General features: G+C 34.1%; 1 protein-coding gene, 2 long non-coding RNA genes and 2 pseudogenes across 3 annotated transcripts; 4 read left to right on the top strand and 1 right to left on the bottom strand.

The window, feature by feature from the left end:
* The first annotated feature begins 18,947 nt into the window (after positions 1–18,947).
* On the top strand, positions 18,948–21,245 carry LOC143052485 (uncharacterized). Its single transcript, XR_012971137.1, has 2 exons — positions 18,948–20,113; positions 20,554–21,245. It is a non-coding gene; the product is annotated as an uncharacterized LOC143052485 (long non-coding RNA).
* A 9,022-nt stretch (positions 21,246–30,267) lies between these two features.
* LOC143052483 (uncharacterized) lies at positions 30,268–32,381 on the bottom strand. The gene is made up of 4 exons (XM_076225527.1): positions 32,151–32,381; positions 31,712–31,789; positions 31,269–31,331; positions 30,268–30,744 (listed from the first exon to the last, which is right to left on the bottom strand). Exons 1-4 carry the CDS (start codon positions 32,297–32,299, stop codon positions 30,546–30,548), a joined length of 489 nt encoding a protein of 162 aa, XP_076081642.1. The 5' UTR covers positions 32,300–32,381; the 3' UTR covers positions 30,268–30,545.
* Positions 32,382–32,397: 16 nt separating this feature from the next.
* LOC143052484 (uncharacterized) lies at positions 32,398–36,378 on the top strand. Its single transcript, XR_012971136.1, has 3 exons — positions 32,398–33,632; positions 34,322–34,483; positions 35,110–36,378. It is a non-coding gene; the product is annotated as an uncharacterized LOC143052484 (long non-coding RNA).
* A 19,749-nt stretch (positions 36,379–56,127) lies between these two features.
* Positions 56,128–58,650, top strand: LOC143050841 (uncharacterized; annotated as a pseudogene).
* Positions 58,651–59,942: 1,292 nt separating this feature from the next.
* On the top strand, positions 59,943–67,453 carry LOC143050840 (uncharacterized; annotated as a pseudogene).
* Positions 67,454–72,089: the final 4,636 nt, after the last annotated feature.

Genomic DNA, 72,089 nt, shown 5'->3' with positions numbered 1-72,089 from the left:
GGTGTCATCAATTTCAGGTATGTAATCGGCGATTTCCCGGAGGTGATCGTGGTGTCGTGCTACAGCTGGAGATGGGATCTCCTCTGTGATGTTCGGTATGTCGCATTCAATCAAAGTTGGAAGCTGAAGGCTTGTACTACCATCTAATGATTCTATAATTAGGCCAGTTGCCCGCCTACCAAACGTGTTCACATTTCCTGCACAAGATGTAAGTTTATATTCTGACGAATTTCCTTTCAAGTGTAACAATGAGAAAAGTGCAGGTCCTGCTAATGACCTATTACTTTGATAATCAAGAATAATGTAGGCCATAATCGCCTTGTCGGGTTGATTCTGTTTATGCACCTAAGCAAGAATGGTTTTTGAACATGATTTGCCGTTGAAGTCCCCTCCACATATTTTAGTACAAATACTTGAAACTCCAGTTGTATGGTTCTCCTCATTGTTATTTGTCGGGTTACCCTGTTTTACTAAATGCAACGCAGACGGATGAGAATTACTTCCACATTCAACACACACAATTTTCTCCTTACAGTCTCTAATCTTGTGATCGGTTGCAGAGCAACAACGGAAGCATAGTGCATTATCTCGGATAAATTTCCTACGTTCGTCTAGTGGTTTTAATCTAAAAAGCTCTACAGTTGTTAAGGGTCTGATCAGTTTTGTGTAGAGGACATCGATTCTCTTGCGATGCTTTCGAGTCCTTGTTCGGTTTAAACTCGGTTTTCTTAGCTGAAATTCCGGGTTTATTCCAGTAATCACGGCTACTAAAATTCTTTGAGAACGGCTTTGATGATGTATTCACTGACGGTGTCTCGTACAAGAAGCTCGGGTCATTCTTGATACGACTAACTTCACGGATAAACTCAACGAAACAGCTGAAAGGAGGAAATGCAACACCGTGTTGTTTCTTGTACTTCACGGCATGATTTGTCCATTTCTCCCGAATAACATGTGGTAGTTTCTAAACAATTAATATGCAAGATGATGAATCGTAGAATGATAGTTGTCGAAATTGCTGATCTTCTTTTACTGCCACGATTTCATAAAGAATGTCACATAACTCATAGAGTTTCTTATTGTCTTTAACTGTCAGTTTAGGAAAGTTTTCAATTTTATTCCGAAGTGCTGCGTCTATCATTTTTGGACAACCGTACCTCTTAAACAATCTTTCCCACAGTCTAGAGAGTCTCTTAGTAGGAGTATGTGCGTTTGTCGATCTTATACGGTGTGCATACGAAGATGATTCCGGACCTAAGTATTTCACGAAGAGATCAAGTTCCTTGGACGAATTAACTTCGAGCTCTGACATTATGCTTTGAAACAAGCCTTCCAGCTGCAGAAAGAGTCGGTTTATCGTTAAATACGGTAAGTCTTGAAAGAAGCAAATCTTTCTTCAACAAAAAGCGCGTTAAGTCAGAATCAAAAGTTTGTAACGGTTGATTTTCGGGTATGTAATCTGGTTTGTTTGTTTTAGTAGGATAGAACGGCTCTGATGTAGGATATAACGTACGCACATTCATGTTAATCTGAGGTTTTACAGGGCGCTGCTGTTTTACCTCCTCTATATTACTTGTATCCTTCAATTGCGATTGTTGACTTACAAATTTGCAGTTCTTTCAGCAGAATCTATTTTTCCCATTTAGTTTTTATTTCTCTGGGTTAAGATCTGACTCCTCAGATTCAGTGTCTATTTCACTTTTTAAAACTCTATATTCTGCCTCAGCCACTTCCGCCTCTTTCTGGTGTTGTAAGTTTCATGTTTGCTTCTGTTTCAACCTTTTTACGTTTTAACGAAGCGTTTGCTTTACAATTAACGAGCTTTTGTTCTTCTTCCAATAGAGCATTTTGTTTGCGCAATTCTGACTCTTTTTGTGCAAATTCCATGCAAACTCTAGCTGCTGCAGCTTTTGCTTTTAATTTCAAAACTTCAGATGATATAGAATCATAACTAGAACGAGTTCTTACTGTTCTTTTAGAAGACGAAGATCCGCTAGTACTGCGAGATTTAGACTTTTTCTTAATTTTAGCACTTTGATGAAAAATTGACAAAACAAGGACTACATCATTTAGGCCACAGAGCAATGGTCTTGTGGAGCGTTATAATAGAACTCTTGAAAATACAATAAGTAAATACACCAGCAAAAATCAAAGGGATTGGGATGAGCAACTTTTAAAGCTTTAATGGCTAACAACTCATCAGAACATGAAACAAATAAGTTTAGTCCTAGTATGCGTATGCTAGGCAGAGAAATACAATTGCCAGTTGACTTGATATATGGTCCCCACCCCAGGAGATTGAATATCCCGACGAAACAGTATCACACAATGATTATGTTAAAAATATGCAGGAAGGCATATGGAAAGTGTCTGCTAAAGCACGACAAAATATTTCTAAAAATAGTGACAAACAAAAACGTCAGTATGATGTTAAGGCATAGAACACATACAAGACAGGCGATGTAGTATGGCTTTATACTTTTAATCGAAAGCCAAAACTGAGTTCAAAGTTACAAAGGGATTGGAACGGGCCCTACTTTGTTGTAGAAGTTATATCGGATTCAATATATAAGATTAAAAAGACAGCAACGTCTAAAATGCAAATTGTGCATCATGATAGGCTAAAACCATTCTTTGGTGATTTTCAGAACTGGGTCAACAAACAGGAAAATCAAAGAACTGACAATATTGTTAACACTGTGGTTGCCGCTGGTATCTGAAAAATAAATAAAATGTGTTTCAGATTCGTATTTGTAAATGTGTTTGAATAAATAAAGAACGCATTTTGTGTGTTCATATATATATTAATCATAGCGAGGTTTATTGCTGTGTGTTAATAAAAAGTAATGTGTTTCATTTTTAAATAGAATGAAAAACAGAAATTTAAGTATAAATTCTTACCAAAGTATGCAAGCAAAATTATGGGTACTGGTCAACTGTGCTGTGTGTTAAAATTGAATATATTCTCAAAACAGTATTTTTATACTTCAGATGACTTTCTTCTGCTTTCACTGTGGTGCTCAAAATAATCTTAGGAGTCAATTAGCCAGACATGTTAGGAACAAACATCATAAGAAGATGCCGCAGCGCAGATTTTGCTCGTACTTGGTACCTACAAGTAAGAGGTTCCGCTTGATGGAACATGAGAAGAATGTTCAGTCAGATCATGAACCCCAAAACTAAAGACACAACTCATAATACCAGAAACCCCGACCTGAAAACCAGGGCCAACATCTTATTTCCATCGAAGACAAAGCTGCACTATCACTAGGCCAAGAACACCGCCAACAACACCAATACTGACAATCTGTAAAACCTATTTCGCCACTGTCCGAAATATCCCCTTGCAGTATTTCTTTGGGAATTGAGGATTATAGCTCAATGTCACCAGTTAAGAAAAACCTAGTGCATCTATTTGACTCGCCTACTAGACAGGCTGTGGAAGAGCTCATAGAAGAACCCATTATGGTATCCGAGCAACCAACTCCAAAACCATCCACAGCTACTAGTATTATGAGGGATAGTAGGCATTTGAAATTGTCTGCTATTGGGGATGAAGTCTGTCCTGAAGACAGATTTCAGGCCCCACCCTCCCGCTTCCAGTGTTCCTATGAAGCTTCCAAGTGCCTGTTAGTAGCTGAGAAGGCAAAGAAGACGGTAAGGTATACAGGCAGTGTATTGCCAACAGGATATGGTTGTGTAAGGAAAGACGAATCGTGTATTCTGCCCGATGGAACAGTATACAAACTGTCTGCTACCTGGATACCAGATCCATCTTTTCACAGTTTGAAGTCAAAGGACACACAGACAGAAGAGCTTCAACTTCAACAAACGTCTACGCAAACGGAGGATAAGCGGATTGTGCTTGCAACAACAGCCACCCAGACGAGGAGAGTTGTCAAGATAGAGACAGAGGTTCAAACAGAAGATTGCAGAATAGTAGTGGAAAAAGAAACAGAAGAATTAGATCTGGACATAGAAGAGTACATGGACTTTGACTTTTATCATTAAACAGTTTTTATATGCGGACAATTATAGGCTTTTAGAAATTAGTTATTATGTAAAAATGTATGTTTAAGGTAGAGTAATTAGGAACATTTTTGGGTTGGGAAAAAGTTTTTGATAGTTTGAGAAGGGATTGGTTATTTAAAGCAAATATTAATGAAACTTAGATGATTCATTCCGGTTTAGAGTGTTGTGTGTTGAGAGTATGCATATTTGTATTTAAAATGCATTTATTTATTGTATTTATTTGAATCAATTTTGAAGAAATGTGTATTATAAAGGTATTATATTCATTAATGCTAAAACTAATTTTAGTACTAGTAAATCAATTTGTACGTGGTCGGACAATTTTTTGAAGAAGGGGGCAATGTAACGGATTTCGGCCTCGTTGTTCAACAGTTTGTGTCCCCTCCCCCTTTTCACTTTTTATCAAGTTAAATCTCTGTTTAAACCGTATTGGGTACTTATAAATTTTTCAATATGTTTCTTTTTATTAGAATAAGTTATCTTAAGATATTTATTATGAACAGTAACTTGAGCAAAGATAAAAATAACGTCAAGTCCCACCTGAAACTGAGTCGCCTTTCTATTTATTTTTGTACAGTGTAATTACAGAATTTCCTTATAATGGACCTACCTTTATATATTTATTGATGGTTGTATTATGTTGTTTTAATCTTTATATATAATTATATTGAGTGAATTAGTTAACCTGGTCAAGTTTCTAGAGACTCAGAGTCTCTCTTTTCCTTGTAATGTCCGCCATGTTTACTGGAGTCGCTTTACCGTAAACCGTCAATGTGCACTGTCGTGAACGGCAATATTACGTTGAAATAGAGTCTTTCGAGTCGCTTTTGACGTCAATGTGAAGTCTTTTAAGTCTTTTTGTTGTATATATATTGCACTACCATATTGAGCGCATTAGTCGTGATCGGACTACTGTGGCAAAAGGTTGCTTACAATCACAAGCCTAATAATAAATCCTTTCTTCACTTTATGTAAAACATAGCTTTTTTATTTTATATTATAAGAGACTCTAAAGATTAGAGATCATTAGATGTACAAAAAGTTATATACTGAAAAGTACAGAAAAGTCAGAAATATAAAATTTTCCATATTTTATAGAATATTTTATACAGAGACTCACCGACGCAGTCTCGAGTCTTCAAGTCGCTATTCAAATAAGACGTCAATATAGTTTTTCTTCAGAGAAAGTAACAGTTAGAGTTATTCTTGTATTATTTACTTGATATACCAATAATATAGAAACTGTTATTATTAAGGTAGCACAAAACAAAGATGTTTTTACTTCCAATCACTAACCTTTGAAATGCTGTAACTTTCTTATGAATGCATAGACAATAATAAAAGAGGTATATATAAATAGATTGATTGGTTGATTGTTGGTTGCTTAACGTCCAGTGGCAAATATTTCATGCATATTCAGGACGAGAACAAGTTCACAATAAATACTATAAGTAGGTTGATACAATAGATAAAAGATTAATCTTTTAAATGAATGCAATATTTTTATTATGCAATCATTATGTAATCAATTATTATGTAATTAGTGGTAAAATCTGGGTAAGTTCACTTGAATGAATTTAGCTCTATCATCTCTTTAACTATACAGAAAATTTTAACGCAATCTTAATCAACACATCATGGGCTTCAAAATGGTGTCTCAGATTGTCTCTATGGTATTCCATTCTCTCACAAATCTCTAATTAGTGTAAACATCCTAACCACATAAAAGAAGATAATGTTTAATTAGGTGTAAAATTTGTTCTATACATTCTATGGAACCGCACTTAAATGGATCGATTCCTATTTGAGACCTCGAAGCTGTCGTGTAAATGTCAGCTCTACAACATCATCAGAGCGACAACTTGAGTGTAGCGTACCACATGGAAGTTGCTTAGGTCCCTGGCTTTATTTAGTCTACGCCGGAACTCTATTCGACATTATTCCACCATCTATTACTGTGTACGGATTTGCCGACGACCATACTGCTAATAAACGTTTCGTGCCAACATTAACGAATGAGATGGATGCAATTCGTGACTTACAGGACTGCGCTGTTCATATAAACACCTGGATGAACAGTAACAAACTAAAAATGAACAATGCGAAAACATAGTTTATTCTCTTTGGCAGTCGACACCAACTCTCTAAATGTCAGACAAAAGAAATAATCATTTGTGGAGATGTTATAAAATCAAAAACATGTATACGGTACTTAGGAGCTTTTCTGGATGAGACTCTAAACTTCAAAGACCATATTACTAAACAAGAGGCTGTCACAACGACAGCAAACCGGATTTATTAATATTTATTTGTGTCCTGGCAATATCACAAGAACCATTACTGATGAATGGTGAAAGTGAAAATCGTCAATATCAAATTTGACCTCCATTTTGTCATCAGTATCAACATATTAAAATTTGAAACGCTTAGATTGAATGGTTCACGAGTAAATGCAAGAACGTGAATGGAAACGCCATTTTACAATCTTTCAAGAACCATAACGCCTGAACGGTAAAAGTCAAAATCGTCATTATTGAACTTGACCTCTATTTTGTCATCAGTAACAACATATAAAAATTTCAAAAGCTTTGGTTGAATGGTTCATGAGAAAATGCACGGACACGACTGGAAACACCATTTTTCAATCTTTCAAGAACCATAACTCCTGAACGGTAGAAGTCAAAATCGTCATTATTTAACTTGACCTCTATTTTGTCATCAGTTACAACATATTAAAATTTGGGAAGCTTTGATAGAACAGTTCATGCGTAAATGCACGGACACAACTGGAAAATCCATTTTTCAATCTTTCAAGAACCATAACTCCTGAACGGTAAAAGTCAAAATCGTCATTATTGAACTTGACCTCCATTTTGTCATCAGTAACATCATATTAAAATTTGGTAAGCTTTGGTAAAACAGTTCATGCGTAAATGCACGGACACGACTGAAAACTCCATTTTTCAATCTTTCAAGAACCATAACTCCTGAACGGTAAAAGTCAAAATCGCCATTATTGAACTTGACCTTCATTTAGTTGTCAGTAACAACATATTAAAATTTTAAAAGCTTTGGCTGAACGGTTCATGAGTTAATGCACGGACAACATTTGATTGCCGCCCGCCCGTCCGCCCGACCGCCCGACTGCCCGGCCGCCCGACTGCCCGACCGCCCGACCGCCGTACATCCCCAAATCAATAACCGACATTTTTGTCACAAAAATCCGGTTAAAAATGTAAAACAGCAATGATGAACTACTACAAAATAAAGTGCATAAGATCCTATCTATCGAAAGAAGCAACTGAAACTTTGGTCTTATCTTTGGTTATATCACATTTAGATTATTGCAATGTTATACTTTTTGGAATTTCACAAACTGATTTATATAAATTGCAACGTATACAGAATATGTGTGCCAAACTTGTGTTAAACCGTTCTAAGTATGATAGTGCCAAGCAGGCATTGTTTGACTTACACTGGGGCTTCCGATCAAAGCCAGAATTACATTCAAAATCTTAACATATATGTACAACTGTCATGTAGGTAATGCACCGTCATTTTGATCAATTTGTTAAATCCTCAAGTGTCGAAACGTTCATTAAAGTCGTCAGAGTCATGTATTGGTTGTTATGCAATCCCATATAAGAAAAAAAAAACTTTTTCAGATAGAAGCTTTAGTACTATTGGGCCAAAATTGTGGAATGAACTAGGTACAAATGTAAAAAAACTCTGAATCTTTGGATACTTTTAAATGTCGGTTGAAAACATTGTATTTCGAAAATTATTTTGAACTTTTCTGACTTTTTTCTTGTGTATCACAGTGTATATTTTCAATTTTTGGTATAGTACATACATATTGTATTTTTGTATAGTATTTTTGTATTTTATATGTCATTTATGTACAACGCCATTGAATACATATTGTATATGTAGAAATAGGCGTTTAATTAAGTTTTCATGTTTCATTCATGTTTCTATCTGAAATCTAAGACACCCTTTTGTAGATAATGGCCATAGAAACAACATATAATAAAATCAACCCTCTAGGGATACCTATGCAGAAGCTAATTTCATTTGAAAGTGGAAATTTGGTGAAAAATATTTTAGACACAGTTAAAATTATAATTGGTTACATAATTGTTGCATAATACAAACATTGCATTAATGCGAAAGAGTAATCTGTTAGCTATCCAAAACTACCACTATTATAAATTTTCAAGCATTATTAAGAAAGTTACAGGATTTTAAAACTTGGGAGTTGGAGTCATAAAATCTTTGTATTGTGCTATCTTAACGATTCTTTACATATATATTACGAAGTCGAATATTCACACAAAGTACAGTAAAACCCGAGGTCGCAACTTATACATTTGAGAAGTCGACATAACTTATATAATTATATAGATTTCTATAATTACTTGTTAATAAGATTTATTTATTTTATGCATGTGTATATAGAACTTGACCAGAGTACTCACTAGCTTGCATACTATTTAAGTGTTATTTATTGTGTTGATCTGATGTAAAAAGAGATACAATATTGAAATGGTCTGAATTACATATCTATAACTGATCATAGTAACACTTCATTAAATCATTAACTTTAAACGAACTATTTATATCTGTCTTCTGAAACAACGCATCTTTTAAAATACCTATCGGATTACAGGGTTTAGTTAACCCAAGGGAGCAGTCATTTGAAACAGTATTTATTGCCGAGTATTAGTTTGTCTGGCGGATTGTCTAGTTTTGTCAGTGGGTCAGAGTTTCACTTCGGGGTAACGAAAACGTTATAGCAACACTGAGAGAAAACGTTACAGTATTACAAGATGGTATTATTCAAGCAACATCTTAGAAGGATAAGTGCAAATGTTTGGAGGAAGCCTTGGGTACAAATAGCATTTACAGGAATTACATGCAGGAGAGAACTCTTAAACATTATGAACAGACATGAAGTCATGATAAAAATTGAATATATGTGTTAAACCTCAAGTACTTTAAGATTATAATACAATTCAAATTCAAATTATTGTGTCAACATGTAGTCTAAAAAACGAAAAGGCATTTTTAAAATGAATTTTATATAAATATTGAAATAACAAGAATTTTTAGCTTATTGTGCAGTCAAACTTTCGAGATTTTCTAATGGTATATGCCGGATGTTTGTCAATTTTTTTCTTTTGCCTTAACCTTTAGATTGGTGTTCAAATGGAAAATTTAAATACATATATGACTAAGAAGGAAAAGGTGGTAAATAACAACAAGACTTTCAATATGGTAAACCAAATATATTTCAACGAACTTTCTATTTCAGTTTATTAATACAATGGGATATAGGGTATAAATTAATCAGACCGCTACAAAACAACAAAAACATCTAAAGGCATTGCATTGAGGATATGCTCAACAATTAACAAACTCAAATGACAACAACAACAAAACGCTCCCAAGATCTGCCATTAAACATTATACATAATTTATCTACACTTGCAAAGTATTTTCTAATTTAAAATAATATTGAATATTAGATCATTTATGAATATTTAAGTTTAAACAGGACCTTTGTTTTCTTTAAATTAAATCTTTAAATTACAACATATATTATTTGAAGTGTTTATCTTTTCAGTTATATAAATAAACTCATCATAGATACCAGGACTAAATTTTGTATTTTGATTTTTGATGGTTGATAGAGAGTTGTTAGTATACAAAACATCCAAGATCTTTTAAAATAAAGTAGAAATGAAAGTTTTTAAGACATTTCACCATTTCTGTTAGTAGTTCAAGATATGGACAATATAATTTGAAAAGTAATGTGAAACTATATTATAGTAAAACAAACAAATTACATTTTATATAATATGTTTTGCTACGTAGAAGTATTTGGTTTTACAACAATAAACAAAACTCCGATTTTCTATTGATATGAACAGACATGATTAAAAAAGTAGACCAATAATGTTTCTCATGCTTGGTGACATAAATATATATCATTGTTCCTCAGTATTAACATTTTTTTGTGTAATTATCAAGCCCTCTGAACTCTCTGCTTGAAAAAATGTTCCATAACACGAACGAGTGAATAATATTGGAATAAAAGACTATAGAAGTGCTAACAAAATAAATATTGCACAGGAATGTTTTGTCAATCACAATAAACACACAACTTATTATTTGTTTACAGGTATAACCTCCATTATGTTAATTTACCCAATTATTAATCTGAGGTACAAAAATAACCTGCATGAAACTTAAGAAAATATGGCTTCCAGGTTGTACCAATGACTAAATATGCAACTAAATATGCAAAAGAAAACCACATACATTGGTTGATAATTGGGAATTATAAAATTTATAAAAGAACCTGACATATTTACATGGTGATGTATTCATTCGATTATGTTTCTACTGTCATTATTCATAGATTACACTGCTGGACATTGCTTCTTTCGTAGATTACACAATGTTGTTGAATGCAACAAACGCGGTTGTTGATCATTTTTTTTTTTCTGTTCATAAAAGAGATAATTTGTATATTTTGGTGGTGGTTTTGTGCATTGAAAACATCTACAGATGTTAGGACTCTGGCGGAGAGTTATCTCATTTGCAATCATACCACATATTTAAATGTTTCATGGGGCTGAGGTGAGATTACAAAATATTAGTTAACTAGTTATCGATTTTTTTTCCAAATTGTTCTTTGATGATAATTAATCATTAGGCAGGATCATCATTGAAGTTAACGATGTGAACTATTTCTGTAAGCTTCTTTGTCGTTTTGCAAGTAATCGGCCACATAATTCCACTGAATTTGTTGACGAAGTCAACATTTGAAATGATTAAACAGAATATTTACCAATTACCGTGTTAGCATCATGGTGGAATGAGGCAAACACATTAATTATATGGAGGAGAATGAGAAGACGATGATCGCCCTTGAATGAGAACAAAGGAGTTCTGACTAAATGCGGATCACTTAGTTGCCCACCGTACAGAAAAGATTATCCACTTTGCACTTTGTACTTTGTTCAAAATAATTATAGCAAATTCATGATTTAAATGCTGCTACAGACAATTAGTATTGATTGATTGTCGGTTGCCTAACACCCAGTAGCAAGTACCAAGTTACCCTTGAGGTAATTATAATTAAGAAAACATGTTAAAATCATAAATTAAACTATTTTGATAGCTTTTAAATGCATTATCTGGAGACAAAACAATAACATGCAGAAAAACCCTTGCTTATGTGTGACAAAGGTAAGGGCAGAGTCCACCTAAGGATTGGTAAGGATCATAGAATACTCAACATAAAGGATATAGGAAAAACAGAAAAAGTCAAATGAAACGATCGCTTTCAGTACTGTAAAGTGACATTAACATTCTGGACAGGCTTGTTGTCTATACTGCAACACTTGCAATAAACAAATCTTTTTACCAAGAAGGCAGATAGTTTTTCATTGTGATATTTGAATCGATTGTAGATTAAAATACAATGTATTTGAATTCATAACATATTGTGTGAAACATGGAAAATTGCATGTTTGGTGTGAACAAGGTGAAAGATATGCGGAAAAGTTTCCTCAGGTATCACCAGTATTAACGTCTTACCTGTTAAGATAAAACTACCAGATGTGGCTGCGCATAGCCAAGCGGGCGTTGGGCTTTATGATATCTTTTATTGTCGATCGGAAAAAAATATGTACTGATCCTATTTCTATATCCTCAGTCATCCATATTTGAATTTTATTCCAATTAACATTTACTATGGCATCAAATATGTAACCATTACTAAAGATTTAGCATTTCAATTTATAGTATATATATAAGTAAATTACAAAGTCTTATGTTATTGCTGTATGTCATTGATTCCAGCAGCATCTGACTACGGAGTACATATATCTCAATTCATACGATATTCCCATGCTTGTATTTCCTTGATATAGGGTTGCTGTTCGCAAGGAAGCAATTAAACCAAGAGTTCCAAATGGTGAAGTTGAAACCAACCCTTTGAAAATTTTACGGACGCCTTCACGCGTTGGTTGACCGCTACGTTATATCCGTTTCACAGATAATATCTGATATGTCATAACTACAATCCTGTTCTCTTTTCACGAATATGACCTACCGAATTAAGACTATTTAAAGGGTTTGTAAATATTTGAGCATTACGGCGGGTGCCACATGTGGAGCAGGATCTGCTTACCCTTCCGGAGCATCTAGTTGAAATCACCCCAAGTTTTTAGTGGAGTTCGTGCTGATAAGTATTTGGTGTTCTATGTTGTGTCTTACTTGTGCACTATAATTAGCCTGTTTGTCTTTTCTTTTTTGAATCGATTGAAGATTAAAATAAAAACCGACAATCAGTCAGATTGTTTTCGATCTAGGAGTTTGAGCTTTTAACTTGTTCACTTTAAATGGGATAACTGCGTGTTTTAGTTTAAATGTTGTTAACTATAAATTGATAATGTTATAATATAGAATTCGGAAAGACAATAATGCACGTAATAATTTCTGAATTTACAGTTCATAGAAATAATATTAAAATGAAAGCTTGTCAAAGAGAGGGACGAAAGATACTAGAGGGACAGTCAAACTCATAAATCAAAAATAAACTGACAACGCCTGGCTAAAAATGAAAGAAGACAAACAGACAAACAATAGAACACATGACACAACATAGAAAACTAGACACAACATAGAAAACTAAAGAATAAGCAACACGAACCTCAAAGTGTTCGTACACATGATAAAATAACCTTTTTTACTGCTGTATTTCTCTCGATTTAGTATTTACTAGTTATGAGTATTTGTAGGTCAGACATCTTGGTTTTTGTGATCATCATACTGAAGAGAAAACTCGTAGTTGATATTTTTCTACATTATGAGCTTTTTTTATCAATGTGAAATGAAATGTGTTTTTTCTTACAATAGAAATAGGAAATTTCAAATTAATGACTAGAAAAAAAAGTCCTATCATAGATGCACAAAAACGTTATCGTGTAAATGCAACAACATAAATATCAATTGAAAGAAGGGACAAATGAAGGAAAAAAATTGTATTATGTTGTTGAAATGAACTTGCTTTGTCCACTCATTTACATCTCTCCATCAAAAGATGTACAGAGGAAGATCTTTGAGGAACAAATTGCAAAAATGTTTTCTCTAAGAATTGTAGGAATAATTGAATAATTCCATCCAATAGAATAATTCTAGTGATGGAATTAATTATTTACTCGACTCGATCTTATATAGTGGACTAAATAATTGTAAACAACAAGCTGAAACAAGAAAAAAAAAACAACCTTGAAAAGGGTTTATTTGATTAAATTTGCAAATATGAACATAATATTATGAACACCACAAATGGTATAAAATTCAAATAGCTTGCATATTCGTGTATTACAATGAAACTAGAACAAAGCAAATTATACATCATGAAAGAGTAAACTATAAATAAACTGTGCCTTGACAGTTTATTCAATCAGAATATAAAATATGTTTTTCAATTATATTTTTTTCAATTATATTTTTTTGATAATAAAATAAACAAGACAAAGATTTCAAAACAATATTTTTTTTTAATTATTTTCAAACCTGTGATCATTTTATTTCAGTTAACATGGTTCAAGGATTATATTTGATTGACTTCCCACTATTATATATAAAACAGTTTTAATACTACCATACGGAACTCATTGTAACATACACATTAGTGTATATTTATAATTTGAAACCCATGGAATTTTAATTTGTCCCGTAGGATTTCAATTCCCCAATTGGTGGATTTTATTTGTCGCATTGGACTCAAAAATATCCTATGGGATAATGGTCGTTCCCATTGGATTGTGCCCTGGTGCATGTGATATTGAAAAGCCCATGTTTATTTCTAAATCAAATTGCAAAGTCTATTTTATAATAACGGCAGCAAAGTAAGGAATGTATTGAATCCAATGTTATTCTGCACATTTTTGTTATAAACATGACACGCTTTAAGGAGAGGCGGCTGCGGATTTGCAAATTAAAAGTGTCCAGTTCTTGTTCATAAAAGAGATATAATTGTAGAGAAAAATATGTTTTGCTGGTGGTTCTGTGCATTGAAATTATAAATGTAATGAATATTATAGCTGATGATATCGAGTTCCATGCACATTTGAAATGATCATATAGAACATGAACCAATTACCATTTTGGTATCAATGTGTATAAAAACAAATGAACAGATGAGTGGTGGCATAATGTAGGTCACTTCGTTGTCCATCGTACAAACAAAATTATCCACTTACATGTGTACTTTGTTAAAAATAAGTTAAATTCAAATACGCAATTAAAATGCTGATATACAGACGATGCTTGTAATACATGCCACAGAAATATATTTTATTTGAAGTACAAATGTCAAATGCATCGATTAACACGAATCTCGTAGTTTTTTGTCCCCTTTCATTTTGGTTTCGAAAAAAAAAAATTCTAGTCGGTTTAAATGCCACTAGTTTTGAAGAAATACTAATTATCAAAATTTTTCCTGGATATTTATTCACTTTGCTCATTCGGCACTCTCTGAGTTGAGGGTAGTTTGTATTGTCCAAATTCTGACCGAACTACTTTACCATCCCGCAAGGCCGCATGGATACCTCTCTCGGCATGGGGTTGGAGAGAATGTAGGACAGAAAGTCTCGTGACAAAGAGTCACAATTCAGTTTTGAGAACAAGAAAACCAAATTTAAAAACATTTATTTTCGTTTTTTCTTATATTATGTTTGAAGCAACTTTGTAATTGTAATTTATTAAATAAATATCAACAATGATCATATAATTGTTATGACAACAAAATGTCAAAGTGGCTTGGTACTTATATATATATGGCTTGATTGTGTCAAAAAAAAAAACTCCTTTGGAAATTAAATTTAATTCAACTTTTCATTTTCAAGGCTTTTGCACAATTTACCTAAAATTATATGTCATAAAAAGAGAATACTTTGAGATCTTTCTCTTATATATTCAGATAATTGTCAACAAATTATTTGTGACTTTTTGTCCTATCTCGTTCCGTTTACCGTTGGAGACTGACGGTAGACTGCAAATCAAAATTTTTATGGTTAATGACCACTGAAGATAAACATATACTTAAAAAGTTAAGTATTTTTCTTATCCAGAGTTTTGAATGGAGATCCACAAATTCTGTAAATGGCTTAATCTCTTTGGGATTATCCATATATATATTTTAAAAACAATAAATTTAAATACACATTTCTCTATCTATGTGTATGCATATTTCATCTATTTCGTATGTAAATGCTAATATATGCATTAATAAACTGCTGTCAAATCTCTAAGGTCCTTTATTCTTGCAATTGTAAAAAAAATATAATTATATACATAATTATCTAGTAATTGGTTGCTGTGTGTACATGGCAGAAAAATACCCTTATATCTAATCAGTTGGGGCTGCATTTCATTTTTATGAAGCGCAAAACACCATATCTGTTTAAAAAGTAAAATCACAAAAAAAAATACTGAACTCCTAGGAAAATTCAAAAAGGAAAGTCCCCAATCAAATGGCAAAACCAAAGTTCAAACACATCAAACGAATGGATAACAACTGTCATATTCCTAACTTGGTACAGGCATTTTCTTATGAAGAAAATTGTGGATTGAACCTGTATGAGTGAATAAAGGGGAATAATCCTTACATAAATTGATTGTCTCCCATGTTACTTTCTCTTTCATTCTACCGAATGTAGGACAGAAAGTCACAGGACATAAAGTCACAGACAAAAAGTCACAGGACAAAAAGTCACAATTCATTTTTTCTGATTATATTCTTTGAATAAAAAACGCTTTTTTCTACAAAAATATTTTTGTATTTTTCTTGAACTATTGTATATAAACTAGCTTTGTGAACAAAATTTATCAAAAAATATCAAAGATGTTCAAATAATTGTTACAAAAAACTAAGTGTGAAAGTGGCTTGTCACTTAAATGGCTTCATGGTGTCAAGCAATCTTTCTTTTGCATGATTAGAATTAAATAAATCTTCATGTTTCAAGTATAATGACACATTTCCTAAACTTTAATAAGACTTTATGTTTAAAAAAGTAAATATTTCAAGATATTTCTCTCATATATTCAAACAACTGTCAACAGATTATTTGTGACTTTTTGTCCTACCAAATTTGTGACTTTATGTCCTGTGACTTTCTGTCCGTTTACCATTCTACCATGTCAATTATTATAGTTATATGTAATGCCATAGGTCTTAACCATTTATTGTTTAATGAGTATGTGCCAATAAAATATTTGTATTTTTTTTTTTTTATGTATTTGTGGTGTATTTCATTTTATTATTTCATTGTTATAACACAAATCATTGTATGAATTTTAAACCCCGCAAGGGTCCATAATTGGATTAATAAAGAATTTTTTATCTTATGAAGAAGACAACGAATGACAAAAATATTTTTAACCATTCACCTGGATGGCACAATTTAAGAAAGCATGTCAATAAATACATCAGTTTCTAACCAACCTAATTCTTACAACGAACATTTTATGTACTTGCTAGACCTTAACATCTAAATCATTGAATAATTATATCTTGTTATAATCATCATGGTGCAAACATATTATATTCACCTCAGACATTGGTTGACAAAAATATTTGGACTGACAATTGCATTGGGTAATATCTATGGTCAGGAAATGTAATATTAATTGTGAACTGTACCTACTGTTACACATGTGTGCGCTCACTTATTTTTTTTTAGAAAATTAAGATGATTGTACGTATGCGTCACAAGGAAACTTTCATGAAATGAGATACGGAATCCTACACGTGACCAGTATCAAATCCGTGTCGTCATTAAAAATATTTTTGACATTTTATGTACAGAGAGAACAGTGGATTTGTTTATAAATAAATGATATAACATTAAGTAAGAGTAATAGTTATCAACTCGATGCTAGAACAGACCCGAATAAAAAAACAAACTGTCCCAGGTTTAATGTGCAGAATATATATTTGAAGGTCACTTCTGCCCTTGTCATCTTGTCACACTTAGGGACAAGTGTTTACATCGACCGATATAACAGACAATTCCGGTTTCTGGGAAGACACAGGTTTTACTGGACTTGATTTTTTTTTGGACAAGTAATAGGCAGCATTTTGGGAAGGGAAACGGGCAGTTGTTATCTTATAGTTCGTTTCTGTGTGTGTGCATTGTCTTTTGTTTTTTGTTGCACTGCAGAGTTTCTGTTTTCCTCTTATAATTGATGGGTTTCTCTCGGTTTTAGTTTGGAACCCGGATTTGTTTTCTCTCAATCGATTAATGACTTTCGAACAGCGCTATACTACTGTAGTCTTTATTTAAAGGAACAATGAATGGTCATATTAATTTGGTACCAGAATAAACAATAAATATTCCAAAATAGAACTACGTTTAACAACAATTCACAAGTTAAATTAAGTAGGGAAATGTCTTGTTGTAAGAAGCGATTTTAAGTATAGAAAATGGTTCAGAACAGCATATAAGATATTGACTTCTGATCATTTACTTCTTGGAAAGTATGAATTAAGGAAGTAACTAAGAAAGTAATTATTTAAAGAGGGTGACTCCATTAGCATCACACATGTGAGATGTATTTGCCCCAAGAGTTTTCTTTACCACGGCTTTCGCGAGTCACCGAACTACCAATTATAAGTGTTTCTTTCGGGTCATTAAATTTGACTGTTTCTTTTTCTCTAAATTTTCTAGCATGTCTAGGTTGTTCATGTCTCTCTTGTTTTGAATTCTTAATTTTTGGCGTCTTAAGAGTTTTCGGATAACTAGGAAAAACTGTTTCAGTTGAGTGTGATTATCTACACTTTGTTCACATTCTTTAATTATTTTGATTGGCCGTTTCAGAATCTAAAGGACTATGGGTAATTTCAGTGTCACTGGACGTGAAGCAATTAACTGTATATTGGCACTCAATAAATTAGATTGACGAGATAATTAAAACCCTGTTGTAGTTGTGCATATTTATGTTCATCATTGTCTTCGATTTACTTTCTTATTTCTAAGTTGCTGTACTTTTAAACTGAACAAAATGTCTGACTATGATAAGAAACTTGAATTAGAAACGTGATTAATTGCATTGGACTGCAGATCTATATTTTGAAAATATGTCTCGGTTAGTTTAATTTTACCTCTAATTGTGTTATTTCCTTTTGGGAAATACAACTGTTTTGTCAGCTCTAAATCTTGCCCAATCATATCAGAGATTTCCATTTCAAAGGATATAGGTCCACCACCCTTGTTTCCACGTATTTGGTGTTGGGTTTCACCTTCATGATGGAACGCCTGTTTTTCCCTGCGTTTTTAATTCCGTTCAGTTTCTTACTTAGGGATGAACTACATCCATCTTTTTCATCATCATTCTCATCTCCACTATTGCTTTGCGAAAATATATCTTACCTATCCCGGCTATCATTGTCTTACAATCCCATTACAGTGGAACAAAACTTTCATCATTCAAACTCACTGAAACGAAATCAATATGCAGTCGGAGAATCACAAAGTAAGAAAGCTGTGATACCCCATTTGTTCGGCTAGTCTTTTAAGTATAGTTTGATGCCTAATCTTTCTTTTAAAGGAACGATACTCATCAATAGATACATTTTGAGCAGGATAATATTCCCCTTCAAACTTATCTTGTAAATAATCAAGATGAGGTATATTTTTAAAGGCAGTGCTTTAAGGCCTGACTTTCAAGTCATGAGGTTCATCTTTCCTTACGCAAGTCTTTGCTGGGGGTCATTTTGCAAGAAATAGATCCGGAAATGTTTAAATTTCTCCTCTACTTTTTGTGGAATGTATTGGTTTTTGTTCCTTTCATTTACATTGGGAAATAAAGAAACGATCAGTGTCTATTGTTCGTTTTAAAAATCTGTTTATTAATGTGTCTTTTGCATTATAAGCAGTCAATCTGATTACAAACTATCATTATTCGAATTCCGTGTGGAAAGAGGTCCGTTCAATTTCGAGTACTATTTGCGATCTAAAGATATTTTAAAATCATTTCACTCGTTGATATAACATGATATTATAATTAAAAGTCGACTGACCGTGAATTATATTGCATAATATACAATTTAAAATATTTCTGTACGTGAAGCCGTATGACGTTATAGTTATTTCGGTCTCAGTTATGTAAAATATGAAATTATCGTTCCTGAATAGGGTTCCACTAATTAAAGACAAGAAGCGTCAAAAAGTGATAAGAAGCGACAATAAAATTAAAATAGCGATAAGAAGCGACAATAGAATTAATTTAGCGAGAAGAAGCGTCAAGAAGACTATATAGCGACTATACATAAATAAAAAAAATGTCATTGCAACAACTTATTCCCCATAGATATTAAAAAAAACATGCGTTATTTTTTATTATAGGGGCGGTTATAAAACTTTTTTATATTACTGTACATTGATAGATAAAAATATGTTTTTATTAAGTAGAAAGGGATTAGTTTTTATTAGATATAAAAAAAATATATTTTATGCACACGCTAAAAATTGGCCATCAAAACAAAAAAAAATCAATTTCCTTTTAAAGAATTTATTGAATCAAAACCATGCAATATCATTTCCTTTCTAACAGTGAAATTCTTCTTTTTCATAGGGACATATTTGATAGGTGTAGCTTCACCCTATCACATCAAATGAGAATAGCCTCGTGAGAGAATTACGATTCGCTTGTCCCTTGTTAGTTATTGTCGCTTCGTCACTAAATTAAACTTCTTGTCGCTGTTTGTCTCTAAAATTCTTCTTGTCTCTTATTAGTGAGACCAGTCAGTTCCGTCCTTAACTTCCGTTTTTGCACTCGCACAATCACACAATTAACGATGCCTAGTCCTTGTTGGTGTGTACCTGAGTGTCATTTAAGAGGAGGACTTGCATTTCTAAATGACTTAATAAGAAGGAAAAGTTGGATCAACGCAAACGTAGATTGTCATGTGCGATGCAATCGTAGAACCCATATCAATCAGCTGTTGTTTGCAAGGCACATTTTACTGAAAACGACTACGTTCAGGAAACTATTCATGGTAAAACTTTATTTTCTTTAAGAAATATATACTGTTATTTATATAATCGCCATGCAAGTAAACCAAAGTCTGTTTGCAACCGCAATTATCGTTTTAGAATAAAAAGGGGGGTGAATTCAAGACGTCATAACTTTTGGGATTACGATTCAATATCATCTGTTTGACATTTTTTGGTTAATACTACAATTGTATGGTTTTTCTACAAGAGATATATTATACTGATAATTATTTTAGCAGTAATTATGTAAATTTCGGTTGTAATGACAAGAATTCATGAGCTATGCCTCGGGCTTTCTTGAAAAATATCAATGACAATGTAAACAGGAACAAAACATTGACATGAATGATGCTCTCCACCTATGTTATAGTTATTTAGGTATGTGTGTTGCACAAGTCTTTCACAAGTTTCAAAAAAGCTAATGTTATAAAACTTTTTTCAGGGCACATACCCACTTTATAGAGACTTGTCTACTGCCATGCATTCCCATCCTATTTTCATGCACCATTTGTAAGCAAGAGACTGAATTGTTTACAAAATTAAAAATCAGGACGGTTTCCCGTTAAACCAAAAGAACTAAACTGGATGAATTTTGTAGGAGAAATCTAGAGGAAAGTTTTGATTTGTGAAATTGGTTTTCCTGAACAGATGTACATTCATCCTGCAGGAAAGATTTATAACTGTCCACCACCAACTGACGAGCTAATGTTGAGCTTCACAGATGGAATTACTCAAACACCATAAATGCCTATGTTTTCAGCACAGATTTCACAAATCATGACACAGCTGTGCATTTTTATGCCCCACCTACGATAGTATGTTTTCTGGTCTGTGCGTCCGTTCGTCTGTTCGTCCGTCCGTCTGTCCCTCTTCAGGTTAAAGTTTTTGGTCAAGGTAGTTTTTGATGAAGTTGAAGTCCAATCGACTTCAAACTTGGTACACATGTTCCCTATGATATGATCTTTTTAATTTTAATGCCAAATTAGAGTTTTTACCCCAATGTCACGGTCCACTGAACATGGAAAATGATAGTGCGAGTGGGGCATTCGTGTACTGGGGACACATTCTTGTTTATACCTGTTAAGAGTCGAAAACTAAATATTATTTTTATATAAATAAACATATATTGTGTCATTTTAGAACTTATATTTTTCCAAAGGATGCATGAATGAAAGTAGTGAAATTCATTTTGCTTTGATATATAGATTTGAATTACAATTGTTCATGTTATTGTAATGCATATAAAAATAAGGAGATGTGGCACAATGTAAATATATGATATTCTGTGAGTTTATCAAACTAAAGGGGATAAGAAATGGGTATAAGCAGTTACAGGACTGTACTACTGTACAATCTCCAACAATGAGAAAAACTCATACTGTAAAGAGAATTTCATATTTACAAGTAAGTTTTGTTTTTGCATTGAATAATTTTCTTCTATTGTCTTAAAAGCAAATATGGGAAGTGGTTAAAATGCTAATGAGACAGCTTTTATGGCCACCAGATGTCATTGTTACCTTGATTAAAAACTCCTTTTTAGCTCACCTGACCTGACTCATCACTTGGTTTCGTCGTCCATAAACTTTTACAAAAAATCTTCTCTGAAACTACTGTGCCAAATTTAACCAAACTTAGCCAAAATCATCATTGCGGTATCTAATTTAAAAAATGTGTGGTTAGACCCGGTCAACCAACCGAGATGGCCACTATGGCCAAAAATAGAACATGCAGGTAAAATGTAGATTTTGGCTTATAACTCTGAAACCAAAGCATTTAGAGCAAATCTGACATAGGGTGAAATTGTCTCTTCAGTGAAGATCTATCTGCCCAGGAATTTTCAGACAAATCTGACAACCCGTTGATGGATTGCTGCCCCCAAATTAGTAATTTGAAGGAAATTTTGCAGAGTTTGGTTATTATCTTAAATATTATTATACCCCCGCTTTAAAAAGGGGGGGTATACTGTTTTACCTCTGTCTGTCAGTCCGTCCGTCAGTCCGTCCATCAGTCCGTCAGTCAGTCCGTCCCATGAAACTTTCGTCACATTTTTCTCAGGAACTACACATCCACCCTTTCTGTAATTTGGTATCAACATTTATATATGTAAGACTCAGATCGACGTCCGGTCTCTAATCGACGTCCGTTCCTCAAATCGACGTCCAAATGTGACGTCACAATAAAATAACATTCCAAATCGACGGCCAATTTTATGCCTATCTAATCGACGTCCATTTTTTGACATTCTCTAATCGACGTCCGATTTTAGCTTCTCTAGTCAAAGTCCGTTTTGGACACAGACTATAAAACTGAAGTGAACCGATAACAGCTGATACATTTAAACCTTTAGGGACGATATAAAAAAAATCAATGAAGGATAAAAAAAAAACAACTTAACTCAAATAATTTTTGGGCGGGGTTCAAAATTCGAAAATTGTTGCAAGTTTTGTCTAATTGACATCGATTTTATATATATCATTATTGGTCAATTTATTATTCCCAAATCATGAGTTAATAGGGGTTAGGGGGGGGGGGGGGGTCAGTGAAAAAAACTATATGAATTAAGTTTTTTTTATACTTCATTGAACTTTTGATATCGTCCCTTATTATGTGAGACAAATAAGATCTATTTAAAAAAAAAGTGTTTTTTTTTTTAATTATTAAAAGACTAGACTAAGTTTTTAAACAGGTTGTGATATCAATTTTTAAATTTTAGAGATGGATATGATTTCCAGAGGGACAACTATACACCAGAGTTCAAATAAAATGGATGTGAGCAATTATAAACCATACGGCTTTCAACAATGATAAAAACCCATACCACAAAGGCTATAAAATGCCACGACATAAATAATGTAAACAATTCAAATAAAAGAATTAACGGTCTTCTTTATAAAAAAAAATTCCGAAAGACAAATATCACAGACATAAACCATCGAAAACCAATGCACTGATGGCCCATACAGAATATGTCGGGGTTAAACATGTGTGTGAGCACTGCATTTAACCCAAAATAGTGGTGTACATGGTGTAACTGCACAACATAAAACATAATGCCAATTTCTTGTGTTTACGTTTCACTCCATGTGTAAAACTTAGAAATTTGTTGGAAAAAAACTTTACAGAGTCCGAATTATAATACTCTCATTTTGTCTATTGTTGAAGACTCAATAAAGCTCCTAGATTTCGTTTGGTTTTCTTTGTTGATGGGTTGCTTACTAATTGCCATACATTTACATGCATGTAATTTATTATTATGAATAGGAATGACACACTATTATGTGGATCAATTGGATAATCTTTTATCAGGATTAACATTAATATACATGTTTTCTGGTTGAAGAAATGTATACGGAAAGTATGTATAAATGTTTCGGAAAATTTAGTTGTCATAAGAACCATACAAAACATGTATATGTATAAGTGTAAATTAAGTCCCGTAATTTATTATTTATTGATATTGAACATGAATTAAAGACGACTACAATCAATCGGACGTCGTTTATGGCAATACATTACGTCCGATTTATAGAGAATAACAATATTGGACGTCGATTTGAGAATGTGACGTCAGATTTGGACGTCGATTTGAGGAACGGACGTCGATTTGAGGAATGGACGTCGATTAGAGGCCGGACGTCGATCTGAGTCTAACATATATGTCAGCCATACCGTGTGATGCGTTTTCAGATTCATCACTTGACAACTTCCTGTTTACCGAACACTTGTCTGATTTTACACATGATAGCCAAGTTGAAAATTTTCGTCACATTTTTCTCAGGAACTACAATACAAGGATTTCTGAAATTTGGTTTCAGGATTTATATAAGTCAGCTATACCGTGTGATGCGTTTTCAGATTCATCACTCGACAACTTCCTGTTTACCGAACACTTGCATATTTTTACACTATTAATATTATCCACTTGCGGCGGGGGTATCATCAGTGAGCAGTAGCTCGCAGTTTCACTTGTTATAGATAGAGATAAAATGTAAACAGCAATAATGTTCTGCAAAGTAAGATCTACAAATAAGTCAATATGACCAAAATTTTAAGTTGACCCCTTAAAGAGTTATTGCCCTTTATAGTCAATTTTTAACAATTTTCATAAATTTTTGTATTTTTTGTTAATTTTTAAAAAATATTTTCAACTGTAAATACTGGGCCATGTTTATTATAGATAGAGATAATTGTAGCACCAAGAATGTTCAGTAAAGAAAGATCTACAAACACATCCCCATCATCAAAAACACAATTTTGTCATTTTATATGTGTCCGTTGTTTAATATGCACATAGACCGTCCAAGGTGAGCGACACAGGCTCTTGAGAGTCTCTAGGTCATTAATACAGGTAGATAACTTTATCATGTTTATACTGAAAAATAATTTTGCTTGGAGGGACAATTTTAAAAAAGTTCTGTCTTCAAAAGAGTTGACATGTTACTATGTACATTAACCATTATGTTACTTGATGTTCTAGCAATACACACAGAACGGAGACTAGTCAATCTTTGTGAATTATTTTTCATAGGATAGGAGTAATTGAATATGTGTATATAATCAATAATTAAAAATAGTTTTATTTACATTAAAAAGGAAAAGTTCTTATGTCTTAAAAATGCATTTCATGGCGAGGTACAGAAAATATACTGTAAACAGTAGACTATAGATATAGGTGAACTAGGTACAAGAGAACTCTAAATCTTAAATACTACAAACCACCTCTGTTCTATGGAAGATAATGATATAACTGGACTAGAAATACACACAACCTGTAATTAACTGCCTTTACAGCGCTTTCGCGCTTTGATTATATAACCGGTCTGATTTATCGGCCAAGTCATCATCATAAAAATGTAAATATCTGCTTATTTGAACAAATCGACGATACTAAAATGTTTTAGAAAATTCATGCAGTAAAACGCTTGGAAATGGCTGTGCGGGATTTACAAGTTTGCAGCCACGTCCGGTCAGAATGAGGATGTTAAATCCAATGTATCGAGAGTGCAACGGTCTCGCATGTAAAGAACCCTTGCCAAAACTCTTTGAGGGTCCGTAGGTGGTGTGTTGCAAGACAAAATGTCTGTCCTATACATTATACCCTCATTGTCAAGTGGCTGTCCAAATTTCCCCGACCTTCATCCCCCATGGCCTTTATTACAAGACCTTCTTATTGTGTATCTTGTTTCGTCTTTAATTTGCATGAAATATTTGCAAATGGACGTTAACCAACCAACAATTAATCCGGCAAAATATCCTTCCACTGATTGGAAAAGCGTTATCCGTTTTCAGTATTCGCAAAGCTCATAAATCAGTTCATCAGCACTATAAAAACGTTAGTCGTAGCCATTTGACAGCAAGTTTGTGCCCATATACTAGTACTTCCTATACCAAGCATGTTACACAATTTATTTTAACAAGTACATGTTTTCCTCATAATGACCTGGTCGAGGGTTAACAATAGCTTACCATATTGTTCTACCTTTGTTTACCTCATACTCAATGTCAATTATTGTTTTGATCAGCATGTCAATGAATACAGATTTGGCTGGATGCACGAATATACGATGAAATGTCATGTCCAACTGTTGAATACATCTAACATATCACTATTTTTATTATGAAGTTCTTAGTATTTCAATTCTTTATGTTGAAAATAAGTCTTATAACTTCCATTTCATTAACACACATATCAACGTTGCGTTCTAAAACCTGTGCTTCTCACTTACAGCACTTAAGTTGTTACATTATGAAACCCCACAAATGTAGGAGTAAATAAAGGCAACAGATGTATACCTCTTTTCAAAAGTCATACATTGATTGAGCTAAAACAAATCCGGGTAACAAACTAATACCGAGGGAAACGCATAAACTATCAGCGGAAAACAACATAATAACAGAACACAGAAGTGCAACATAAACACCAATGCAACATTCATAGAAATGAACTATTAGATAACAACTGCCATATTCGAATCCTGACTTGGTACAGGACATTTTAAGAGAACATGGTAGGTTGAATTTCGTGTTGTGGGTAATCAAACCTCCGCGCTTGATGGGCATGTCAAATATACCGATAAAATGACAACATTACATGACGTGGAAACAGTAAAAATAAATCTAAAATCCAAAATGATCAGATTGAGAGTTTGCAGGTAAACTGTTGTTGAGTGGACTTCTCTACTATTGCTATTATAATAATCGAATTGTTTAATGGGTTTTATAATATAATCATCTTGTATGATCAAACCTTTACTCTTGTAACAATAACAATCATATAAATTTAGAATTGTGTTAAATTACTTAAATTACTTTTGTTTGTATCTAGAGGAAAAATAGTTCCATACGAATAATTGTCATTTTGTAAAGCATGCGTCTGTTCTATAATGGTTGTTATTGGACGGTTTTGATATATGGGTGGTTGGTCCATATCATCAGCTTGAAGGGGAAGGTTTATATGTTGTTTTCCATGTAGTTACGGCATCTAATCACGGTGATCTGATACGGAAGTGAGATGATTTTTAAGGCCATTTACTGCCTTTGACCGGACAACTCTAGATAACCTACTATCGTCATCTGGATTTATAGAAGTTGCAATTTCTCACATTAATATCTTGAGGGGTAACATCATTTTGGAAACTTTGGTTCCTGGTATCAAGTGTTGGAAAAACAGGTGTATTATTTTAGTTAAACTTGTCATAGTAGATACAATGTTTGGAATTAGTTTTTTCTGTCCTTGGAGAGGTGTCGTCTTAGTTACTAGATCAGGAGGGTATTCTGTTATCACCTCGAAAGTAATCGATAGTTATGCCTTGTATCTTGTAAGAGTTATTATTATTAGTTTGTGTGAAGTTTTAAGGAAGTCGATACAGAGTTTTTTTTTTTGCATGTGAGAATGAGTGGTTGAAACCACAATTGAAACATCGGTGTTGAAATTTGAATTTTTCACCAAAGTTACAACCTAAACCCTATGTAATGAATAGCATACTCTAATTGGCCAACGAGTATTACCCCTTTTGTTGTTGTCATTCCCAGATTTAACATTTTCTTGCAATTTTGTTCTTAGATATAGCTCTAGGTGTATACACTTCCATTGTCCTTCTCTCAAAATAAACTTGCTCAAAAGGATTTATGAAATTGCTGGATTCTTTCATATGTGACCGTCTACGACTTGGTAATTCTTCAATTCCTGAGATATGTGCATCAGAATCGCTGAAAATAAACCATGACGTATTTATGAATTCCACATTCAGTCTAGGCAAATTGTATGAGTTATTATATAAATGAATCACCTTTATTTACTTTTTATGTTCAATTTTCCAATCAGCATCATATTACAATTTAAATGTATGTATAAAATAAAAAATAAAATAAATTGTTAATAAAATTAACGGTACCAATTTTCTTGCACCAGATGTGCATTTCGACAATACATGTCTCTTCAGTGATGCTCGTGGTTAACTTCGGCATAATGTTAGCAAATACATACTCAGCTTGACTTTCACTCTCAGAAGATGACATTCTGGACATATCAGACATGGGCTGAATATTGTCAACAAGAGGACCTGGTGTCGAAGTCAATACTTTTAGAACCGGTGTTGCATAATTCATACTTGGACTGGATTGAGCAGCATATGATTGAGTTTTAAATTCTTCATGTTTTGATTTCTTACTAGGAGTCATGGCTTTGGGATCTGGTGTTGCACTATTTAGGCTGGTACTGGATGGAGCAGTGTGTGTTGGGTGTTTTGAACATTGCATGGTCTTCAAAGTTTGATTTCTTTCTAGGACTGATATTTCTGTCTTGAATTGCATACCTATGATTGATAATTTAACTTAAAACCAATTGAAATTTCAGATAAAATGCCGAATACACTTTTAATAACAGTAAGTTAAGATTTCCCCTTTGTGGGCCCTCGTGAATGAACGCATTCTATTACACTTATAATTATCGCTTTTACATACATTTGCTCGTCCAGAATTAAGTAAACAAACATCATTTGGCAATATATAAACAAATAAGAAGCAGTGTGCTTCTTTGACATATGAAAAAAGGTCTGTTTTGGAACAAGAATTTTGAAGCTATAAATGTAAATAAACTCATCATAGATACCAGGACTAAATTTTGTATAAACGCCAGACGCGCGTTTCGTCTACAAAAGACTCATCAGTGACGCTCGAATCCAAAAAAGTTAAAAAGGCTAAATAAAGTACGAAGTTAAAGAGCAATGAGAACCAAAATTCTTAAAAGTTTTGCCATATCCAGCTAAGGTAATCTATGCCTGAGGTAGAAATGTAAACAACACACAAACCTGTCCAACAGCAGTTTAGCAACTTGTGTGTGACTATCCAGACTTAACCGGTCAGGTCATTCCAATTAGCAATCTCGTTTCCAATGCGGATTTTCGACTTGTAATAAGTGGCCTGTGCATCTTCTATGTTCCTCTTTCCATCAGAATCTGTGAGGGTACGTTTTCTTCTTCCCGCTAAATTTCCTCTTTCCGACATGTTTACTTACATTTACAAGTTTTGCAGGCACAATTAGGATATCCAAACACAGGTCAATTATCGTGGTAGGAATAAGGCGGTCTTTACAGCAATATATTGTCTATAGATAATAATTCAGTTCGGTGGTTAAATCTGTAAAAATCTTCTTTAAACCTTATGAAATTATTCTTTATATTTGTTTAAAATTCTGTATTTTGAGTCATAAATTAGTGAAAATCGTAGGTACTATCCGTTTAAATGATCGTCGAACGACCTAAATATTTGTAGTTGCACATAAGAAATAGTGCTCAATTGAAACCCGTACGTAGTTTATTATTCCCTGTACTTTTGGCTAAGATGTCAAAGAACAATCGTAGGACATATTTCATCGCCAAAAACCTGTAATTACAAGTTGCTTATAATTCCAAAATGGCAAAATGCACAGGAAAATTATTCATGAACACCAAATCTCTGTGATAGAGAAAATGAATTATATGGTAGGCTATTTTAACTTGCACAAAACCAAAGTTAGTTTGATTCTGATGATATCAAGTCCGAATAAAAGAAAGTATTGTCAATCTTTCAGTTTAAGAAGATTGTTATTATTTAATTGATTTCAATTAAATGTAACGTGACGGTACCCAAATTGCACCTATTTTGACAGTTTTTTCATCTACGTTTTTTTTATGATGAAAACAAAAATGTCCATTCTGTGTTTATTTTGTAGCCCTATCCTTCTTTATTATAAAGGTAAACCAATTTGATTTTTATTCCATATGGAATCATAGAAAAATTGGTCTAAACTGACCTCCAAACCATCAATGATTCTGAAATGAGGAGTACCCAAATTGCTTCCATGCTATAATTCACATAGTCAAAAGTCTAATAACAGAGCTTTTGTTTAATTTCTTTAAATATTTTGAACAATTGGATATTAGTCCATGCTTACTCTTCATTATTTTTTAAATGGATACTTGTAATAACATTAACGGTACCAATTTTTCTGCACCAGATGCGCATTTCGACAAATAATGTCTCTTCAGTGATGCTCGTGGCCAAAATATGTAAAATCCAAAGCTTATATAAGTAGTGTAGTATCACTGAACACCCAAAGCCCCTTGAGTGTGGGTGCATAATTATAACCCCCACCCCTTTTCAAATGGGGCCATAAATATGAGGGGGTTATAAAATATTGGGGTCAAAGTTTTTTCTTTTTAAAAATAAGAGGGGGTTATAAATATTTTGAGGTGAAAGTGTAAGCACTTTATAAATGTTCACTTTTAAACACTCTAATAATACACTGATGCAATGCGAACCTTCACACTCTATTTTGAATAACTGTCACTCCTTATAGATTTACACTTAAAAGCATTAGCTACATAAACAGATGTTTTAACACCTGTGTGAACCCCCTCCTATATACGTTTTATCAGAAACAGGTGTCTAAGCATATGACAAACCCAATCCTTTAAAGGAACGCATTGTATTTTTTTCAAGAAGCACAAGTTAAAACAGATGTCCTAAAACCCTAGCAAACCACTCCTAAATACACTGTCAGAAACCAGTGTAAAAGCACACGTTTAAATCATGTAAACAGGTGTCTTTTAACACCTAAGCAACCACTCCTTAAATATACTACAAGTGTTTAAACATCTGTGTAACCCACTCCTTTTAAATGATTCAACACCTGAAGTTGGCCCATCCTTATATACTAAGAAGTATAAATAGTTGTGGGTTCTATTTAAGAAAACAAATAAAATCGTGTAGCGACTAAACTATAATGTAAGTATGATTTTGTAATGTGTCTAATTGTTGTTTATGTTCGATATTTTCCAGTATGAGCAAATGACTTATTGAAATTAACGTAATGTAATCTTTGAGCAATACATTTCTAGTACTGAATGTGTTATTAAAAAAAAACCAATACAAATACAAGTACAAATACTTTATTCATAATGTATGCGTAATAATGTTCTGCCTTCTTCGCTTTTCTTTCTCCAACTGGGTAATCATACCCTTTAAGATGTGAATAGTAGTAGAATGATTTTCCTCCATTTTCCCTATCACTTCTGTTAATTGTTTTATCTGGGAGGATTTTTCCCCCCAACACATTGGTCTTATACTATCTGAATGTCTATCCAGTTGTTCTCTGAAAAACAAATATTATAAAAATAAAAAGAACAAAGCAGACATATATAAAACAAACACTGATCCAGCAAAAACAGTTATATCATTGTCTATTAATTTAAGACAGAAAACGCATATTGAAGAAATAACACCTTTATAAAAAAAATGCTTTTTATATATAATTGAGACTATGTATAAAGAGAGATAACTCGATATTTTTTTCCTATAAACAATGTAGTTGTGTGTATCTGTATCGTTGATGGTTACAATATCTTTTCCTTTTAATGCTTCTTTCTCTATTTTTCTCACTGTTACAATCTAACAACGTTCAAAGATAATCATTGATTATCAGCCAGAGAGTTTTGTTTTTTTTTTGTTCAGCGCTTAATCTTAAAGTATCCTACCCCATTTTTTACTTTTAATAATGATTAAGGTCATATCTCGTGTTACGGTTTCATATGTTTAATAAATATACTACGTTATGACATTAAATCTTGATTTTTGGTTTGTAAACAAATGGAAAAAAACAATAAAAAAGCAACTTACCTTTTCATTTTCTGATCATTTTCTTTATCCTCTGTTATCAACCGTCGTTTTACCCCTTTTTTGCTGAATAAAAAAAATCATATACAATATATACAAAATTGATTCATTGGTTGTTGGAAAAGATTTCATGTTCATTAGGTCAAAAATAAATTAACAATAAACACAATAGATAGGTTTTGTAATAAGGTGGTCCGCGGGAGATCAAGGTCGGAGAAATGTAGATTACCACGGGAAATCGGAGAGTATATTGCATAGGGACAGAAATTTAGCCTTGCAACAGGTCACCTACGGATCCCCTGGAAGAGCTGTTGCAAGGTTTCTTAACGTGCAATAAGCGTGACACTTTCTTTACACGAGACATCATATTTATCGCCCCTATTCTGACTGGATGTAACTGCAAATTTGTACATCATATACCGAAAATTCACATATCTAAAACTTACCTAGGTGATTTCTTTTTTTCTGGTGATAAAAGTGAACTCTCTCTTGAAGATTCCACTTCATAGAATCTCTTTACACCACTACAAAATTAATCGTCAAGTTCTGAATATCAACGAATGGTTAATTTTTATGTTTATTCTTGGAATGAAAATGAACTAAAAAAGTAGGATATAAATGTTAACAGCACATTCCCATTTTTGTGAAGATATAATGTTGTAGTTTCACATAACAGATAGAAAATGCATATATATATTTATACCTGCAGTTACTGACATTTTTATCCATTACTCCGAAATAGCATGTGTTTAATTATATTGAAATGTCTCAGAGTTACAAAAAAAATAATGTTATTGTCGATACATTCGTGTCCCAAATTCTTAATTTCCATTTAGTTAGGTACAATATTCCTACAAAAATACAAGAAGAGACAAGGAAACTTACGATATTGGTTCTTCTTTAAATACCGTGCCAAAATGAATGGGGCTACTCTCCTCCCCTCTCGCATCTCCCCCACTCCATGGAAAGTCTTGTAAAAATAAATCAGTCTGCGAACTAAAAAAGAGATAAATCATTAATGTTTTCTTGTACATAAACTAAAATGTGTTATAGGTAATTGAAAAGATATCAAACTTCCATTATTCAAATTGATTATGTAAAAGAACTTAAATTGAAAAAAAAACCATGAATGTTTATGAAAAAAATCAAAAAAAGAATAAAATCGATGGTAACGATTTTAGAATGAACTTTGAATGTTTATAAATCAAATATGTACTCACTCGGTCCAGTTGTATACCGAATCCTCGTCTGGTAAAAAATTTACCATTTTTCTTTTCTATTGTAAAAAAGTATAAAACATCAGAACTTTCGTAAATTGACACATACGCACACATATACATATACATTTGAAGTTCAGAAATTTATTAGAAATAATATTTATTCTAAATTAAGCAAGTCAAAGTTGTTTAACCACAAAAAATCTTTTTGTTTCACATATTCTTATAATTGATTGGAATCAAAACTATTTTGTCTAAAACTGTATCGAAATATTGATTTAAAAAAAAGAAAAGAAAAAATTGAAACCCTTATTTTAAGACAAAAAAAAAGTAAAGTTATCAATTAATGCACATACCTTTCTCGGAATCAAGTTTTAGCTTTAAGGTGAGTCGAATGTAGTTTGAAATTCTTACTTTTTTTCAGTTGTTTTTATATCAAGTTAAGGCCAACCTTGTCCTTTATACAGTCTAATTAAATTCCTCTCGTTTTTTTTTCCCCATCACGAAACATCAATCAAAATAGTGATTAACAGAGTTTCATGATTAACCTAAATTTTATTAATCTATCTAGCACATGTATTGTACTTTAGGAAATTCAATCCATTAACTTTTAACCAAAATTAGGGCGACCTAATTTATATTGCGTAAATGGGTCATTCGCGGTCATTTTTTTGGGGGGAAAAAACAAGATAAAAAAAAATGTGTAAAAGTTAGATTCGAATAGTTTTTCCGTAAAAATATTCATTTATTCACTTTTTATTTTTAAAATCATATAATAATAAAAAATACTTATTAAATAAATAGTAAAAAATGCATGCATCGTGTATCCGTCCTCCCTCGTTATCGCATATTGACCGCGAAATACTTATTGACCGCGAAATCAAAATGGCAGGACGTCACGTAATTTTGTCATTGGGACTATTATTGATGTATATTAATGCCACCTTCGTATTGTCAAAGGAAGAGAAATCATGTGTCCGTGGCTTTCGAGTCTGCAATAAAGTGTCCGAAACCATGCTGAGATGTGGAAGGGGTGTGAGGTGCATCACAGTGTACGACCCCACCACCATTGTGATATGCCAGTCCCCATCAACAGTAGTACGGGTTGGGTCAGGGGCTGGCATAAGCATCAATGGGTGCAAAGTTGAAGGTAAGATTTATTATGAATCTCTGTCTAAATATATATATTGTATCTTTTGATGTCTTTAATCATTCCCCCCCCCCTTTTTTCCCTTTCTGTTTATTGCATATAGACACAAAAGTATATTTATTTCTCAAAGTATCTTCGAAACCACTGTTAAATTACAACTAAATACTTAAACGTATGCCCAGAAAATTATACAAAAATATTTATTTTAATTTATTGTCAAATTTACCAACAAAAATCGTTTTACGAACGAGTGTATCCAACTAATAAATTTCATTTGTCATAAAAACGATGATAGAAAATGTCCCAGTCGTAGGTAAACAATTAAAAGTTTTAACAACATCCAAGAAGTGATGACAGCTTATATCAACATCTAAATGAATTTTGAGATGACCCCTTTCCGATAAACTTCCGAAGTGTTTAGAGGAGTGGTAAGGGATTTTTATATTTAAATTTTAATTTTTATTCCTGATTGCAACTATACAAACAAGCTACATAAAAAAAACACCTATGATTTGAATATGATACCAGCTAGATTCATAATAAAGAAGCTGTATTTATAAATTGAATATGATACAAGCCTTTATATACATACAAATTGTTTTGAAACGGCTCCTTGATTTTATTAGAAACATCCGGTTCGTAAAAACAAGTGGAATGTAAAGTTAATTCTTACACTTTTCTTAAAACAGTTCTGGGAAAGAAGACAGGTGTGGAGAGAGAAGAGGAGATTATTATGAAGAACACAGAAGAAAGCACAGAGACTGGGGAGGAAGCAAAAGAAAAGGCCACATTTGCCTTCAGGTGGTCTGTGGCAACCCCACCTCCATGTGAGGAGAAAGAGACCATCCTTGGTATGTTCATAATAAAGAAAGAATAAAAAAATGTGAAAAGCAAGAACATATACATCCCCTCATCTACAACCATGTTATAAAAAAATATATATTTCCCTCTACAATTTTATAATCATGTAGGAAAATCCTTTGTTATATGTGAGACTTTATTATAAAAAATAAGAAAGATGTAGACTTTAGAGATGAGGGTTACTTGTGTTACTACAAATGCATTGGATGTTGAAGACAAGACTACTTCAAGTTTTACATGTTTACAGTGCCCTCCTGTTATTAAATGAATTAATGCACATCTGTAAAAGTCTCTGATCTAGAAGTAAGTCTTTTATCAGAGACATATATATGCCTCTAACTTTATATAGATATATCAAATGTATATGAAAATGTGGTATGAGTGCCAATGAGACAACTCTCCATCAAGTTACCATTTTTATAAAAGTAAACCGTAATAGGTCAAGGTACAGCCTTCAACACGGAGCATTCGTAATCAAATATCAGAACAAAAAAAAACTTATTACACATTAGAGAGTAAAACGTTCATGAGAAAAAAGTTGAAAATCATACACAGTGTTTTTATTTTTAACACATAAAACTATCGAGTTACTCTTATCATAAATATTTTTTTCCAGATAAACTCATCAGTGCAGTGGCTGGAATTACACTCACTGTGATAACCATTCTGGTGATCAGAGTGGTCAAGAGGAGGCAAAAGGTGGCCAGGAGAAGGGTCTCACTGAGAACACCCCACAGACCCATCATGAGGAGGTGGACCTCCACACCAAACTTGTGATTTTTTATGTTAAATGTAATGTAAATATATTTAGACTTAAAATTTAAATTATATCTGTGGGTTTTTTTTAACAAACTCTTTTGTGAAATGCAATTAAATAAAGGATTTCTCATATTATTATACTAATGACTGGGTCATTGCATGCAATACCTATAATTTTTTTTAATCACAATCATGCCCCCCTTGTATAAAAGTAATAATTTTAAAAAGGGGGAGACTATCATTTTGGGATTACTTCCCTTGGTACAGTATCTATTAATATTTTCAAATATATTGGTATTCAAATTTTGATAAAATAAAACATAATAAAAACATTTTAAATATGTATAAATATAAGGGTTAAATGTATGTATATACACTTTTCTTTATATCTTTTTTATATCTTCAATCAAAATTGTTATTACAACCACAGATATAATTTCAATATAGTGTAGAATAGTTTTTTGTATGTACATATTTGTGTGTGTGTGTGTGTGTGTGGTTTTAAGTTAAAACATTTGTTTAGGGTTACATTTATAAAGATTAGATGTGGTATGATTGCTAATGAGGGAGCTATCCACCAAGTGAAAGGATCCGACATGTAACTATTGATCAACATATTGTACTGTCTTGAACACTGAGCAAATTACAATTTCAATGTATAGAACATCCTTTAATGTTTTTAATTTGATTATTATTAATTTCAAATATTTAAGTAGAAAACAACTGGATTTTTTTTTATTATTTTACCAAATATTTTCACACGGGTTTAAATAATATTGATACAATTGAACCACTTTTTTACTGTTTTTTTTTTTAGAAAGTAAACATTGATATCCATTGAAAAAAAGTCCTTCAAATAAATTTTACAGAAAATAATATAAACAATTTTACTCTGTCATAATGTGACCTTGAATAAACATTTTATCTGTGTGTAATAATGTTGTTTTTATTTTGTGGTAAATGTTTATTTTATTTCATGATTAGAAGCTTTTTTTTTAATGTATGAATAAAACAGTATCTGGGTGTACCTATTTTTTTATGATTAGTTTAGTTAGTATTATATGATGTTATGCTTTGTTATGAATGATTCAGTACCAGGTGTACTTTTTGTGTTTTATAAATGTTATTGTAGTTGTATTTGTTGTATTATATGTTTTATTTAAATGGTTAAAGGAAAGTATTAATGTGTCAAACATGTGGGGAGGGAGAGATAACTTTGTTTTTCACGGGGGGGGGGGGGGGGGGGGGGGGGGTGATTCTTTTAGTAATGTAAAAATCTGAATTTTTTTTTACTTATTCAATTTTGATTACTTATTTTTTTAACAATAAATAAATATAAAAAGCATAACCCATGTTTTTTTTCTCTCTCGCTTATTTCTTATTAAAATATTCTAACATATATATTTATCTTTACACGACTTAGTTATTTTCTTCATTTTTTTTTCTTAATTAGACATGATTGTACTGATAAATTTTCATTTTGAGTCTTTGTAATGTATTTTTTGTATTTGTTATATGTAATAAACATATTTTTGAATGTACAAATTGTGATTATTTCTTCTTTATTTGTAAATGAGCAATAGCTTTTTAAATTAGATTTTTCTTCTTTACCTGGTGGAAACAGCTGGTTTGTTTGCTGATTTGACGAAAAGAAAATATTGATAAGTGGGGGGGTAGGGCTAATGAAACAGTAGTTCTACAGAATTGTTTACGAACATCTTATCATACAAGACAGAAGACTGGATCTGGGTATTGCAGTGAGACATTAAATACCAATGAAAAAAAATCTTACAGCTTTATCAAAACAATAACATGATTCCAACGTAAGCAACTCTCACCAAAAAAAAACATATACACATACACACCCACACTAACAAAACATGCATTGCTTCATTCCTGAATCTTAAAATGAATGGTTATTGGTAAAAATCTGGAAGCCAGCACTGAGTCCCTTATCGTCATAATAACAGATGTTTCTCCAAACTTGTGTTTTTGTGCCAATGAAGAAGGTAGGTTATGATGATGGTTCAACTTCAAATGTCTATCTAGGTTTAAAACCTGTATCCTATTTTCAGATGAACGACTGCCCAGTCTTAGAGGATATCATAAATTGTTTTACTTCGATTGATCAATTATTGACGTTTGCTCACGCCTATGGAATGAATGATGACCCTTACGTAATTTCCAGATTAAACCATTTAAGGAGGCAAGCAAACCCATCGCATTTTCAGTGTTCAATATGCGACGAGGTGTCTAGTACACAAGTAAAGTACGAATTACACGCACTTGAGCACGATATAATAACGGAATTCAACATGGGCCTATTTGATTATCCACATTCTAGTTCTAACCATATGGATACTAATTCAGGAAATTCCTTTACACGGAAAACGATAAAAAGAAGTCGGAATGAAAAAAACACCGATTGTTCATACTCAACAACAAGAAACACCGACACTGATGTGCCCATGTACAAAAAATCTCGTGTATCATCCCAAAATCAAGCAATCTCTACACATCAGTTTGGGGCGGGCATTGAGAGTGAACCTGCATACACATTTAGCCAAATAAAAGAGCGAACATACGCTAAAACTGGAGCCATTGACAAGACTTTTCAGGCCAAATTTACCAGTCAATTGCACGACAAGAAATTGTCAGACATAACAGAAGACCTACATGGTTTGTTCGACGATATCCTGGATACAGTACGTCAAGATTCAGATGCCAATAGTCTCGCTCGTGTGATCATAGAACACAACGGCTTGACTGATCCGATTGTAGTCTCTCTACGTGAACTGAACAAAATGGACTCATCAATAGTGATGGACGAAATAAGCAAGGTGTTACAAAGTAACGAAGAACTACCTGTTGACGACAGTTGTACGATTACAGTGGGTCGAATAGATATTCCATCGGGAGGCGGGCGACTCCGTATCACCAAATTGACGGGGGAAAACAACAGTCTAATGAGAAAACGTTCTATTGTGAACATACCCAGTACGACTATGTGCATGCCGATGGCTATAGTCGTGTGTTTTCTGAAAACATGTCGACTAGTTTCCCCCGTAGAATGGCGTCTTCTTACAGAGGGAGACTCTAGTTCCATGCCAGATAAAGTTTTGAAGCACAAATGTCACCCGCATTGGTATTATAAACACGTTGTAGAAAAGGGGAGGAAAGAATGTACTTTATTTTCTAGACGTCTTTGTGAATTGGTTGGAGTGAGTACAGAAAAACCGTGTAATATCAATGAAATAGAGCTTTTTGAAAGACTGTTAAACATACAAATTCTTGTTATTTCAGCTAAATTAGGGAATAAATTCATTCGAGTCGGGGAAAACGATTCACTGCGCAAAAAAGTGTTTCTCTATCTGGTTGAACAAGATGATTTCCAACATTTTACAGCTATTGTTAGTCTCACGGGCTTCTTTTCCTGCAATTATTTCTGTAGTACATGCTTAAAACCGTACAACAATAGAGACCAGCATTCGTGTGAAACAACATGTACTGTCTGCTGCAGCTCGGACTGTATAAACACGTCCAGTATAATGTCTTGTCGTACATGCAACAGGATTTGCAGATCACTGGAATGCTTTCGAAAACACGTAGAGAAAAAACAAACACGAAAAGGAGGATTATTACATTCGGAATGCGACAAACGATATCAATGTAAAATATGCAAAAAAATACTAGTTTGGGACGATCGTTCTCCCGCCATTCACCAATGTGGGGAATGGAAATGTCCTTGCTGCAACGAATATTACACGGGAGAACACCTGTGTTATCAGAGAAGAATTACCAAGGAACTTACCGATAATGTTATGATTTTTTTCGACACCGAAACGAAGCAAGATACATTATTACAGTGCGAAAACGGCTACCAACCTACAAATACAAGGTGTGAAAATTGTACGGGCAAAGGTAAAAAATGTGAAAAATGTAAACTGTGTCAGACATGTAGCAAATCTTGGTGTGGTTCTAGCGAACACACAGTAAACTTTATTTGTATGCAGACGGCTTGTGACCTCTGTAAAGATAAGCCAATACTACACAATACTAAATGTTCGTATTGTGGTGTTCGTTGTCCGCTTTGCTCTCAACGTGATAAGAAAGTTTTCAAAGGCGGACCTTGTGCTAACACTTGTGGGTTTCGAATGAAACTGTTCAAAGGTAGTACCGCAACGGCCGAATTCTGCAGAACAGTATTTTCTGACCAATATAAAAATGGGATTGTCCTCAGTCACAACGGAAGTGGTTACGATAACTATTTTCTTCTTGAATGGTTACTCTCCTACTCCATCCGTCCAGAAATAATTTTCAACGGGAGTAAAATTATGTACATGTTAGTGCAACGTGGATTGAACATCAAGGTGTTGGACTCCTTAAACTTTCTTCCAATGAAACTTTCGAAAATTCCTAAAGCGTTTGGATTGACGGAATTGAAAAAAGGCTATTTTCCCCATTTTTTCAACAGAGAGGAAAATCAAAATTACGTTGGTTCCTACCCTCCCACCAGGTATTATGGAGCCGATTACATGAATACATCAGACAGAGAAAACTTTTTAACTTGGCACAAGTCACGCCAAAATGAAATTTTCGACTTTGCAAAAGAAATGGAGGCGTATTGTGTTAGTGACACGACAATTTTGAGAGAAGGTCTATTGAAATTCAGAAATCTAATGTTACAAGTCACTGGAACAGAAACCGAGATCACCGATCCCGAAACCGGACATGTAAAAATAACGTATCCAGGCGGGGTAGATCCACTTGATTACGTTACAATAGCCAGTGTATGCATGGGAATATACAAATCGAAGTTTTTAACCGAGGACTATGACATACAAGTAACTACTCTCACTGCAGACCATGTCGAATGGAAACGTATGAAACCTACAGAAGAGGGGTTCGACGTGTGGCATGATGGTAATTGGTATTCGTCCAATACCTATTTATCTGAAAACCCTCAACATAGATTCGGAAAAAGAAAATTCGTCAAGAGCCCCCTCGCACATGTACCTTCTGAGGGATATACCAAAAGATACAATCACAGTAAAATATCGATTGCTTGGTTGGAATGGGCCAAGAAACAGAACAAGATTCATATACAACACGCTCTGAATGGAGGTGAATTCAAGATACCAGGGACGAATTATCACACCGATGGTTACTGTCGGGAGACCAATACAGTGTACGAATTTTTAGGGTGAGTTTGTGAATGAAGTTGTGCCTTAAAATATTCTTAAAAATTTGGTCGCCGCCGCCGCCGCCCGCCCTCCGCACGCGCGCGTAATCAATTACGCGTATTCCATCATATGTTATAAGTTACGCGTTATTCATGACGCGTTCTAAGTTACGCGTAGTGCAGAACGTATTCATTTACGGGTATAAATATTTCATGGTACCGAAAACGTGTGTTAATTTCATAAAAAGTTCGGTAAAATGTTTTGCTGTTGGTGTACCATATTGCATACTCATGTGTGTCATTGCATGCTCAAACGTTCATGGTATTGTTCAATTTTCTTTTTTTTTACAGTTGCTGTTTTCATGGTTGTCGTGTATGCTACCCAAAAGATAGATCGGAAACGAAACATCCACTTACTAAACAATCCATGGAGGAGTTATATGTTGTCACAAAAAAGAGAGAGTCAACTATTCGAGATCTTGGATACAGATATCGTCATATATGGGAGCATGAATTTAGACAAGATATTGACAAAAAAGACGATCTTAAAACGTTCATTGATAATTTGGATTTGGTGGAGAGAATTTCGGAGAGGGAAGCATTCATGGGCGGAAGATGCGACGGGACGAAAATGTACTGCAAAGCAGATATTGGAGAAAAGATTAAATATGTAGACTTTACATCCCTGTATCCATGGACTAATAAATATTCTCGATATCCTCTTGGTCATCCCGAAATCATAACGAACGATTTCAAAGACATACATAATTACTTTGGACTGTGTAAATTGAAAATACTGCCACCAAGAGGACTTTACCACCCTGTATTACCATATCGATGCAACAAGAAACTCACTTTTCCTCTCTGCAGGACTTGTGTAGAAGCGGAAAACAGAAGTACATGCACGTGTTCAGAGGAAGCGCGAGCATTCATCGGTACTTATGCTACACCCGAGGTGTTTTTAGCCGTTAAAAAAGGATATAAAATTATAAAGATTTATGAGATATGGCATTTCCCTGAAACTACAAAATATGACAAAGAAACGAAATCCGGGGGTCTGTTTTCAGACTATATGCAATTGTTTCTCAAGATAAAACAGGAGAGTTCCGGATTTCCAAAAGAGTGCAAAACAGAATTAGAAAAGCAAGAATACATTCGACTCTATAGAGAAAACGAAGGCATACATCTTGACTATGATAACATCAAAGAAAACCCCGGTTTGAGAAGTTTGGCGAAGTTATGTCTTAACAGTTTTTGGGGAAAATTTGGCCAGAGACTGATCCTAAAGAGGCATTCATACTTCCACGAAACGGAATGTGACAAATTCTTTCAGGTGTTGTCAGATCCGACGAAAATGGTAGAAAACTTTCACATAGTTTCGAACGATACCATACAATTAGAATGGTCACAAAACTCACTATTTCCACCTGTGGATGTAAAAACGAACATTTTCATTGCAATATTCACCACAATGTGGGCACGGTTAAAACTGTACTCGGTGTTAGACTTAGTCGGTAGTGAATGTTTATATTACGATACCGACAGCTGTGTGTATTTGTCTCGTAAAGGCACAAAAGAGCCAACACTTGGAATTTACCTTGGCGAACTGACGTCCGAAATATCACCAGAGGAAGGTCACATTGTGGAATTTGTATGTGGAGGCCATAAGAACTATGCATACAGAACTTTAAGTACAGAAACATGCAAGGTGAAAGGTTTTACTCTGAATTTTACGAATTCAAACATAGTGAATTTCGATGCTATTAAAAGCATGATTTCTCGTGATAGGAGTGTGCATAAAACACTGACTAACCCAAGCAAAATCACCCGCCTTGCAACGCACAGAAAAATATATAGTCGAGAGGAAAACAAAAAGTACTGTATCACATACAATAAACGAGTTTTACTAGACAATTACGACACCATTCCTTACGGATATTGATTAAAGAGAGACATTTTTGTTTTACCACAATTTATTGAGAAATGTAGATAGTGTTTGTCAAAACAAATAAATTCAATATTTTAACCAGTGTTTCTTTTCGTTCGTATTTCGCATGCCGGGTACAACGTCACGCCTTCCTCCTCTTCTCTTAACGAACAGTCCACCTGATTGTTTGAATTGACACTTTCTTTTTCCTGTTATTAACCTTTTAGGTACATGTAGTTTTTCTAAAATGTCTTTGAACGTTTTGTCACCAATTGGCGTGTTTTCCCCAGGACACACAGAATGGCGAATGAGATCAATAATGTGTGACCCCTTAATGCATTCTCCATTAACGACCAATTCACCTTGCCCGTTATGACTCAGCTCGTTTTGATCTTGAGCCACAATGAACTTGTAAAGTTCCACAGCACGTTTGTTCATCCTTTTAGGTATAGAATGTACTATCATTGACAGCAACGTACTATCGTTTTTTTCCCCTTCGTTGGTATCTTGATCCATTTTTTTCCCATCTGTGTCTTTCTTGTTCGTTAGGGATGTCTGTTTCATTAAACGATCATAGCGTTCCTTTGATATCAGCATGAGTTCCTGGGCCATTACTGTTCGTTCACCAGGGGCAAAATTGGTTTGATCAAGAGTGCTATCAGAATCGGATGTCTCACCAAAATATTCCTTTTTCGCCTGTGTGCAATCGATCGGGAACACAGGGCACGAATGTTCAACTGGTAAGGTCGGAGTTTTCTTATATGATGAGGACTCATATGCAAAACACCTCTGTAAATATTCAATGCTATTTCCGATAAAATATCGATTTGCTCATTCGTTGCAGACTGAATCAACACTTTACGTTGTCGGGATTCGGCATGATACAAAAAAATAAGAAATGTACTGTATGATCTGATTCTGAGTGACATTTTCTAACGCAATGATGTCATGTGGTAGTGTTCTCTACTTTTATTCAGTTTGGTGTATACACTACTGTGACGTCATCAGATGGGAAGATCGACGTTCGTAACCGATACCTTTTATCCGTATACGGTGATAAGTCACATATGAGATATCCACCAATTGAAACAGAGCTAATAGCTTTTTCGTACGCCTCTTTGAAATAATTCACTTCACCTGGAAAAGCCTGACTTGCAAAGGCAAGGAGTTGTTTTTTATCCCTGTTATTAGCCATCAGGACGAATATATGAATATTTAAACTTATGGATCTAAAATGTGTTCCTTTTTCAAACAGGTTTTGTGTGATGTAAATCACAGAACAGTTTCGATGGTGCGATAGAACCGTAACCAGATGTAAAGCGTCGTCGCTTTTGCTTATTAATCTCATCATGTCATCAAGAACAATGACCGTGTGCTTCTCAGGGTTTGTCCATTCAATGAGATCACTTCGAGATGGTAACCCCTCGTGCAAGTCGAAATTGGGTATTGTATTTTCAGCTTGTTCTAAAGTAGGTTGAAACTCAGTATAACAATAGACGATTCTCACCGGAGGTATCTTGAACATGGTTGATGAATGTTTTAGTAGTTTCATAACAAAAGTTGTTTTCCCACTTTGCGTTGCACCCGATACCATACAAGTGCATGGACTTTGGAAAGGTAGAAGCGTTGTCGACGTTTCCATGACGGTGTCTAAAGTATGTGTGCGAGGATAGGTTTGAGGAGAGACAATTAAATACTGTGAAAAATGACTCTATATTTTATTAACAAAAACTAAAATACGTATTAACAAAATTAAGAACAATACGGTCGTTAACATCATCATCTGAATGAAAAAAACATGCAATATCTTCTAATGAATAATTTAAACATACAATCAACATTAAAAAAGTTAAAACAAACAAACCACAGTGAGAAGAGTTCTTCGACTGCACTTGAACATTAAAACATTCGTACTTTCTCACGTTAGAGTTCAAAAAGAGATTTAATTCTTCACCATAATATTCTGGCGGGTTCCCGAAACTATCAAAAAACATCCCTTCAGATTTGTTCTTGAACACGATGCCTAACCAATGTTCTCCTGGTCGATCGGCGCTGTCGCTGTTAACGATATAGGCACTAGGGTACTGTGTCATATCATCCGTTGGTAAGCTGTTTCTAGCATACACTCCTTTCACTAAATTTTGTAAACACGGATTTGATCTGATGGCACATTCTAACTCGTATCCATTCATGATTGCACGTAACGAACGTTACGTGATTTGTCTATTTCCAGAAACGAACCAAATACTCCGAAGGCAATACAGGTAACGGCTGTAGGAAGTGCAGTACTGAATTTCATTTCAAGTCTCACATTTCCATGTTTAACCAAGTTTATATAGTCATCTCCCAATCCGCTTGGGTCCAATTGGAAAGCATATAAGGTGTAACCCTTACCAAAATCTTCTCTGGAAATGGTAAGTCCGGCATCTTTATTTAACTTTTCACAGGCTTCAAATAAATTAGTGTATGCCACTGCATATTGTCGATTATCTCCAAAGTCCAGTTTTAAGGGTCTTGACGGAACGCTCTCTCCATTGACATATAGACCTACGTCAGTGGCGTTGTAGTGATTAAAAAAGAACGGATTTGTCCCATAAGAACCGTTACCGCTATCTTGTGATATTAAACCAACCACCAGAGTACTAGGGCGAATGGTAAATAGATTGTCCCAAATGAACTCACTTGAGGATTTGTTGATGGTGTTCCTTTTGACTTCAGTACGTTGGAAATAGTAGCGTACAGGTTTTATTTCGATCTGTTTCATATGATTAACGAGGATACCAGGATCGACTTTAATTTTACAGGCCTTGTAAACACAGTCTAATAGCTCTAACTTGTAGGCAGCACCATCTTCACCTGATATGACAAAAAACGGATTGGTAGTACGATACAACTTAATCGAGAGGTCAACACCTTGAATTAAATGATGGTCTAATGAAAATATATCTTCAAAAAGCGGTCCTTCCATTTCGAATTCTCTGCTTGCCTTGATAAAATCTCGACGAAGGACTAGACCTGTGTTTGCTCCTGATTTCCCATCTGTAGAAGCTAAATTGCCGATATCTTTCATAAAAAGCTGTGACTGGAGTTGTGATTTCTGCTCGTCTGAACCACTGTTCAAAATCGTCTTAAGGTAAGCTTTCCAAGGGTAGTTTGAAGTGCTTACGGAGACAAGTTTATTGTTCATATACACATCGATTTGTGACCACATGGCTTGGAGTGGTAAATTAACAATACTTGTCGTATCCGTGTCATCAAAGGCACTACCATCACCTTTGACGATCTTTGCACGAACGTACAGTCTACTCCGTCTCAAATCCATGTATTCAGGACCTTGTCCAGAAATGAAAAATTCAACTGTAGAAGCATCTGATGATGTAAAGTTAGAAAGCGGTCTTGTTTCTGAATAAAAAATCCTGTCGATCGCTACTTGATTTTTAGGTTCATCGAATAAATCTAGCTCCATTGGTATGTTAATGTCTGTGTTTTCATCGTTCAAATAAGCCATTATTTTGTCTTTACTCTATCGAAAATGGATGGGGTTGTGTTGAAATCTAATCTGCGAACTCTGTTTTGTTTTCTCCTCTTCCCGAGAGTTTTTTTTTTCTTAGAGCTTTTCTGTGCTCTTACTCCTTTTGAGTTGACGATTGAAATGCTTTGTTTTTTTGAGTTTTTTCCTTTTATACCCTTGGACATTGAACTTGACTTTTTCCTTCCAATGTACGGAGTTTTGTCTTGCTTTTGGTGTTTTAGTTCCGATTCTGCGCGGTCCTCAATTGCAACAGTTGAAGCCACCAGTTCTACTTTAGGTTCGTTTGTCGGTAATTTATTTTTCGGAAAAACAAACCGACGTTTCCTACTGTAACGTTTCGATAAACCGCCTCCTGACTGATTGTTTACACGCTTCTTTCGATTACTCGCTTTTTTTATTGATTCTTCCCAAGCTAGTACATCGCTTACGTACGGTGAATTGAACATTACTGCAGAAACGGATACTTTTTTAAATGAAGTGTCACGCAGCAGTTCTTGTTGATGAATGAGCTCGGTTGTCCAATTTCATCAGTTATATAGATATGGATTTGGTTCAGTCGCCCTAGACGTACAGGGACAAAATAGGGGACGCCAAATATTAAGTTTGTTTTATAGTGTTTCTGTTTGTTTACAGTATATTGCTCCGTTGTTTCTTTCTTTATGTAAACTTTTCGAAGAAGGGGTTTCTCTGAGGACCCCACAAAACTCTCTTCACAGATGTTTGAATAAACGTAGATATCCTCTATGTGCTTCGAAGTATCTTTATACGTGATACTTATTTCTGTCAACCCCACCATCCAATATCCTGTTAGATCTATTTGTCTATCCAGTTGTATTGTAAAGTTACATGCTGTGTTGTTTTCAAAAAGAAGATTTCCATCTGTTGATTTAAGAACCATGCGTATACTCATCTTGGCACCGAATGAAGAAAAACAAAGATTTGAAACTACTTATTCGTTTTGAATATCAGACATCGGTAACCAAGCGTCAAATTTTTTGGGGTAGCCAAGCCAACGTACCAAAGCTTGATTAATCCCATTCTGTTTCCGCTTTCTTAATATTTTTTCGATTTTCCATATCGTGTTTTTCTCGTCTTTTCTAACCTTCTGAAGTTCTGGATGATGGAAGGAACCAAGTATGTTTTCATTTAACAAATCTTTGAGTAAGTAAGTGGGCAAACGATCTCGGTAATATCGACGTCGAATTTTAAAGAGCTCTTCTGTCCATTTCTGTTGATACCCTCTCTGAAACGGATGACGTTTAAATGTAATCCTGACCAGATCATTAACTCTGTATTTGAAGCTGTTGTCTGGTTTCTTTTTTCCCTTTGATGACATTGTTTGCTCATCTTTAGTTCTCTTCTTTTCATTTTTTTTTTGCTAGTGTTTCGGGCAAAATATGCACTCAGTCGAACTTCATCTGCGTTTTGTTTGTTCACTTCGGACGGGGTATATCCACCTAGTGAACGATGCGGTCTTTTATTATAACTCGCCACCATATCCTGTATAACGTCAATGTATTTATACGTTTGTTTGTGTCTGAAATATGTGTACATGATTGTTTTAATACTTCTGATACTTCGCTCCACAACAGCTGACTTGGTTTCATTTTGAGAATAGTATGTGTTTATCCCTTCTTTTGAAAGATAACCGCGTACATACTTATTGACAAACTCTTTACCTAAATCAGAACGGATAGAGGTTGGTCTTCGGCTTCCAGATAGAATTTTTTTTAAAGCTTTCAGCACACTTTTATGTGTTTTATCTTTCAGGCTTTCTATCCACAAATGTTTTGAGAAGACGTCAATAACAAACAACAAATACTTCACACCTAAATTTTCACTCTGAAAGCTATCAAATTGAGCCAAATCTATTTCCCATAAACTGTCTATCGTGTTGACAACATATCTACTTCTTCTGAACTTACGCACTGTATTTCTGGATAAACTGTACGAGTCCTGATCCTGTAACCATTGCCTTATTTTATGTCTTCCTATTTTAAATTTTCCATCTTTTTTTACTATGCGATACAGTTTATCAGGACCTGTAAATGATGCCGGATGTTTTAGATCATACCATATTTTGTGTAAGTAGTCCTCATAGTTTAATGAACTCATTCTGACTAAAGATATTTTAAAGTAAGTTGGATATTTAAACACATTTGTTCTTCAAATGTTAATTGATTGCGGATTGTGTGTGTGTGTGTGTGTGAGTCATTTTTCGTTTTTTAGCCATTATTGAGAATTACTTCCAATGCGGCATTATGATATTTACTGCTATATGCATGAAAACCGTTCAGAATGATTTTGATTTCTTGTGTTTATACACAGTAAAACAAAAAAAACAAAACAAAAAAAAAAAACAAAAAAGACTTGATACATATTCTAGATAAGTTTATTTTTTAAACCAAAAACTAATATATGTATAAATAATTGCTGTTGTCTATGATCTGTTCGCATTGTCGGCTCTTTTCAAGGCTTGGTTAATAGTTGATCTTATTCTCAGTAGGTAATTCCATTGTCTTTTGTTTAAAAATATGCCACTTGTTATATTTCCGATGAAATGTCGAATACCTATCCAAACTTGTTTTTGGTGGGTGCAGATAGTCACTTTATATTGTTCTGGTAAATCAAACTGTTTTAGATATCCACATGATATGTTGTTGATTCCACTGCTCTGATAATCTTCTGCTCCTTTGATCTTTTTACAGTCTGTATAGTTATAATGCGCACTATTCTTAATCATTCCACTGGTCAAAGCTAAACTTGTAGACATTAATGCCAGTAGAACAACGACTCCAGTCCATTTTATAATGTTTATATGCATGGTGTATTTTTCATATATTGACGATATATTTGAAACCACACTTGACTGAGATGGTATTCTACCTCCCATAGAAAACGTTATAGGTGGCATCTCAGTTTTATCAACTAATCCAGTCTCACATGATACTGTTCTTGACATCATGTTGTTTCCCGAACGAGTAAAAGACCTAATGACAATATAACACGAAGTCAATGCTTTTATACACAGCTGTTTACAAAATTTCCCCGAATGGATTACAACTTGAACAGTTTAACATGCTCTCTTGTACTTGGTGATCTTCTCCTAAAATACAAGGAACAATGTTTTCCAGTTCTGGTACAACCTGTCTTACTTCAGTAAATGTTCCTTTAAGAGCTTCCCACTTATCGTATGTTAAAGAAATACCTTTCTTTGTTGGAACAACTTGGCTTGAATTGGGAATCATCCAACGCTGTCGCACGTCTACGGTTGGATATATTCTATTCACAGTAACGTACACACCTTTACCAAGATGAAATGTCATTTCGGGATTTCCGTCAACATCATCAATCATCTGACCTATAGCATCATCTATGTCACTAGCATACATTTCCAAAAGCACCCATTGTGGTAAATTCAAAGCTATTCCTTTTTTGGTTGGAATATAAGCACCTGTGGAGTTTTTCTCGTATTTACGAATATGGATCAACAATTTATCACACCATTCGTTAGGAACAACAAATATGTCTCCACCTATAGGTAACATACATCGATTTTTGCTCACTCCTGAAGTATCAGTTATTGAACTTTTCAAAAGATTAACCAGATTTGATTTCCCTCTAAAGTAAGAGCAGAGCAAAAACTTTCGAATGCTTGTGCACCTCTTCTCTGAATAGTAGATATCAGCTGTCTAGTTTTTGAATACGAATTCGACTGTTGTAAAATATCTTCCTTCAATTCGTCAGTAAGTATTCCAGCCTGGTATAGATGGTCTGTTACAACATCCACCGGCGTTTCTTTAACCAATTTCACGTAATTACGCTGAAGAGAATCTTTGTGTTCTTTCTGCATGTTGTCAGTAACTTTGTTTCACTAAAACTGATGTCGTGAACAACTTTTAACAGTGATTTTATACTATTTAAATACTGGGAGTGTCACAATGATGGTAAAAACTATTATTCTAAATTTTTGGGGTTATAGTGTGTATGGTGTATATTAAATGTAATTAAGTTGTATATTTTCAATCTATGTTCTAGAGACAAAATAGGTGTAATTATCGTCTCAGTCGTGTGAATACGTCTTTTAAAACGATGGTGATCAATTGCAAACTGTATCCAATGACCTTTCCTTGCTTGTCGGTATGCAAAGGACCAAGCTATCAAGTGATGTGTTTTCTTTATTTCTTCTCCTGGTAAAAATTGAACCTTCAAATAATAAAAAAAGGTACATCATTAAAAATAACCGAAGCATGCATCAATTGAAAGATATGTTGGATTCTTTTAACATTTACTTACAGTTCTCCTTTCTTTCGAAAGTACGTTTGACATTGCAACCAGATAGAGTTATCTCTTTTTGTTTGTTAAAACATCTGTTTATGTAGCTAATGCTTTTAAGTGTAAATCTATAAGGAGTGACAGTTATTCAAAATAGGGTGTGAAGGTTCGCATTGCATCAGTGTATTATTAGAGTGTTTAAAAGTGAACATTTATAAAGTGCTTACACTTTCACCTCAAAATATTTATAACCCCCTCTTATTTTTAAAAAGAAAAAAACTTTGACCCCAATATTTTATAACCCCCTCATATTTATGGCCCCATTTGAAAAGGGGTGGGGGTTATAATTATGCACCCACACTCAAGGGGCTTTGGGTGTTCAGTGATACTACACTACTTATATAAAAGATGTAGAGCTATAATCCAAAAGTTCCAAAAAGTATAACCAAATCCGTGAAAGGAATCAGAGCTTTGCATGAGGGAGATACATTCCTTAATTTATAATAATTTTTAACATTTTGTAACAGCAAACTTAATAACACAAAATATCCGTATTTTCATGCCAGTACCGGAGTACTGGCTACTGGGCTGGTGATACCCTCGGGGACTAACAGTCCACCAGCAGAGGCATCGACCCAGTGGTAGTAATAACATTAACGGTACCAATTTTTCTGCACCAGATGCGCATTTCGACAAATAATGTCTCTTCAGTGATGCTCGTGGCCAAAATATGTAAAATCCAAAGCTTATATAAAAGATGTAGAGCTATAATCCAAAAGTTCCAAAAAGTATAGCCAAATCCGTGAAAGGAATCAGAGCTTTGCATGAGGGAGATACATTCCTTAATTTATAATAATTTTTAACATTTTGTAACAGCAAACTTAATAACACAAAAAATCCGTATTTTCATGCCAGTACCGGAGTACTGGCTACTGGGCTGGTGATACCCTCGGGGACTAACAGTCCACCAGCAGAGGCATCGACCCAGTGGTAGTAATAACATTAACGGTACCAATTTTTCTGCACCAGATGCGCATTTCGACAAATAATGTCTCTTCAGTGATGCTCGTGGCCAAGATATGTAAAATCCAAAGCTTATATAAAAGATGTAGAGCTATAATCCAAAAGTTCCATAAAGTATAGCCAAATCCGTGTAACATATTGTATTTGCTCATTTTAAAAAGATGATCAGTACATTTTGCTTTTTCAGTAAATACTTCATCTGTTGATACTGTGAACGTTTTGTGCATATCTAAATAGTTTTACCTATGTTGAAAGATGTGCTTAGTATCAAATCATAAAAAAACAAATTGTTTAGTCTCTAGAAAATCTTGTAAGATTTTCGCTGCTAGTTTTGCTAAATAGGTGCAATTTGGGTACCGTTACGTTATACACATTTAAATTTCATTCGTTTATTATATTATTCCGTTTATCACTGACCTTGTTGTTTAATGTATTGTATGAAAGAAGAACCGGCAATCAACGTTATCAACGTCGGTCGACAAATCAGGTCGATGTTATAAGAAATTCGGAACAACTCGTCCCAGAGAAACAGGAAATTTAAAAAATGACCACATTATTGATATTCATGTCAACACCGCAGTGTTGACCACAGTGCTTGTGATACCCTGGGGACGAAACGTCCACCAGCAGTGGCATCGACCCAGTGGTTATCAAAGGTACCAGGATTATAATTTAGTACGCCAGACGCGCGTTTTGTCTACATAAGACTCATCAGTGACGCTCATATCAAAATATTTATAAAGCCAAACAAGCTCAACGTTGGAAAGCATTGAGGATCCAAAATTCCAAAAAGTTGTGCCAAATACGGCTAAGGTAATCTATGCCTGGGATATGAAAATCCTTAGTTTTTTGAAAAATTCAATGTTTTGCAAAATAGTCATTATCTACATATGTGCTCCCTGTTTCCTCTCCACTCGCACAGTGTGTTCTTTTCCTCGTTGATATTATAATTTTCTGAACATATGTTCCTGATCGTCCAATAGTAGTGTCTTCACTCAACTCGTCGTCACTTACGATTATTACACTACTGGCCTCAATGTTGTTTTCCTGCCCATTGACGTCCGTCTCCGTATGCTCAGCTGGTGGTTCTTCGATGGATGATTGACTATCAGATACCTCTAATTGTTGCCCCACATTATCATCTTGCGATTCATTGTTGTTTTCGTCTGGTATTATTTTATCTACATCGCATGTTTGTGATGTGTCACTGAAATCCAGCTCTTTGATAAGATCGAAAATGATATCATCCTCCCTGATATCTTCATAATAGGAAGGTTGTTGATTCTTGTCACCTCTTGAAGATTCCATTGCCATTCTTATGGATTTCACTTTATCCAAACCATGAATTTTCTGCAAATGTCTGTATAAGTATTCTCGTCTTATAAACTTCCCTTTGCACATGCTACAATTCCAATGTTCATAATTAGGGTGGTGTTTTCCCATCATGTGTCGTGACTGGTTCTTCTTATATTTGTAATAGTTGGCAATAATTATAACTGGGAAACTGGTTTTTTTTCGAGAAAATATCGCACTCTTTTGACTACAAAAAAAAACACACTTCCACATGTCAACTTTTTTAGGTTTTATATAATAAAATACAAATCTCTAAATTTCTGCAGGTTTTCTCCGCCCGAGAGAGAACGAAAAATATAATGTCTACTCATTAATTGCAAGATAAATCCGAAAAAAATCCCAAGTTGAACATGACATATCGAAATGAAATTTTGCTAAAAGTTGGTTAAAGTTGTGATGTTGCAATTTCAATTTGGGAACAGTCGATTCCGGTGATCATCTTGTCCTTGCACGCCAAAAAAAAATTGAAAGTTTGCGCTTTTTATGCGTGCATGGTAAAAAGCAGTATGCCGGAGTGATACAAAATTCGCCTTTCCAAAAACGAACCCTTCGATAAAGAGGGACGAAAAGATACCAAAGGGACAGTCAAACTCATAAATCTAAAACAAACTGACAACGCCATGGCTAAAAATGAAAAAGACAAACAGAAAAACAATAGTACACATGACACAACATAGAAAACTAAAGAATAAACAACACGAACCCCACCAAAAACTAGGGGTGATCTCAGGTGCTCCGGAAGGGTAAGCAGATCCTGCTCCACATGGGGCACCCGTCGTGTTGCTTATGTGATTACAAATCCGGTAAGTAGTCTAATTCGGTAGGTCACATTCATGAAAGGGAAGGGGATTGTAGTTACGACGTAAGGAACATATCCGATATCATTTGTGAAACGGTCAACCAACTCGTGATGGCGTGATGCTTGTTCACACTATACGGACTTCATATACAGGAGTGTGCTACTTACACAGAAACTTCTACAACAAAGTTATGAGGAGGACAGATTAAAATTGACACTCCGTAAATTTTATGGACACCATCACGAATAGGTGGATCCATACGATGTGTGTTTAACCAAACTAGCTAAGGACATTAATACAACATGGTAGATTGTGGTTTGTCATTACGTCGTCTAATCTTTTAATTACCAAACGTGACTTATTCCCGATTGTGACTGTTTTGCTGAGTGTGAATTCACATTACTATAAGACGTGTTACGGTACTTGTCTATCCCAAACTCATGTATTTAGTTTAAATGTTTAATGTTATATTTGTAATTCTCATCGGATTTTGTCAAATGTGTTGACGTCTTTTCTATTATATTTATGTGTTATGGAAACAAAAATTAATCACCGCCGTCATTTATTAGATTTAATTTTGGTCAACATAATCTGTACGATAATTTACGTTTGAAGTTGGATTCATAACAAACTGCACATATATATATTATAGTTAATTGCTATTAATAAGTATTGCAATATGCCTTGTGTTTAAATGCAATATCAGTATTTAGTTCTATTTTAATCTTTAATCAATCCTAATAGTCGACTTTCATATTATATTTGATGTAAGCGGTTATTCGTAACGTAAGCGGCCTACGTCACGTGATACCCGACAAGTTTTTTTCCGCGAAAATATAAACAAAGTAAAAAAGAATGGTAAAACGTTGTGTTTGGGGAACCTGCAACAGCGATGACAGATATAAGCATAAACCTCATATGTCAGGAGTGGAATTCTTTCCTATACCTAAGCCTAAAACAAGATTGGAAGAAACTTTACAGTGGGTAAAAGCTTGTGGCAGGAAAGATTACGCCGTATCCAATGTAAACAAACATGCCTATGTGTGCAGCAAGCACGTTGTTGATGGGAGACCTACCACCCAACATCCATACCCAATCATGGCTACCCCTTTAAAGCAAACTGTGCACAAATCCAGGAAACTTCCGTTTGACAGAGCTGTACATATCAAAGCCAGCATAACCACGCTCACTACCAGTAAAATTGTCGATCAAGTATGGAGGGATGTTGGGGCGTATGTAACTTTAAATGGATCCAACACATCAAAAGACCAACCTCTTCAGGCAACACCACATTTCTGTGAAGAACTTAAAGGTAATGACTGGTATAATATATATATGAAATGACAAGGCATTGACCGATAATAAGTAATCAAACTCCGAAAAAGGGGGGATGGTGAATTCCAAGTATCATGCGCCTCTAAATTGATGTATGTGTATGCTGTCCACTTGCTGTGTTTCTTAATAATGTCTGATGACTTATTATGTCTGTGAATCATTTAATCAATGTTGTATACCTGATGCTGCATTGGACTACCCTATCAGTAATCATCTAATGTTTTATGTGCATATATCCACCTATATAGTATATGTCCATATTTTTCTACAAAATATATGTCATCAGTACATTCTAAGTCTTTTGCTCAATATTAGTTGGTTTACAAATAATTTTGAAAATTGAAACTCAACCAAGTCATGCAATATATATTGAATCTTGATGTTTCAGTGGATGCAGACCATACTTACTATGCTGTAAAGAGGGGATTTAATGTACAAACTACAAGTTTGCTTGGGATAAGAACATCCTAATTATTTAGAACAATTAATGCTATTGCAAACAGTAAATTTTATCAAATGAATATAAGGCAGCAACCATTTGATTGTCTGGGGGGGGGGGGGGGGGGGGGGGGCAGATAATTGATTGATTGTTGGTAGCTTATCGTCCGGGAGGTAAAGCATTCAAATCATTAAAATTATAGATGCGTTGCAATCTTACAATTACGTGTAGACCAACACAATATGGATAGAACAACCATTTGCAATTTTGTATTCTGATACTGAACTGTCTGTTACCAACCTGATGTAAACAGTGAGGTACTTCTTAGGGAATCTGCCGCAGCTTTAGTATCAGCTACAGAAACGCTATTTAATATTACTCAACTGATGTTAAAACAATCAAACTTTAACGTGCAAAGAGCGTGGCACTCTCTTTCCCCCGATACATCGGATTTCACGTCCACATTCTGACCGGACGTGTCTGCGAACATAATACATCCCGCATAGCAAAACGAACGCCCCACTTCGGCAAGCGTTTACTGCCGGTCGGGAGAAGACCAAGTGACCAAATTTCGTTTCCAGTCACCCTGGGGGGAAGGGGGTGGTAACATTTTGAGATTTTAACGTATTGTGAAATGAATAATATTTATCATTGAACAATAGATGTTACACTGTAGATAGTATAGTCATGCAACTTTTAATTAATTCAAAAAATATTTCATCTTACAAATATGCAGTGATCATGATCAGTTGGCTATATATTTCAAATAAAATTACGTTTTTTTCCACAAAACTATTTTGAGGGAATTTCTTGTTTTATTTTAACCAAATAGGTATCTAAGAAGCAGAATTACACGGGCTTGTTTCTCGAGGATTGTTTGTTTATTTAATTTCTAATCTTTATATGTGCACCATTTCATAACTCAAATAGCTCAAGGTCTCCACTTGAGCTTGGTGATAGACATGAGAGTGACAGTGAAGAATATACACCTGTGAATGCAATATGGGCGATGGTTAGAGCAAGGGGACGTGGCAACACCAGGAGTGCAAGGGGAAAGGACTCTAGAAGAGGAAGAGAAGACATCCTACGAGTTGGACCCAACAGGGCAGCTGCAGCTACCCTCGAGGAGAGGAATGACCAGTTGCAGATATTAAAAAATTCTTTCTATGATACGTTTACCTAAGAAATATAAATCAAGCATTGTTGTTAAATAGTAGTTCAGCTTTAGTTAGATATTTTAAAAAAAATCTTTCTTTTTCACAGCTATCAAAGTATCTTAACTTTCCTGTTTACAAAACTTTGAATTTATTGGAAAACTAAGGATTTTCTTATCCCAGGAATAGATTACCTTAGCCGTATTTGGCACAACTTTTTGGAATTTTGGACCCTCAATGCTCTTCAACTTCCTACTTATTTGGCTTTATAAATATTTTGATATGAGCGTCACTGATGAGTCTTATGTAGACGAAACGCGCGTCTGGCGTACTAAATTATAATCCTGGTACCTTTGATAACTATTAACAGAAAATGATAAAAACAGTCATTGCAGGTAGAAAATATAATGACGAACTTAAGACTAATAATTTGTTTAACAAAGACTTATAGCTGACATACATGCTTTGTTCCGCTGCTGGATATAACTCGGGCTAAAACAAAATCGGCCTGTAACAAAATCGGACTATAACAAACTCGGCCTACCATTATTTATATGCAGAAATATATTGAACATACTCGGACTACGATTAGTAGATTGTTATTTTTTTACTTTAATAAAAAAAAAAGAAAAAACTTTATACAATGTATATTAAAATTATATACGAATTTATGAGATTATAATGAATATTTTTGAAAAAAAAGACCATATATAAAAATGTATTAAATATTTGATATATAAGTTCAATTGATATGTTTAAACAAGGAATTGTATATTTAAATATACAATTCCTTGATTTAAATGAGGATAATTAACTTCTATTTGAAATATTATTGTGATTTATTATGTTTATTGACAAAAGATATTTTAATGATTGACGTGTGTTCGTGTTTTTATTGTGTTTAATCCTTGGTGTTTATGATTAGTATATAAACAAAGAGAAATTTGATTGACAGTGAATGGCTTCTTAACAATTTCACTAATCTGTAGTTCTTTATTAATGGATTCAGCAATTGAAAGGTAATTATATTCAAATGGTCACATCAAACAGATACAATGTTTTAGCAAGGCAAGCCGAGGCAAACATTTATTATACATAAATATAAAATAACATGAAAAAGAAAATCCAAATTACTAGCTAATTAATACTACTGCCTATGTTTATACTCGTGCTTTTGCCTTTACAACACCATTCATTTTTGCATGTTATCTCAGATATGACTCAGAAGTCTGTATGTGCAATGTATGCTTTAATAAGTGTGCTTTGAAAATGACCATTTATATCTGCATGCTTTCAGTCTTAGATGATGACAAAATGCCTTCGAGTTTAAAATGTGCTTTATTAAATAGTATTACATTGTACAGATAAATAACGCCAAGAGTCCACCATTCAAAGTATGATCAGAAACCAGAGAAACTACAATTCACTAAATTGTCTTATAATAACACAAGATTTGTAATAAAAAAAAAAGCCAAAAAAAAATCTGAAGTTCAGTTATAGACAATACAAGAGAAGACATATTTAGTTGGATATTTAGTTCCCAATTTCGTGTAATAACCGGTAGTTTTGTCCTGACTTGGGTGATTAGATAGGTGTCAACAGTACATGTGCCAGTGGTTTGTTTAAACTTATGGTGATTAAAAAGGTGTCAATGATACACGTGGCATGCTGTCATAATCAATTACGGTATGCATATAATAAAAAATTATTCTGAGAGGGACATTATAACAAATAATAATACTTAAAAGACAAATCAGTGGTGAATAGTCAATATATCAATATAATATTAAATAGAAGTTTTTTTGTACTTTTATTTTTAAATATATATTGTTAACGTATATTTTTTTTAATTAAATGTTCAAAAATAAAATATTTAATTAATTTTAGATAACAATTCATTTTAGTTTAATTGAAAATTAATTTCAAATAACAACAACAGCCAACATTATACTTATATTCTTCTAGTAGTCCGAGTTTGTTAAAGTCCGATTTCGTTATAGGCCGATTATGTTATAGGCCGAGTTTGTTATAGTCCGATTTTGTTATAGGCCGAGATATCATGGATTCTATCAAGTATCAAAATATCAAATTGTTAGACCACTTGTAAATACAATCTTTATGAATTGTTTACACTTTTTCAGGAAAGAATTTCTCGTTTAACGGAGGAAGATCTGAGGAGACTTGTGAGTACCATAGCCACACAACCCTCCTGGATTTTTCTTTAATGTCCTGGACAATGACGACACCCAACAAGGGGGCATCATCCTTCGCCCATCAATTTAGTTCCGGACTGGTGTACCTGCACTTACTGTAGGGAGATGCCAACTGAGGCGAGACCAAGTCTGAACTGCTACTCCCGCATTCCAGTACGTACCTAATTTTAATTGAGCTTCATTTTTTTTTTAAATTAAAAAACAGACAAAAGGCCTTAAAAGAAATATCCAGTATGCTAAAGGAACAAAAGGAAACAGTTATGCAAAGCATGTTGTTGCAGTACATGTCTTCTGAACATGCAGAATCATAAGACAAAGGATCGTTTATCGTCAGACTTCTGCCTTGGAGGTCTGACGATTTTGAGAAATTGGTAAAAAAAACTAGACCAATAAGGACCGTTTATCGTTAAACTTCTGCCTTGGAGGTCTGACGATTTTGAGAAATTGGTAAAAAAAACTAGACCAATAACATGATAATAAACTAACAAAGAGAAGCAGACGACAGCTTAATAGTTGAAAGGTTGGGGCAGTTTCTACAAGGAAAAACAAGATGTCGTGCCAGGACATGACTAGGAGTTTAAATAGTGTAAGAAATAATGTCAATGATTATACTTTATTTGATTTAAGTAAACAGTAAATGTAACATGTAATTGTAAACATTTTTACACAATTAAATGTCCAAAGGTACAAAAATAAAAGCGGCTGACATTTTCCAATTTTTATACTAACATATGTCATCACGAAATCAAAAAGATGCGAACAGAAAGACAAAAAATACCCCTTCAAGTCGGAATTAGCATACCGTCTTCAACAAAAACAAACGGTTCGTGTAGTGAACGCATCAATGTAAACATAACGGAATTTGATAAGACTGTCATCAAAGTGAGAGGGTTAGCGCTATAAAACCAGGTTTAATCCACCATTTTGTACATTTGAAAATGCCTGTACCATGTCAGGAATATGACAGTTCTTGTCCATTCGTTTTTATGCGTATTGTTATATGATTTTGCCATGTGATGATGGACTTTCCGAATTGATTTTCCTCGAGAAAAAAAAAAGTTCAGTATTTTTGTGATTTTACTTTTTTCGTAGCAAATAGTAATGTATAGTTAGTGCTTCTTGAAACAACAGTAGTGTCGTAATAGGCATTACTATCTACAAAAAACACGAACAACGAACCTAGCATAACGGAAATTAAATGTAAACACTTCGGCAACATACCATGGATGCAGATGTTTTTATTGCACGCCTTTTTCCGGTCTGGTGCCTCTGCTATTGTGTTTCATGTCTGTCTAGAGTCAAGAATATTACTACTATTATGTCAAATAATAGAACTTTAACACTACGAAAGTAGACAAATCATGTACAAATTTATATATACATTAAGTTAAACATATTCTTAAAACATGTTCAGTCCACCAAAATGGACACAGTCTATGCGTACTTAAAGACAGGTAATGGCTCTATCGTTCCTTCCACCAGAACACATCCCATATACCTTCCGTCAATTAGATGAGAACGAGGATCATCCAACAGTACAGAAAGTAATGGACTATCTCTACAAAAACCTGGATACGGAACACTGTATTCGACATTGACTAATGGTGCGTGTGTATGTCCTCAATCCGTACCAACAACGACGTGGAGAGGTGGCATAACTGTCAACACCAGTGTTTGCACCAGCGGCCAGTACATTTCGTTCCTTTGTAACCGAAGGAAGCCTCCGAAATTCTGTTACAACTAACTAAAGATGGTTTCAGACACCTAAAGACCCCCCAGAATAGTTATTGCAAGTGTTCTGAACGTGCAGGTATCGAGTTTTAAGCCCCCTTTTTGACAAGACGTGGCTGCGTACTTGTCCATCACCAATGTCTAACCCAGCTTATGCACAGTATGGCGTATCAACAAAAATAATTGACCTCATCCGCTTAATCAGCCTTGCAACGGTATGCTAATTTACAGGGAATTACAGTAAAAGAAGGGCTAGTGGGTCTCGGTATCTCCGTTCTAGAGGCGTGTGTTATTTTGTGGCAGATCTGGGCATCATATAAATATCTTGGGAACAAATGAAAACGGCAAAAGGAAACTAATTCTAGATCACTTCATGATTATGTTTAATTCGAAATAAAATATAAATATGCTGGAGAAATATTTTTATTGATATAGTTATTCAATATTTAGTGGTAATTGCTGTAGGTAGTTTAAGAATTGTCTTCAGTCCAGATGTCAAAATCATCATTTATAAAAAATGTGATTAGCCTTAGTTTAAGTGATCTAAGTGGAAAATTTGGTAAAAATGATAATCAATAATTAAAATCTCTAAAAGTGGTTGCTTCTTACAGACAACGGAAAAGTTGACAATCTTATTCAATCAATAAATAACGTTGTTCAATTCCTTTTTATAGACATTCGTACATAGAATTATGATTAATTGGTTGTTTGTTGCTTCATGTTAAGTGGCAACTATCCAGTCACCCTTCGAATAAGAACTAAGAAAAATATATTAAAATCTTAAATCAAACTTTTTTTTCATTTTTAAAGCATAGTCAATAGAGACTAAACAATATCAGACAGAAACACTTGCTTATGTTTGACAAATGCAAAGATATATTCCATTTAAGGAACTCTAAGGATCATAGAATATTCAACAGGAAAAAACTCTAGCCGTAAATGTGCCAAGATTATTCATAATCAAATTCAATCATGGGAAGGAAGAAGTATATTCTATCATTTGATCCGATTATGTTCTCCGTTATTCTGGTTGTTGCAGTAACAACAATGCTTATATCAACATGCGATATCATATATATATTATGCCGACAGAAACATGTACGTGGCCATGCCACGGCTTCCAGAGCTGAAAACAATCTTGCATATTAATTGTGTGCGTCATGATAGTATTTTGTCTCGCAGAAGTACCAAGACTTTATTTAAACTTAACTCTTTTCAGTACATATGAATTTAATTTGGACACGCTGAATAAATCCAATTTTGAAATGCAAGTGTAAAGACAGAATGCATGTAGGATTACTAAGGATCATAGATTACTCAACATCATCCATACATAAAACCTCTTTATGTGTGACAAGTGTAAAGACAGAGTCCATGTAGGATTGCTACGGATCATAGAATACTCAACATCATACATACACAAAACTTGCTTCCGTGTGACAAATGTAAAGACAGATTCCTTTTAAGGATTGCTTAGGATAACAGAATACTCAACCATCATACAGACACAAAACTTGCTTACGGTTGACAAATGCATGGACATACATATTTGATGTACCGGGATTTGGACCAAGATTGCTACTGAAGCCAAAGCCTCCAGGAATGCAAGCGACTGTGATGTACCGTGTTGACTAATGTACCTGACTATGATATTGTTATATTGATTCTTTTTTGCGTTTTATACATGTTGACTTTATAATTTGAAAGTTGTGTTATAGTTTTTGAATACTTTCATTTTTGATATTCAAATAATTGTCATTTTATATTTTCATGTTTTGAAATTGCCATTTTCATGTTTTGATTGAGACCACAATAATTGCCATTTGTCTGTTTTCAATGTTAAGAGATCGTCATTTTATATTGTTTTGTTTGAATGTTTAAATAAATGGGTGCTATAAGATATAGATTGAAACTGAAAGTAAACTTTAAGATTTTGTCTAATATAAAATTTAATCTGGTAATTTATTTTTGTTGATAACATTATCTTCTTATTCTAGATTTTTTAAGAACATTGCGATGTTAATTAATAAAATTAATAAAAAGATTAGCCATATTCGTCCACGTGTGGCGGTGCACTCGACTTTCCGTAAAAAGGGTGTTCCGATATTTCAACACTTATATTACGTTAGCTACACTTCTTATTATATAAATTCAATTTAAAGAAAGAATAAGTATATTTTTGCATATTTTGTTCTTTGGTGCTCTATTTTTGTTGTAAAGAAAGTACCGATGTATTGAAGTCAAAATTGAAGACAACAGTAAACTTGTTATAGTTTTCTTTTGCCTTTTTGATATAATACTATTGATTTTGGATCTCGTTTACACTTGTTACTTGTTATATGTTAAATCATGTTATTTCTATATAAAGTATCTGAACTGAATAAATCTCGAGTCTTCTCTGCCATAACACGATCTCCAAGAGGAACGAACGAGAAACCTGAATTGCTTACACAGAAGTTGTTAGTATACATTTGCAAGTTGCCACTATTAAAGGCATCCATCTTTTACCGCATTTTGGTGTAGAGAATTCAATAAAAGTACATTTACCCTGGTTTAATTCAAAGGTTGTTGGTGTTGGATTTTGTTGGCGATTCTAGGTTTACATAATTACCCACGAGATAACGGTGACTCTTGGACAACTGACCCTACTGTTAAATATTTTTAAAGTGATACAGAGGATAAATGTATACGCATACATATTATTCGTACGTTAGCAATGGTTAGTATATTAGCTAAAACTATACGGGTGGTATAAAAAGGCCACGTCGCCAAAACAGTGAAAAAAATAGAAATTGGCCAAAAGAAACTTATCTAGAAAAACTAAAATGGATGGATATCGGGATCAAGTCAACGTGGAAGGTAGAGATGATTCGTCGAAAATGCTTAGGATATAAGCCAACAACTACGTCTATTAAAAGTCCTGATACATCCCGTTAGGCCCCATACCCCCACCTGTTAATGAGTCGCAAAACCTTGCAAATCTAGCTGAAACAGAAGAAGGATTATATCACTAGTCAACTGTTGATTTGATTTTGATTTTTGGAGTTTAACGCCACTTTTAAGCACCATATTAAGGCTATTTCATGGCGACCAGTTTTACATTGGTAGAGTATGGCGGAATGCCCGGAGAAAACCACCGACCTTCGATAGCAAAACTGACACTCCTGGTCAACTAAGAATAGAGTCGAGTCCACCCGCACGAGTGGGGTTCGAAACTCGCAATCTCAGTGTTGACTGGCTAGTGATAACAGTAGTAACTACTTACACCACTCGACCACTGTTGTAACTAATACGCGTATGCATACGCCTGATAACGCACCTAATGTAAACAGTGAAGTACCCTTTAGGGAATCTGCGGCAGCTTCTACATCAGCTACAGAAACGCTATCAAATATTACTAAACTGATGTTAAAACAATCAAACACAGAACATGAAACTGAAAAGAAATCAATCACACCTACAATAGAATCTGCCATTGATGTTCCAACAGACTCAGCTGCCGCGGATACATCGACAAGAAAAGTCTACTATGCTGAGATCTACCAAACTTGGGACTTATTCACACCCTCCATTAAAAAGCAGATAACTGATTGATTGTTGGTAGCTTATCGTCCGGGAGGTAAAGCATTCAAATCATTAAAATTATAGATGCGTTGCAATCTTACAATTACGTGTAGATCAACACAATATGGATAGATTAACAACCATTTGCAATTTAGTATTCCGATACTGAACTGTCTGTTACCAACCTGATGTAAACAGTGATGTACTTCTTAGGGAATCTGCCGCAGCTTTTGTATCAGCTACAGAAACGTTATTTAATATTACTCAACTGATGTTAAAACAATCAAACTTTAACGTGCAAAGAGCGTGGCACTCTCTTTCCCCCGAGACATCGGATTTCACGTCCACATTCTGACCGGACGTGTCTGCGAACATAATACATCCCGCATAGCAAAACGAACGCCCCACTTCGGCAAGCGTTTACTGCCGGTAGGGAGAAGACCAAATGACCAAATTTCGTTTCCAGTCACCCTGGGGGGAAGGGGTTGGTAACATTTTTTGAGATTTTAACGTATTGTGAAATGAATAATATTTACCATTGAACAATAAATGTTACACTGTAGATATTATAGTTATGCAACTTTTAATTAATTCAAAAAATATTTCATCTTACAAATATGCAGTGCTCATGATAAGTTGGCTATATATTTCAAATAAAATTACGTTTTTTCCCTCAAAACTATTTTGATGGAATTTCTTGTTTTATCTTAACCAAATTGGTATCTAAGAAGCATAATTACACGGACTTGTTTCTCGAGGATTGTTTGTTTATTTAATTTCTAATCTTTTTATGTGCACCATTTCAGGACTCAAATATTTCAAGGTCTCCACATGAGCTTGGTGATAGACATGAGAGCGACAGTGAAGAATATACACCTGTGAATGCAATATGGGCGATGGTTAGAGCAAGGGGACGTGGCAACACCAGGAGTGCAAGGGGAAAGGAGTCTAGAAGAGGAAGAGAAGACATCCAATGAGTTGGACCCAACAGGGCAGCTGCAGCTACCCTCGAGGAGAGGAATGACCAGTTGCAGATATTAAAAAATTCTGTCTATGATACGTTTACCTAAGAAATATAAATCAAGCATTGTTGTTAAATAGTAGTTCAGCTTTAGTTAGATATTTTTTAAAAAATCTTTCTTTTTCACAGCTATCAAAAGTATCTTAACAAAAAATGATAAAAACAGTCATTGCAGGTAGAAAATATAATGACGAACTGGAGACTAATAATTTGTTTAACAAAGACTTATAGCTGACATACATGCTTTGTTCCGCTGCTGGATATAACTCGGACTAAAACAAAATCGGCCTATAACAAAATCGGACTGTAACAAACTCGGCCTACCATTATTTATATGCAGAAATATATTGAACAAACTCGGACTACAATTAGTAGATTGTTATTTTTTTACTTTAATAAAAAAAAAGAAAAAAACTTTATACAATGTATATTAAAATTATATACGAATTTATGAGATTATAATGAATATTTTTGAAAAAAAGACCATATATAAAAATGTATTAAATATTTGATATATGAGTTCAATTGATATGTTTAAACAAGGAATTGTATATTTAAATATACAATTCCTTGATTTAAATGAGGATAATTAACTTCTATTTGAAATATTATTGTGATTTATTATGTTTATTGACAAAAGATATTTTAATGATTGACGTGTGTTCGTGTTTTTATTGTGTTTAATCCTCGGTGTATGATTAGTATATAAACAAAGAGAAATTTGATTGACAGTGAATGGCTTCTCAACAATTTCACTACTCTGTAGTTCTTTATTAATGGATTCAGCAATTGAAAGGTAATTATATTCAAATGGTCACATCAAACAGATACAATGTTTTAGAAAGGCAAGCCGAGGCAAACATTTATTATACATAAATATAAAAAAACATGAAAAAGAAAATCCAAATTACTAGCTGTTTATTACTCCTGCCTATGTTTATACTCGTGCTTTTGCCTTTACAACAACATTCATTTTTGCATGTTATCTCAGATATGACTCAGAAGTCTGTATGTGCTATGTATGTTTTGTTTGTGCTATGTATGCTTTAAAAAGTGTGCTTTGAAAATGACCATTTATATCTGCATGCTTTCAGTCTTAGATGATGACAAAATGCCTTCGAGTTTAAAATGTGCTTTATTAAATAGTATTACATTGTACAGATAAATAACGCCAAGAGTCCACCATACAAAGTATGATCAGAAACCAGAGAAACTACAATTCACTAAATTGTCTTATAATAACACAAGATTTGTAATAAAAAAAAAACCAAAAAAAAAACTGAAGTTCAGTTATAGACAATACAAGAGAAGACATATTTAGTTGGATATTTAGTTCCCAATTTCGTGTAATAACCGGTAGTTTTGTCCTGACTTGGGTGATTAGATAGGTGTCAACAGTACATGTGCCAGTGGTTTGTTTAACTTATGGTGATTAAAAAGGTGTCAACGATACACGTGGCATGCTGTCATAATCAATTACGGTATGCATATAATAAAAAAATATTCTGCGAGGGACATTATAACAAATAATAATACTTAAAAGACAAATCAGTGGTGAATTGTCAATATATCAATATCAAATAGAAGTTTTTTTGTACTTTTATTTTTAAATATATCTTGTTAACGTATATTTTTTTAAATTAAATGTTCAAAAATAAAATATTTAATTAATTTTAGATAACAACTCATTTTAAATTAATTGAAAATTAATTTCAAATAACAACAACAGCCAACATTATACTTATATTCTTCTAGTAGTCCGAGTTTGTTAAAGTCCGATTTTGTGAGGCCGATTATGTTATAGGCCGAGTTTGTTATAGTCCGATTTTGTTATAGGCCGAGATATCATGGATTCCTTTGTTCTATCAAAATATCAAATTGTTAGAACACTTGTAAATACAATCTTTATGAATTGTTTACACTTTTTCAGGAAAGAATTTCTCGTTTAACGGAGGAAGATCTGAGGAGACTTGTGAGTACCATAGCCACACAACCCTCCTCGATTTTTCTTTAATGTCCTGGACAATGACGACACCCAACAAGGGGGCATCATCCTTCGCCCATCAATTTAGTTACGGACTGGTGTACCTGCACTTACTGTAGGGAGATGCCAACTGAGGCGTAGAGAAGGTGCAGACCAAGTCTGAACTGCTACTCCCACATTACAGTACGTACCTTATTTTAATTGAGCTTCATTTTTTTTAAATTAAAAAACAGACAAAAGGCCTTAAAAGAAAAATCCAGTATGCTAAAGGAACAAAAGGAAACAGTTATGCAAAGCATGTTGTTGCAGTACATGTCTTCTGAACATGCAGAATCATAAGACAAAGGATCTTTCATCGTCACACTTCTGCCTTGGAGGTCTGACGATTTTGGAGAAATTAGTAAAAAAAAAACTAGACCAATAAGGACCGTTTATCGTTAAACTTCTGCCTTGGAGGTCTGACGATTTTGAGAAATTGGTAAAAAAAACTAGACCAATAACATGATAATAATCTAACAAAGAGAAGCAGACGACAGCATAATAGTTGAAAGGTTGGGGCAGTTTCTACAAGGAAAAACAAGATGTCGTGCCAGGACATGACAAGGAGTTTAAATAGTGCAAGAAATAATGTCAATGATTATACTTTATTTGATTTAAGTAAACAGTAAATGTAACATGTCATTGTAAACATTTTTACACAATTAAATGTCCAAAGGTACAAAAATAAAAGCGCCTTACATTTTCCAATTTTTATACTAACATATATCATCACGAAATCAAATAGATGCGAACAGAAAGACAAAAAATACCCCTTCAAGTCGGAATTAGCATACTGTCTTCAACAAAAACAAACGGTTCGTTTAGTGAACGCATCAATGTAAATATAACGGAATTTGATAAGACTGTCATCAAAATGAGAGGGTTAGCGCTATAAAACCAGGTTTAATCCACCATTTCCTACATTTGAAAATGCCTGTACCATGTCAGTTCTTGTCCATTCGTTTTTTATGCGTATTGTTATGATTTTGCCATGTGATGATGGACTTTCCGAATTGATTTTCCTCTAAGTTCTGTTTTTTTGTGATTTTACTTTTTTCGTAGGGGAATGTTTTAATACAAATAGTAATGTATAGTTAGTGCTTCTTGAAACAACAGTAGTGTCGTAATAGGCATTACTATCTACAAAAAACACGAACAACGAACCTAGCATAACGGAAATTAAATGTAAACACTTCGGCAACATACCATGGATGCAGATGTTTTCATTGCACTCCTTTTTCCGGTCTGGTGCTTCTGCTATTGTGTTTCATGTCTGTCTAGAGTCAAGAGTATTACTACTATTATGTCAAATAATAGAACTTTACCACTACAAAACTAGACAAATCATGTACAAATTTATATATACATCAAGTTAAACATATTCTTAAAACATGTTCAGTCCACCAAAATGGATACAGTCCATGCGTACTTAAAGACAGGTAATGGCTCTATCGTTCCTTCTACCAGAACACATCCCATATACCTTCCGTCAATTAGATGAGAACGAGGACCATCCAACAGTACAGAAAGTAATGAACTATCTCTACAAAAACCTGGATACGGAACACTGTATTCGACATTGACTAATGGAGCGTGTGTATGTCCTCAATCCGTACCAACAACGACGTGGAGGGGTGGCATAACAGTGTCAACACCAGTGTTTGCACCAGCGGCCAGTACATTTCGTTTCTTTGTAACCGAAGGAAGCCTCCGAAATTCCGTTACAACTAACTAAAGATGGTTTCAGACATCTGAAGACCCCCAGAATAGTTATTGCAAGTGTTCTGAACGTGCAGGTATCGAGTTTTAAGCCCCCTTTTTGACAGGACGTGGCTGCGTACTTGTCCATCACCAATGGACAACCCAGCTTATGCACAGTATGGCGTATCAACAAAAATAATTGACCTCATCCGCTTAATCAGCCTTGCAACGGTATGCTAATTTACAGGGAATTACAGTAAAAGAAGGGCTAGTGGGTCTCGGTATCTCCGTTCTACAGGCGTGTGTTATTTTGTGGCAGATCTGGGCATCATATAAATAATTTAACAAATGAAAACGGCAAAAGGAAACTAATTCTAGATCACTTCATGATTATGTTTAATTCGAAATAAAATATAAATATGCTGGAGAAATATTTTTATTGATATAGTTATTCTATATTTAGTGGTAATTGCTGTAGGTAGTTTAAGAATTGTCTTCAGTCCAGATGTCAAAATCATCATTTATAAAAAATGTGATTAGCATTAGTTTAAGTATCAAAGCGGAAAATTTGGTAAAAATGATAATCAATAAAAGTGGTTGCTTCTTAAAGACAACGGAAAAGTTGACAATCTTATTCAATCAATGAATAACGTTGTTCAATTCCTTTTTATAGACATTCGTACATATAATTATGATTGATTGGTTGTTTGTTGCTTCATGTTAAGTGGCAACTATCCAGTCACCCTTCGAATAAGAACTAAGAAAAATATATTAAAATTTTAAATCAAACTTTTTTTTCATTTTTAAAGCATAGTCAATAGAGACTAAACAATATCAGACAGAAACACTTGCTTATGTTTGACAAATGCAAAGATATATTCCATTTAAGGAACTCTAAGGATCATAGAATATTCAACAGGAAAAAACTCTAGCCGTAAATGTGCCAAGATTATTCATAAGCAAATTCAATCGTGGGAAGGAAGAAATATATTCTATCATTTGATCCGATTATGTTCTCCGTTATTCTGGTTGTTGCAGTAACAACAATGCTTATATCAACATGCGATATCATATATATACTATGCCGACAGAAACATGTACGTGGCCATGCCACGGATTCCAGAGCTGAAAACAATCTTGCATATAAATTGTGTGCGTCATGATAGTATTTTGTCTCGCAGAAGTACCAAGACTTTTATTTTAACTTAACTCTTTTCAGTACATACGAATTTAATTTGGACACGCTGAATAAATCCAATTTTGAAATGCAAGTGTAAAAACAGAATGCATGTAGGATTACTATGGATCATAGATTACTCAACATCATACATACATAAAACCTGTTTATGTGTGACAAGTGTAAAGACAGAGTCCATGTAGGATTGCTACGGATCATAGAATACTCAACATCATACATACACAAAACTTGCTTCCGTGTGACAAATGCAAAGACAGATTCCTTTTAAGGATTGCTTAGGATAACAGAATACTCAACCATCATACAGACACAAAACTTGCTTACGGTTGACAAATGCAGGGACAAATTATATTTAAGGATTGCTAAGGATCATAGAATACTCAACATAATAAAAAGAAACTTACTTGTGTGCAACGAGTGTAAAGACAGAGTCCATTAAAGGCTTGCTAAGGATCATAGAATACTTAACATAAGTGACATAGGAAAACCTGAGAGATTAGAAGAAACAATCACATTCAGTGATGTCAAGTGTGAAGAACAGTCTGGTCAGGCTTCTTGTCCTTACTGTAATACTTGCAGTTAATTGTATAGATAAAATTGCCTGTTAAAATAGCTTCTGCCGGTTTTTCGTATATAATATAAATTTTAAAGTTCGTGTTCACATAAGAGGGAAAGACGTTGTCTCTTACCATCTAGTTTATCTTTGTCTGTCATATTTAATTGTGATTTTAAGTAGATAGTGCCGATTAAACATTTTGGATATCTTCAAATGTTTTTATGTCATCCATATTGGCACAGATTCCAAATGATGTCTGATACAGGGATTTCAATTGGCTAATTTCGAGTAAAGAGAACAAATTTAAATAATTAATTTCATTGGTCATTATGGTATAAAAGCGGCCGATTCGAAGTTTAGTTTGTCTCTTGATTAGTGACTTAAGTAAAGTCTACTTCTCTCTCTTCTCTCAATATATAGCCAAGATTTTGTCAGTGATTAGAAGTTTGATAAAACATTGTCCCCCATTTAAGTGGACTGGTTAAGATTAAAATTACATGTAGAATTTTATTTGGGAAACTTTTCAATCGTTCACCGCATTGTGTTCTTCTTATTCTAAATTTTTTAAGAACATTGCGATGTTAATTGATAAAATTAATAAAAAGATTAGCCATATTCGTCCACGTGTGGCGGTGCACTCGACTTTCCGTAAAAAGGGTGTTCCGATATTTCAACACTTATATTACGTTAGCTACACTTCTTATTATATAAATTCAATTTAAAGAAATAATAAGTTTATTTTTGCATATTTTGTTCTTTGGTGCTCTATTTTTGTTGTAAAGAAAGTACCGATGTATAGAAGTCAAAATTGAAGACAACTTGTTATAGTTTTCTTTTGCCTTTTTGATATAATACTATTGATTTTGGATCTCGTTTACACTTGTTACTTGTTATATGTTAAATCATGTTGTTTCTATATAAAGTATCTGAACTTAATAAATCTCGAGTCTTCTCTGCCATAACACGATCTCCAAGAGGAACGAACGAGAAACCTGAATTGCTTACACAGATGTTGTTAATATACATTTGCAATTTGCCACTATTAAAGGCATCCATTTTTTACCGCATTTTGGTGTAGAGAATTCAATAAAAGTACATTTACACTGGTTTAATTCAAAGGTTGTTGGTGTTGGATTTTGTTGGCGATTCTAGGTTCACACAATTACCCACGAGGGAACGGTGACTCTTGGACAACTGACCCTACTGTTAAATATTTATAAAGTGATACAGAGGATATATGTATACGCATATATATTATTTGTACGTTAGCAATGGTTAGTACATTAGCTAAAACTATACGGGTGGTATAAAAAGGCCACGTCGCCAAAACAGTGAAAAAAATAGAAATTGGCCAAAAGAAACTTATCTAGAAAAACTAAAATGGATGGATATCGGGATCAAGTCAACGTGGAAGGTAGAGATGATTCGTCGAAAATGCTTAGGTTATAAGCCAACAACTCCGTCTATTAAAAGTCCTGAAACATCCCGTTAGGCCCCCATACCCCCACCTGTTAATGAGTCGCAAAACCTTGCAAATCTGGCTGAAACAGAAGGATTATATCACTAGTCAACTGTTGATTTGATTTTTGGAGTTTAACGCCACTTTTAAGCACCATATTAAGGCTATTTCATGGCGACCAGTTTTACATTGGTAGAGTATGGCGGAATGCCCGGGGAAAACCACCGACCTTCGATAGCAAAACTGACAATCCTAGTCAATTAAGAATAGAGTGGAGTGCACCCGCACGAGTGGGGTTCAAAACTCGCAATCTCAGTGTTGACTGGCTAGTGATAACAGTAGTAACTACTT

The sequence above is a fragment of the Mytilus galloprovincialis genome, chromosome 11, assembly GCF_965363235.1.
Source record: "Mytilus galloprovincialis chromosome 11, xbMytGall1.hap1.1, whole genome shotgun sequence".
NCBI classification, from domain to species: domain Eukaryota; kingdom Metazoa; phylum Mollusca; class Bivalvia; order Mytilida; family Mytilidae; genus Mytilus; species Mytilus galloprovincialis.
This window is presented reverse-complemented; position numbering and strand designations above follow the sequence as displayed.

Bases quoted from the DNA above. Each gene is read 5' to 3' on its own strand.
- LOC143052483 (XM_076225527.1), bottom strand. From the start codon at position 32,299: ATGTACAAGAAAACATTAATGATTTATCTCTTTTTTAGTTCGCAGACT. The intron at 31,790-32,150 runs GTAAGTTTCCTT...TTAATTTTGTAG, and splicing joins TTTAAAGAAGAACCAATATC to TGGTGTAAAGAGATTCTATG. The intron at 30,745-31,268 runs GTAAGTTGCTTT...TTTGTTTTTCAG, and splicing joins AATGATCAGAAAATGAAAAG to AGAACAACTGGATAGACATT.